We start from the raw sequence: 63,759 nt of genomic DNA, 5'->3' as shown, positions 1-63,759 counted from the left end.
GCATGTTGAAGCAAGTAAGGGCTACTCATAAAATTCAATAATGTGCTGCTGATATTTTGATAGACATTAGTTTTTAAAAGTTCATGGATAGTTCAAATAAAATTGTGTGTTGCTTTTGACTAGGTCATAAAATGACCAAAGCCAAGAAGTTTCTTCTAAGAGCTGTGTCAAGGCTCAAAGCTGTGTGCCATGCTAAGTTTTTTTCTCTGCACATGAGCCAGACCACTTGAGGTGACAAAAGCAAGTGGGTAGGTGACAGGGCTGGGGAGGGAAGCAGTGATGCTCAGCTCCTGCCAGGAAACATGCTGTCCAAGCTTTCCTCTTTTTCCACACATATGGGTGACAGCCAGCAGAAGGGCTGCATCTCCATCCCCAGCATCGCTGCCTCCCTGCTGCTTCCTGGCCCCACATGCTGTGTGTCACGGCTGCACTGTAACTCACAGACCAGGCTGCCACACTGCCTGGTGCTGGGAAAGAGCAGAAACACAAAGTTGTTAGAAAATCAAGTGCCATGGACCCAGCTACATGAATCAAAACATAAAATTCCACAGGTCTTGATCCTAGGCTCTGTTCCTCAATGCAAGCAAGATAGACTGTTTTATTATTTAGATTCAAAATCAAACATTTAATAGACTGAGGTTAAATTTTGGGTTGGGAGCATGGGAGATTACTGCTTGGATTTGAATTAAGGTTCTGGAAAACACTCAGATTTACTCAAATCAGCACCAAAACACATTGCTGCAGACAACACTCAATTAAAGGGTGTGGGAGAATCAACACTTTCCCATTCAACAGGATCTCTCAAACTGGGACCCTTTACTCACACTGAAGATGCAGGTGGCACTTGGGAGGGCACAGTCACAATAACTAATGGAAACAGAAGATTCATACTCTGACCCACACTCTTATGTGCTTATTTGAGGAAGAGATTAATTTAGGCCTTTAGCTCTGCAGTTTTTCTAGCCCTGGGATAAAACCAGAAAGGTCATCCACAAAATGGCTTTGCTAAATTCAGATTAATGGCTCAAGGCAGTTCATAAACTAGATAGACTCACAGTAGATGCATTTGAAAGGTGTCAGTGGAACACTGAAAAACTGCTTTCATAAAAACATAGAATTAATTCCTAGACTGACAGGGAAATAATCAATTTTTAACCAGAATTCTACTTTCAATGTTCCTTTTCATATCACACCATTTCAAAACAAAAATTAAAAACTGGAAGAAGTCAGTTAACACCATATATATTTTTTTATATAACACAATAGAATTTTTAAATTACTGTACTGAACTAGGTGCATGTGGAAATATAAAAATAAAAATATGGTTTTTCTCAGAAAACAACACAGGAAATTAATAATGTAAAGTTTTATCATCCTTCCTGATCATAGAAGAAGCAGATGTCCCAATGAACCCTTTTGGTAACTTTTTAACGTGGGGACCATTTTTAACAACTAAGATGCAAAAGCAGGGTCCAGCTGTTTGATTTCTCCCACATATTTCTCCCTGCTTTGCTGTTACTGCTCTTGCCTCACTCTCTAGGTCATAAATTGGAGTTGTTTTTAGCCTAGAGCTCATCAGTGCTCTAAGTTTTCTTGACATAGGGTTCCAAGGGATGGTTTTCCCATATCCTTCACAGCCCTCTCTTATTGGTGTGGCACTATGGCTTGAAAACAATAAAATAAAAAATTGTCAGAGGAGAAATATTGTTGTATTTCAACAGGATCTACAAATTGAGTCACCACTAGGATTTAGCTGTCAAAAAATGGTTGCAGAACCAAAAAGAAGAGCTCTGACCCTAAAGCTGTGGTGATAGGACTGTATGATTGCACGCACTTCAGGGCACACTGCCAGGCTGCTTGCTCAGAAGCACTGAAACTCCAGCCTCTGATAACATGCTAGTGCCCTTACAAACGGTCCATTGTACTTTCTGCTGTTTACAAACAGCACATGCAACCAGCCAGGTTTCAGCCTGTGTGCAGAAACAGACTAGCAAACAATATCTCTGACCGTGCTTCAGTACTTGAGGAAGAAGTTGAAAAAGAATTAGCAGTTCCATTAATGATAATGCAGTTTGGTTACCTGCAATCAAATAAACAAAAATAAATAAATAAACCACAAAACAAAACCAGACACAGTTCAGACTGTGATTTCTTCTTCATTTTCCAGACAGAATATTCTGCACTTGAGTGGTGATTGCAAGTCTACTCTCACAGCCTGCATGCATGACAAAGGGAACGTCAGTCCTGGAAAAGCACGTTTGTCTGGGGTTTGTCCCCTCTGCCACATGCAGGCAGCTCAGCTCATCTGCAGCGGTGGACAGGCTCCAGCTGAGCTCAGCAGTGCTACACCTGGCACAAGGATGTGGAACACCTCCCCTAGAAAGCACCGAGGTGTGAGGAATTGCTGCATTCCTTCCTCACCACAATTTCCTTCCACATTTGTTTTTTTTTTAGGTGCCAAAGGTGTGAACGCTAACCAGCAATTTCAGCTGAATGTTTTTGTAACTTTCCTTCACGACAAGTTCATTCAGAGATGAGTGTCACTGCTGTCAGTGCACTTCCAAGGCGTCGTTGTCTTCTCTAGGCTCAGTCCTAATGCCTGTGTAGACTGCAAGTCGTACCAAGGGTATTTTGAGTCACTGTTTGTTTTACCAGCTATCAAAACCTTTTAAGCAGCAAGATGGGTTAAAAAAATAATGTAACGAGCCATTAGCAAGTCTTTTCCTCTCCCCCACCCCTAATCTGCAGAATAGAGACCACTGAACCACGCTGCAAATTAACTGCAATGAAAAAGGAGGGGAAGGGGGAGAGAGAGAAGCAAAACATTAAAAAATCCACTCCGAGCTTAAGAAAGGTCATTTCTCAAAAGACTATTGACATAGGTGAGGAAAGAAAACACATCAATGTTTTTAGGGGGTTAAATAAATATTTTCTAGATGAATATTAGGTGTCCATTTATATCTCTGTGTAGCACCATAGTACCTATCCTTTAGTTATCCTGTTACCAAAATGAGGTGGGGGGAGAGAGAGAGAAAGAGACTTTTCTTTTAATTCGCCTTGTACTCTGATGGTTGAGGCTAAGAAAAAAAAGAAGGAAAAAAAAATAAATAAAACCACCAAAAAACTTTTCTGGCTCTTTTGAATGAATGGTCAAAGGTACCTCCGCGGCTCCCTCACAGGGTGAACTAATGTGTGACAAGTGTAGCTAATCTGATAAGGCGGCCGCATGTGCGCTAATGTGCTAATATGGGGGATTCAGAGCAGCCAGCGCCGGGAAAAACCTCCTCTTCCTCAATGGGCCCTGGCCTGCAATAGCCCCGCAATAGCCCCGCAATAGCCCTGGCAACATATGCGCATTTTAACAGCGCACAGGGACACAATGCGGGCCCTTTGTTGTGCGGCACGGAGGCGCGGTTCCCAGGGTGGGAATTTCTGCCTCACAGGCGACATTCTTCCCAACGGGATGCAGGGGCTGGTGGCCCGGGACGGCCCGGAGCAGGGCTGGGAGGAAAGGTGGCCAGAGTGGGTGTGAAAGCAAAGCCATCCGCTTATTCTGCGTGTTTCCATCGTGCGTCTGGGTAGGGAGAGGAGGAGGCAGAGAAAGGTGGGAAGGAGGCAGGAATTGGTTTGAACATGTTGGATCAGGTCCCTAGCTGGGGTAAAATCAGCTCTTAGATTATGGTGCTTTGTCTAAAAGAGAGGTTAACACTAGTTTTCTAATGTTGTGATACACTCTATTTTATAGATTTCCTCTAGAGGGGAATTCTTACATTTTCCACTGGAAAGACGAAATGACACTTTCTTGTCCCCTTGATTGTTTTACTGCATCCCCAGGAAAATCTGTGTGACAGAGGATTAGCAATTTACTTTTAGTCTAGAGTGCAACAGGGAAGAGGACTTCATGGACACTGACACCTCAAGAGACAGACTGTCAAAAACAGCAGCGCTGGTCATGGTTGTGGTTGTGGTGCCTCTCTGGACAAAGAGATAAGTGCTCTACAGCTTGCTCTGCACCCTGGTCAGTTCCTTTGTTTTCAGGTATCCCTAATGCAAAATGGATACAAGAGTGTGAATCAACTGCTAAAAAAATCTACTCACCTAAGAGGGAAAGATTGCTAACAACATCTTGTGAGTGGGGAAGAGACCAGGGCTTACCAGCCCCACCTGTGACTGTGCATTTGTCTGCTCTCTGCTATGGTTGGTGTCAAAACAGCACAGTTACCATGAGCTTGACAAAAGCACCTGGACAATGAAAAAGCACAAACTGAAATACAGAAAATTCCTTTTAAACTAATGAGCAGCATTTATTTTTTTTACCATGAAGGTAACCAGGGTGACTGGAGCAGGTTGAAGAGCCTTCCCTATTTGGAGACAAACCTAAGTGGACAGTGTCTTGGTCAAGTTGCTTTAGTTGATCCTGCCTAAGCCAGGTTGGATGAGGTGATCTGCAGAGAACTCTTCCAACTTCTGCTATTCTGTCATTTCAAGAGCTCAGCCTATTCCCCATCCATAAGTCCCTTAAAGAGCTGGTTTTTTGACTGACTACACAATGACAAAGGCAAAACACCACCAATGTTAGCTCCTTTTATCTCAAGCAATATACCTGCCTTATCACAATATAAAAAGTAAAACTCTAGGGACACCTCAGCTGCAAATACGTCCTCATATAGAAAAGTGCTCATCCAAAGCAACTAAGATTCAGAGAAGTTTGGTCCAAGACATGGAACCGATTTGGTTGAGTATTCCCGTAAGAGCACAACTCTGGTTTTAAAGTTTTAAAGTCTTCCTTAGCATTCTTCCTTTTAAATCATATTCCCACATCAGCTACAGACAGATTGCAGAACTGGAAAAAGTGAGATTCATCAAATACTGAGTAGTGTGTTTGGGATACATGTAAAACAATATTATCCTAGCTACTCGACTTGTATGATTGTTCTCAGCTCTCTGAAAGCATTAGTGAGCAAGAATAACTATGGCAGTTTCTAAATATGTAAATGGACAAATCTTATTTATTCCTTTGCACTTTGTTGAATTCAGTGATACTATTTTATGTCTGAGTTTTGAATGCATAACAATTGACCCCTACTGAACAGTGACGACATTTCCTCTCAGAGGAAGTCCTGAGGGAAGGAAGGTCCTGCATAAACAAACTTCCACTCAGTACAATAGAGCAGCCCACGAATGTGACCATTTTTTCAGGGCATGGGTGAGGCTGACACTCTCTTCCTGCTCATGTAGTCCAGACCTTATCACAGTCCTGTTTCCCTGTAATTTAAATGCTTGCATACTTCTACTTCATTTGTATTTTTTTTCCCCACACAGTGCAGATGTATCCCATTTTCCTGTTGCTGTGGAACACAGCCACAATTTCCAACCATGTTACATAAATGACCATCTGTGGCAAAAAAAAAAATGCTGATGCACAAGATTGCAGTGTGAGAATTTTAGCTAGCTAGCAAAATTTAGGCTATTAATACTTCTGACACTTCCTGACAATAAAGGCAAAATGCACTGTTCCCTCTGTTTTAGCATGCTGCTGTTGTATGACAGACAGCCACGGTCGCTGTTGGGAAGAATCTCCAGGGAAAAGTTAAATAAAACCTAGTTAAATAAAGCCTATGCCTAGCCTTCCTTAAGCTTTTCAGCATACTAAAGGCAGACTAAACTAATCAAAAGTTACTATACTGATAAAAAGAGTGGTATCTAATTACGTGTAACTAAAGAAGAATACCAAGATTTCATTAGCATGTTTTTGGCTCTTTGCATTTGCTGGTTCCCAGAATCAGCAGTGCTGGAACTACTGAAATCCATGGCACAGATCTCTGCACCAAGCACAGCAGTTGTAATAGTAGATGGTGGCAGTAGTAAATTGCCAGTGCTCGTGTGGATAGACATAAGAGGAAATAAAGATCCTCAGTGACTTTCACAGACACATGGTGAAGTTCCAAGTGCTAGAGGGACTCAAGGCTGGTGTTTTTGTGATCAAGACTGACACTTGGTGCCTCATCCTCTTCAAAACACTGCTGTAGCAATCCTTCCTTCTCTCTGCCTCTGACTCCTCATCCTGTGGTCACTTGTCTCTCACAGTGAGTCTCTCCTCTAAAGTGTCACTCTGCCCAGATAGCCCCAGATATCTGCTGGCTCCATATCAGATTTCACTTTCCCTTATCTTCCTGGTTTCTGTACATTCTGCTAGTTTGATTTAAAGTTCCCTTCAATCCACTTTTCTATTTTGAAACCTAAAAGCCACAGTGACCCAAGTTAAACCTTTCCAGGATAATTGATTAGGAGTGAAACAGCGCAGGTTTTCTCAGGGTTTTGTCTATCCTTAGCAAACACTGCACCATTTTGTTTGAAATTGTGGCAAAAATGAAAGGGCTGGCACATATACCAAAAGTCTGTGAAACCTGTGCACCAGAATCAGATGTGCTTGGGTAACCTTAATGACTTGTTCTGATAGGCACACACAGTAACATACACACCCAGTCTCCTGATAGTCATGCCTGAAGTACCCGCACAAAATCAGCCAGTTCATGCACCAACAAGCCAACGTGTGTACAAAACAGAACTCTGGCTGCTGCATGTTTCTGCATGCTCTCAGGTGCTGGCTTTCTCCAATGTGCACTTTGCACATACACTTATTTTTCTGCTCTTACAAAACACCTTGAAAATATCTGTGCTCACTCACATGTAACTCCTGAGTCCTTTTAGCTGCAGCCCTTGAGAGCCCATCAAATAGTTTTCAACCCTCTGTCAGAAAATTTTTCTACTGTTACTTTCTATCATTGATTTCTATGAGCTGCAGAATGGAATTTTGTTCATTCATAAATAGCAGCAATAGGCAGACATCCATTAATAATAGATTAATAATAATAACAAACAGTACACAGAGCAGAGCAAATCTAGCAATCTTGGGAAAATGAATAAAAACAATGAGGTTTTCTTTACCAGTAAAATTCAATTTTTGTTTCATTTCAATTTTTTCCTTTTCTCATATATTTTTCCTGTATTCAGAAAACCTTTGTTTTGTCATCCAAAGAAATGAATGTGAATGAAAAGCACATACCTCACATAAAAAATATGATCACACACCAGAGACAACAGTATGAGCTTCTCAAAATTTTAGGCACATCTCCTCTTTGCAAATTAGGCCAGATTTCCTTTGAATTTTAGAGAAGTAGTTACACAAGTTTCTCCAATTTTCTCAGTAGCCACTGTAAACTGCTTGCCATAACCTCAAGAGATTCTGAGAAATCAAAGCACCTACAAAACCACTGCTTTGGTATTATTTTGAGTAAAATCAAACATTCTCAGTACGCAGGTCTGGAAAAACAATGAATGTAAATGTCACGTTCAGCCACTCACTTTGAGTTCATGCATGTTTTTCTGAGAAAGGACTGTACATGGTACATAATCTTTAGCTCCTTCAGAATTTTAATCTGCCATGAAGCATATGGTAAAAAGGTAAGTGTTCTTTAGAATCATTAACTTGCCTAAAGCAATGTGGATGTTCTTTATTTCTTTCTTGAAAGACAAAGAGCATCTGAAAGTAGTTAACAGCCCAAACCCTGTAGTTTGCTGAGGCAGCAAGAAATGAACCTGGAAATGTCCCTGCAGGGCTGAGCTTTATGTTAATTAGCCAATTCCCAGGGCAGTGCTTGTATCGACAAGAGTATGTTATTGTTCTGTTTCCTCAGTACCGAAAGTGTAAGAGGACAACATATAAATACATTTATTTATCATCACCAGAAGCATCTGGGGGATTATGTTAAAGCAAAGCTACAGTATGTGGAAAAACTGCAGAAACCCCAGTTCTGCTCTCACTGTAGTAAGAGAACAAAATTGTCCTTTTCATGCAATGCTGCTCATTGCAAAAGAGATTCCTTTCAGAATAGCAAAAGTTTTAGGTCAAACTTTTAACTTTTAAAAAGCCTATTCAGTGGCATTCATGAAGAGTGGGGACTTTAAAAATACTGGATTCACTCTACTCCTGGCACTGACAAAATCCACCAGAAAGCAGTCCAGAAGGAAAGCAGTTGAGGGTTTATTCTCTTCTAAGGGAGCTGTGGAGCAGCTCAACCTGGAGGACAGGGCACTGCTGCTCACCTCCTGTCCCAGCCATGATGGTCTGCTGCCCAGCAGGGTCCAACCAAGATCTGGAAAAGCAGATGCCTCGTGTGGCACCTCCCCTTTGTGCTCCCTCATCCTGGATTAGTGTGTCCAGCTCCTGGAAACACAGCCGTGGTGTGGGATTTTAGACACAGGGCAGAGGACCTGCAGAAGCCAGCACAAACTATATAATTCTGCCCATTGCAGTATTGTTTAGCTCTGCCCATTGCCATTTGCTGCTGGGATCAACTCACATGCTGAACAAGGGTAGGGGAAATTGAGAGGGGAAATGAGAAACTGCAATAGAGCTCCAGAGTAAACCCAAATGGAAACAGAGACTTCATTGAAAAAAAAGTGATTTTTGGATGACAGACACCTCCCTTCTGCTAAACTCTCCAGCTCTGAGAATGAATGGCATTAGAATGATCTGGACTCACATAACCAGCCCTCCTCTTTGTACTTAAGTCCAGTTGCCAACATCAGTGCTACCTCTTGGGAAGAGCCTTAGTTCCACAGCAGTCACCCAAAAAGTGTATGGTCACTAACTGGGAGAGACTGGATAACACAAGCCAAAACTGGGCCAAAAAAATGCAAAGGAGGAAGCAGATTGTTTAACAGTGCTCAAAACAGCCAGTTTGCCATGACAAACAGAAACTTTGGAGCAGCATAACAAGATATTTTTGAGTCCATTTCATATACTATGTCCAGAGACTGTTCTAGAGAAAGCCTAATTCAAAGCACATCAAAATTGTTTGCAGTTTTCCCTGAGGTTTTAATGGGCTTTGCAACCTAGTCTTCCACATTTGATAATAATCAGCATTTCTCCTAGAACATACCAGAAATCTAAATAAAAAAATGTTCTCATAATTTTGAAATCCTCATCTGGATCTGTTTCTGATTTAAAAAAAAATTAAATTCATTTTTATTTTGCTCCAATGAGTACATACATCTCTGGTTATAATAACAGAAAGCTGAAAAAGATTTTTGAGGTGATATTTCCACTGATGAGTTCCAAATTTTTTGTAGGGGGTATCATGAAAGTATGGAGCATGAGAGCTTTTTAAACTAAAATGACAGTTAATCTAGTTTGAATGTTAATTGTGCTAACTGATTTCTTTACAGTCTAAGTCTTTCTAATATATGTTCTTTCAGCTTGTGTACAATATTTTAAAATTTGTTACAAGTTACACAGCACAAACCCCAGCTGTGTAGCCAAACTTGTTAGTCTTTTTTTTTTCATATGCTAAACAATGAAAAGCCCCTTCCCATAGAACTGTGATGTGCAATATTTCTGTAATCTTAATATAATTTAATTTCAACCACAGACTTTGTGTGTCCTCGTGCTTTTCTGGGATAAAATTTTCAGAGGAAAAAAAAATCCCTAAAAAAGTAATTAATCATCTGGTTCTGGTTACACAAATGGCCCAACTCTGTGACCTTCAAACCTTCCTCCCCCTCAAAGAAAGCAATAAGAATGTAAAGCAGAGAGACAGATTTTTAGAGGTATTGAGGCTCTGGCTCCTGCTGACTTAAAACATTCTGGACACAGCACAGAGTATGTGCTATGCCATGCAGCAGTGGGATCTCAGTCTCCTCATGCACTTTGATTTCCTCTTATTGAGGGATGCAAGTCCTTCATCATTTTACTTTTGCATTCTTCAATTGTAATCCAAGCAAACTTTCAAGTATGGTTTGAAAGTTTGCGATTATCAGACTAAAGTTTGCAAATCAGTGTTCACTAAGGACTCCTTGAGAGTTACAAAACCTGACTCCAGTAGCAACACACTGCATTGTGCTTCATACACAACTGAGTTTCCTCCTTGTGAAAGGCTTGTGGTCGGTCCTGTGTGTACAACCTTCACCTGCCACACAAATTCTCAAGTCCATAGGATGGAGATCCTTGGTGCACTGCTGATTTTCCATTATGTGACCCACAGCAGAGCACCACAAGATGACTTTGTTCTCTGGGGAGGAGTGGAGGACAAGTCATGGGAGGGATTTACTCACCAGTAATGGCAATGATTCTACCAGGCCCAGCTTGGTCCCAGCCAGGTGAAGCTTCCAGCACAGCTCCACAGGGAGGATTTGGACATTGCTAAGGCAGCCCACAGCCATCACCAACCACAGCCTGGGCATGGGAGCCAAATTTCAGTGATGCTGAGCCAAAGCCAAACTTCTTGCTTCTCAAGAGTGGCAGTAAGAAAACGTGTGTCCTTCCACCCACAACAAATGCTGCTCACATCCAAACACCAAACATTTTGCATAAGAAGAGAGATTTTCAAGAAATCCTGTTCCCAGGACACTTTGTTTCCAGACAGCCCTACTACAACTGCTGAAGGAGATGTGGGATTCAGTTCAATATGTTCTCCAGGAACTCCAGAATTTTGTAACTTTGTGGCACTTCACAGGGTTATAATTATTCCTGTTGAAATTAGGCACCAAAATATTGTGAAATAAATTGAATTGTTGTGCCTGTTTGCATTTTAAGGGAATGAAATACTTTAAGAACCTGGTTTCTATAAATTCCAATCAAAATTAAGGCCTCACAGCCAATGAACATTTCCTGACTGAAGAAGTTTTAAAAGATTAAAAATTTCTACACTATAAGAACCAATCTAAGTCTTTTAGAGTAGTTAAACAAGCCTCAAATAAATCTTCTGGTTACCATTTCTTCAACAGAGAATTGAAATATAGGCAGTATAAGTTACTCAATCATCACATGGGAATTGACTGACAGGAGCAACAGTCAAACTTTGATCTTCTGCATCTCAAATTAGACCCACAGCTACAAGACCATGTTTCAAACTACAACCAAGGGCTACAAACAAATTGATCTCTCAAAGTAGATCTATATATCCTCTCTATAACCATTCAGTCTGCAGCAATAGATTTAAAAAATTATTAATGGTTATGCTATAAAGCAGTTCCCTTAAATCCCATCATCAGTAACTCCATACAGTTCTCACTTGTACTTGGACCTGAACCAAGGGGATTCATTGCATGAGAGACACAGGATGCATGAAAGCAGAATGAGACCAATAGCTTTATAATTGCACATCATAACACATTCCTTTTTATTCCTTTCCTTTTTTTTTTTTTTTTTTTTTTTGCTTTTTTTTCCCCCTCATATATTCCCTGAGTGAACTCATGCAGAGCTAAATTACCCCTTTGGGAAAGTACATATGTTAAAAAAAAAAAAAAATCTTCTCTCCAGATGTCAAATCATTTCCAGTCAATCTGTAGACTCCTCTTTGGCATTTCTAGGCCTGTGCTTTCTCAGAAGTTCTAACATGCTTGAGTGTTGGTGACTGCCTTATTGTTTATGTGATTAGTCACTCTTGGACTATTTTAAGGAGGTGATGTATATTTTTTATAAATTTTAGATAAACTTCATTTGTATTCTGATGATTGATGCTGAACAGTTATCTGCTTAATTGCATTTTCCAGTATATATTTTACAGAATTTGAAAAGGATTCAGAATGGACAAAAGCTTTTCATTTTTTTTCTTGCTAGTCTGCTTTTTTTTTTTTTTTTTTTTTTTTTTGAGGAGGGGAGCTGTTGCAATAAAGCTAACAAAACTCTAGCTGAACTACAGCTTTATAATAAAGCTTGTGACAAGTTCTGGGATCTAAGCCAAAAATCAAACCAAATGTACAGTTTATGAGGGTGAAAGGTTTTACTGGCCAGTCTGGTTCTCTTCCAGAATGCCTTCATTTTGCATGTAAACGTTAATAGAAACAAACAGTGGTAGCACCATTAACTTCTATTTTTGCATCACCACCTCCATGTCATGCAATAAGCCAAAGAAAGAAACTGCAACTAGGAAATCAGGGCATGGGGAAGAAAAAAAATCAGGCAAAAAAAAAAAAAAAAAGAATGAAACAAAACTCCATTAGATCCCTCTCTTTGAATTCCATCTGGCCCAATGAGACTTCCTCAAAATTATTGGCAAAATGTGTTATTATTTTGGGAGGAGAAGCAGAAGGTAAAGGAAGGAAAGGGGAGGGCTCAGGCTAACTCAAAAAGATCTATAATTACAAAAAGCTGTGCTTTTGTTTCTTCCAAGCTTGCTTTTCTTTCTCCCCCAACACTAAGCCAGCATAGTGGGAAGCACATTGATTCATTTGTACATACCTGAGCGTCATTTTGTGACGAGCCCCAGTTTCCCCTCCATGGCTCTGTTTAAGACAAAACCCTTTCAGCAGTCCGTGGGAGTGGAGCCTAAATAAGCCACAACACGAAGCAGGAGACTCCCAGGGCCCCTGCTCACTGTGATATTATGCACACAGCATGTCCATGACAAAGGACTGTGCTTCCCACATCCTTTGTTTCAGCTCCTATCCATTTGTTTGTTTCCTTCTCTGATTGCATCTTGTCATAAGCCCAAGACTGATAGCTCATTAAGGCAGTGGCTTTCCATTTACTTCTTGTTTATAGTACACTTCTGCCAAAAGTCCATCCTTGTGTCAAGGTTATATATCAGTGCCTTAACACGATATATTTTTAATTTTTAATTTCAGAGCTTTTCTAAGTAATTGTAAATAATTGTGTGATTTCCAGCAATTAGATTTTCTTATGTTTAAAAAGCTTGCATTCCCACTGACCCACTGACTTTCCTGTGGGCAAAACTAGTGCTGAGACTGCAACACCTCTCACTCTTTGGGTCATACCAATGCTACTTCTGCTCTGCAGTCATCTTCCCCAAGGAGACAACATGGAGAACTGTGTATTCTTTTGAAGAGCCACTAAAACTCTTATAAGCACTAAAAACAATCACATTATCAAGATAGGGCGTTTCCATTTGTCCATGTACGGTAAGCATAGAGTGTAGGAACTCTCAAATTAGCATTTGCATTGTTGTTTTTTTTTAATGAAATAATTAATTGCTTCAGATCATCTATCTGGAGTCCTTCATCTGCAGAAAACTGAGTGTAGAGATATAAAAGATGTCAGCTCTTGTCAGATCCTGACCTCTTAACTCTGGGGACTACCATAATGCAGTATTCATATCTGTTCAGTGACACACAGTAAATACAATGATAACCTTAGTTCAGAGGAGAGTTGTGCTGCTTCATCCTTGCTCTAACTGCTTTTATTTCTCCCTCTCTGGGTTAAGTTAACAGCACATCTTAGGATATCTTTTCCTGGAAACTGAGTGGAATCTGACAAAATTGTGCTTTCATCAAACTTCCAAAATACATTGTGTGACAGGAATCAACTTTAAACCATAACAAAATGTCATCTTCTTTATTGACATGTCCTTGTCTTGCCTTCCTTAGTATCACTATTAAGTACTAAGTACCTTAGTATTAATACTTAATTACCTTAGTAACTATTAAGTACGTGGCACTTTTTGTGCAGAATGTCATCTTAGAACTTTATAAAATCATTCAGCAGCCTGTTAGAGAAGCTGTAAAAATACTGGTGGTGTGTTCTTGTTGAAGGCACTTCCCAACACGTCTCCAGGCACAGACGTGCACCAGGGCAGGACAGCACTCTCCAACCCGCCCTGCCCCCTGCTCTGAGCCCTTGTGAAGTTTCACAACACACTCAGGATGTCTCAGGGTTGACTCACATCATGTCCTCACAGCAATGAGGATGTGCAGCTCCCAACAACTTCTCCTTGGAGGCTTCAGTAGACTTAGCCTACTCTGAAAATGTGTGGTATCCCTTTCAGATGAGTTTGTGCCCTGAGTTTTGGGAAACTTCAACCTATAGGAAAGGCCTTTGTCTCTTCTATGTAGGGACTTATGGAACTTAGCTAGGAACTTTTTTAATGTGTAGTTACAACATGTATGAGAGAGAGAGAGCAAGCAAGGGCAAATAGGAACAATAGAACCTTTTAAACTCACTGTTGCATGCAACATTTATTTTTGCTGTTCTTTTCAGAAGTTTTCCTCTAAAGAGAAGTTTATATAAAATATAACACCATGCCTGGTTTTACTGAATATAATAAATTCAGGTTTGATTCATGCAAGTGGCAAAATCCATATAAAGGATTAAATTAAAGGAAGTGAGTTTAAATTAATGACCTATATATGATACAGACTTACTCAGGATCACTCTTCATACAGCTAACAGACATACTATGTTACAAGGATTAACTTCATTTTCACAATGTCCTCTGCTGCAATTATGACATTAAAAGCTGCTGGGAACCAGCAGCAGGCATACCTTCAGTGCCAGTCTCATTTGGCACTCCACTAGAGTGGATTAACTGAATAATAGTAAATGACCAAAGGCAGAATGAAAGCAACATGTGGGAAATAAAAACAAAAAGAAAATAAAGTACTGTGGAAGGCCCAGCAGAAGCAGAAATTAATTTGATAATTAACACTCAGATTGCACAGCAGCAACCTGGAAAGGAATGCTGTAGTGAAATCTTAGAGGCCAATACAAAAGTGAGCAAGAGAAACTGTATGCATTGCTGCAAAAATTGTTTCTCAATAAATGTAATTTAACACTGTCATAGATGTACAAGTACAACTAAATTGTCATGTCGACCTCCAGTTAAACAGCAGCAAGACCAAGGGAGTTCAAGTTTATGATGCTTTGTTTTGGGTTTGGTTTTTCCCCCCTTTGTTTAGTCATTGTTTGAAATTGGCCAAGAAGTTGAAATAATTTCAAAACTGAAGAGGGTAAGTGGTAAATCCAGCTCCATGTCTGCTTTCACAAAGCCATTTACATTCAGCTCACACTGAAGGTTAACTGCACTGACCATAGAGGATCAGACCCAAAACCTATGGTTTAGAACCAGATTTCTGTGGGCTACCAACACCAGCAAACTCAGGGCAGTTTAAGAGTTCAAGAGTAGGCACAAGGGTGGCTAACTCCCTCCCCTCCTGGCTCAGCACTGATCTCAGCACTATTGCTCAGATCTTGAAATCAATGCTGCTGCAGTGAGTATTGCTACTGGAGATAGATCAGCTGACAGCAAGTGGACATGCTTGATGCGATGGGACTTTTGAATGACAGTGCAGACTCCCTCCTTAAAAAAACAGGAGTGGTTCTAACCCCAAATCTGACTTCTTGATCTAGACAGTTATAATTGGGTATATGTTTGTTACTGATTTAAAAACAGCTATTTGGACTTGCAGTGCTCCAAAGGTGTTGCATGTTCCTTGCAGTCCTGAGGAGTCATTTATCCCTCTCCTTATATTATCTTGGGAGTTAAAGAATATTGCATTGCCTTTCTATGCAGTAAATTCAGCTTAAACAGAATGATTTACTTCTAACTCCCCTGTCTTTGGAGGTCAGAAATATCTTTTAGAACTCTAAATCTATGCCAATAGCTGCCATACAAAAGACAAGTGGGAACAGATCACTGCACTGCAGCTTTGGAGAGAAACCCCTGCCTTTGCAGGGATGCTCAGCAAAGACAGAAGTTTTCAGAAACAGCTCTCTCTTTTGCATATTTTCTGATTGGCCTGTGGTACCCAAGAGTCTCTTGCTGAGGAAGGTGACTCACTACTAAATAGTCCTCACAAGTACTTTATTTTAGTGTGTAAATATGACCCTATGAGCAAAGTGTTTAAATTCCTTAAAGGATATGGACCCTACAGCTCTTGTCTGGCTGCTCAAAAGGAATCTAATTTGCTTTAAATTAAAAAATTCTGTGTCTCTACTAGCTCTCCTGAGACCTGCCTTTAGCTACTAAACTAGACTTTCTGTATAGACCTAGTTATATATATCTATTCCTTGCTCATGAGGCATAAAAACCATGTCTCTTTTTCTTTTTTTTTTTTTTTTTTTTAAAAGGAAGTTCACTTTCAATGTTACATTGATGAGAGGATACTACTGGAACATTTTTTTTTTCCCCTTATTAGACAACAATCCAGGCTCCATTCTTAAAGGGATAGAGAATCCATGGCTCTATTTGAATACAGTGAGAGTGATAGCAAAACAATGAGTGTTCTTTTAACTCTGTAAGACCTACAGAAAAAAAAAACCTGAAATATGAGGAACTTGACAAGGTGTCAAAATACTAATGTCCTGTTTATTCAGTTTCTTCCTGCTACCTTTTCATCTTGGACAGCACAACCCTTCCAGCCTACACTGGAATGCTGTACCCACAGTGTTGAATTCCTAAAGGTTTTGCTGATTCTCTATTCTGATTGCCTCAGGAGTGTCTGATGCCAACAGGCCCCCAAGGGAGAAATAAAAGTTGTTGAACAGCAAGGCATCCCACAATCTTGTCTCATCAAGGAACTTGAGCAGATATTAAAAGCAACTGATACCAGAACCCATTTTTTGTGTGTTAAGAAGAGGGTAAAGGTAAACCAGAAAGGTTGAAAAGGGAGATAGAAATTAATAAGGAAATATAAGTTCAACTTGCCAATATTCAGCCCAAAGTATTCAGCTCAAAGTTTTCTTTCCATGTTTTGTTTAAAACAAACCCTAAGAGATAAATATATGGGGTGGGAGAGTGGAAATCCTGTGTATCAGCATTCATCTGTCTTTTTTCCACCTCCAGAAGACACTCTTCATCTCCCCAAACATCAGTCCACTGGTTATTTCAGTTCTGCAGATATTCTGCTGATAGCTATAATGTAGATTCCCATGCCAGATACTCCAGTTAATTATCTCGTGGGCTGCTAGTGTCAGACTTGTTTAGTGCAGGAAAAACAGCTGACAACAAATCATCACTGTGTGAGATCTTGATTATTGTTTGGATGCAAACAGAAACATGCTGGCATAGCCTTACAAGTGTTTTCAATCACAGAAGGATGTTATACTGCTAACACAGTAAGGCTGGCCTTTCTTACCAGAAAGGAGTGGGATCATTGGAGGCCCCTGGTCTAGCACACCTACTTGCTGTTTACTCAAACTTAATTTAGGTAATCCTGTCTTCTCCTGAGTGGATCCTCACAGGATCATGGAATATCCTGAGCTGGAAGGGACCCAGAAGGGTCATTGCAGTCCAGCTCTCAGCCCTGCACAGGACAGCCCCAAGAATCACACCATGTTACATACAGGCATTTCATTGCCTAGGGAGGTTAACTCAGACTGAATGCAATGCTCCTGCCTCCTTTATGTGTGACTCTCCAAATTATCACTTCTTTCCATGCTGCTTAGTTTCTTTCATAAGTGACACTATTCTTTTGAAGAAAATTTACTTTACTCCCTGTAATTATCCTTGCTTTAAATCTCCCCTCTCTAGCACAATATCACCATGAGGCACAACACAGATGAGATGCTCAAAGTCTGTAAAACACAGGATTGGAAAGACAGTACAATGCAAGAGCTTTCTGCAATACATCTCCGCAATCTTTCCAACTTTGGGGTTAATTTTGGAAAGGCACAGTGGTTTTAGATAATATCAAGATATTTAGATTCAGTGGTGTTAAGATCAAGGAGATATGCAAAAAGGTGCAGTTTTGCTTTTGCACTTTGATCTGGACATTCCTGCAGTTGTTTGCTGTATCACTCAAAGCTTGTGATTCTCAGATTCCAGACAGCAACCTGCCTAAGTTCTAGTTAGAAAATGAAAGGGACAACTATCACCTGAAATGTTGGGTAAATTATCTTTTCAGCTTCATCAAGATATCCTCTTGAAAATACTTTCATCTTTTTTCACCTAATATCACTACATTACTTTTGTAATAGTTTCATGAGTGAGTGTGTAAGAGCTGTTATCCAACTACTAATAAAGTATCCTAGCACTGAGAATCTCACTGACTGCAATAAAATTGTGTGGAAAACATGCTTCTCTGACATAAACTTCCCAACAGCATTTTGCAACTTCCATGGTCTAATCAGGAGAACAAAGGAAGGTCATAAGTCTGAACCAAGAATCAGAATCTGACTGAGCCAGGATGTAAGAAAGCTGCAACTTAAATCTCCAAGGATACTTCAGTGACCTGTACTGACCTTTGGAAAAGTTGCTTCTGAATCATCACACCTCAGTAGGCTGATAGCTGGAGAATCATGGTATAGATAAAGGAGGTTCTGTGCTTTGCAAACTTGCACAAGCAGCAGCAGGCAACTCTGGCCATGTAATTTGCCTCTTTATGTGTAATTAGTACAATATGTAATTTGGAATTCTTGGAGTTAATTATGCAATGTTTGTACCTGAATTTATTCTAGCAATTTCTGCACTGTGTTGTATGTCTTGAATCCATAAACAGAAAGGTTTTGCTGATAAAGCATGTCTAGGAGTATGGAAACAGACTGAAAAGGAGACAGGGAATTCTGCATATATTTTAGGGGAAGCAGCTAATGGCAGATTTTGAGACATGGAAATGCAGTGCAAAATGAAATGCCACTATCAACCTGTTCTTATTACATTCAAAGTATTCTTAATACATTCAGTAGAAAAGCTATAGCAGAAGAGCAATGAACATGATAAAAATTTTACCTGGGACTCGTTTGAAAAGATCCTCATACTGACTGACTCAAAACTTTCTCTGTTAATTTTTAAGCCTCCTACATAACTCAAAATACAAGCCCAAATTTAATGTCTTCATCTCAAGGGAAATAAGGATGCTCACTGAAAAGATTAATTATGTACTTTCAACACTATATTCCTCCTAAAACATAACCTTTTCAGCTCAGGATTGGTGTGTCTGGATTGCTAAACAATACCATGGGGTAAACCCATTTCTTTAAATCACATATGGGGAAAGTAAAGAGCTAGGGAATTCAGAGGGGTTGGAATTATTCATTGCAAAAGTTGACTCTATCAGTTTCATCAGATTACAAGGGTGTAGCCAAAGAGATGTGACCAGGTAGTTGGACAGGGGAAAAGGAGATTTTTTTATTATTTTTTTTTTTAAATACCAGCTTGTCAAATGGACTTTCTGGACTGATTTTCCACCACGCAACATGACTGATCCAGCTCATCACTGGGAACACTCAAAAGCATCTGAGAAGGATGGTTACAGAAAAGTTTCTAAAACAAATGTTACAAAAATGGTCCAGGAAAGAGTGACAAAAAAATAGCCAGGTATTCTAAGCCTCAAAAGGGATCCTGACTAGCCAGGACAGTTGCAGGTGCTACACTGATGGTGTTAAATCTAGTGGTAGAAAATCTTTAGAAAGTATTTGCTCAGGACAGTACAAAACCAAGACAGCTAAAAAAGCATCACATATCAGGTGCTCAGAGCAAAAGATGAAGATGGGGACCAGTGCCAGCTACTGTTTAGAGAATATAAAGCAGAGTAAATCACCTTGAAAATACCTATGAGACTACAAAAATTTGATAAAGTCAAAGTTTTAAAATGGAAATAAATGTAACAGTACAGAACATAACCTATTTCTAATAGTTGTTTTCAAAAATGCAAAAACTCCTACCCAGAAATGGGAACAAAATATAGTTCAACACTTGAACACCTAAAAATTAAAAACACCTTTTAAAATGCCAGGTCTGCTGCTTTAGGACAACCCCTTATAGGAAGGACACCCTTTGTGTTTTTATAACATTAATGTTTCTTTCAAATAACTCGTTTGCAGCCTAGCCTGCATCTTTAGAAATAAACAGGGCAGGTATATGCTCTTTAAGCTCAGGCCACAAAAAAGGCAATCCATTTTGATCATTTGGAGCTGTGATGCCTCAGACTGTGTAGAAGACCAGAGTTTACTTTGGAGAACTCTGTTTCACTTCACCCTCACAGAGTTTTCAGAGGAATGCTAAACAGGAAATTTATGGATGAGGTTACCCAGTAAAGTAATGGAGAGCTGTAACTCTGTTTGAACTTTATTGCTGAGGATAAGATAACCATGTTCAGTCTGGATCTAAATTAATAGCAACCTTTAATTTAAGCACAGGGATCAAGAGTGAGCTAATGACACTTTGGGTCCCCTTGCACAGAAAACTGTTTGAGACTTAGCTGCAGAGCTGTTAATTATGGATCCCACTCAAAACTGTGGCTTTCCACTGCTGAAACACAGAGACATACAGTCTGCTCTGAAGGGAGATTTTGGAAATAAGTGATAACCCGTGACATTTCTGAGGAAAGGTTTATACTGTGAGAAAGAAACCTTTTAGGCCAAGTGGTGTAGTCAAAAGAAAACCTGCAGGCCCACAGATGTGTTTTTAATGTGTGGCAGAGATTTGTAGCTTTTTCTCACCTATATGAAAAAACCTCTTACTTCCTATACTAATGGCAACGGATGCATCTTAGTCCAGAGAGAATTGTCAAATGCTTTAGATACTGAACTTGAATCCCTCTGTGACAAGTGGGCAGTGTGTGTGTATTTTTCTGCACATTACAGAACTGGAGACCTGAGCAGTCAGCAAGTTAAACATTATCTTTTGTTCTGATAAACATCAGAACTTTATATGAATTGTTACCATAGCTGCTTCCCCAAGCTGGGCATTTCCTCCTCACCACAGAAGATAACAAGTCAGGTAGATAATCACATAGCATATTGAGTGAATCATGCACATGAGCAGAAGGGTTTGAAATAAAATGCTGGTATAATACAGCTGTAATTAGGGATAACCTCCCACTCACCTCATGAAACTGTCTCTTCTCCCTGTGATTGCTGACAGAGGCTTTCCAAATGCATGTTGGGGGAAGGGGAATACACAGCGTAACAGAGTGCTAAAAGCAGAATTCCTGTAACTCAGGATGGTGTTAAACAAGACCTCTGACTAAATAGCTGAGTGGGCAACCATCACACCTTTCATTCTGAAACAACCTCCCTCCTCAGGTTTCTTTCCCTTTACAGTCTAAGTTGCAATGGCCATGACTGGAAATGAGCGACTGCAGCTGAACTAAGTTGCAATGATTCAAAGACCTTTTGGAAAGGATTTTCTGAAAGACACTGTTAGTCTGCATAAGCAAAAATCAGGAATCAAATCTGCAAGCTTTACCCAAATCAAACATTCAGCAGCCTTTAACAGTACTCATGATAACTATTTTCCTTCCCATCAAAATGCTCTTAGGACAGCAGAGAGGGAGGTATGGGGGGAACAAAACCCACTGATTTTCTGTGACCTTTTTTTTTGTAAAGCTTTAACTGTTGCTGCGCCTGGCCTGTTTTTATGACTGGTGTCTGCTAATGTTCACAGGGTTGAGTTTTACTGGCAAACATGCTAGCAGGAAGCAGAACACGGGGGAGAGTGGCAGATGTGGCTTTCCAGAACCAAAGGTTTCATTTGCATCCTCTGGCCTGCGTGCCAGAGCAGCATGTGAGCACACAGAGGTGGAGAGCAGACAGCACAGCCCATATTTCCAGGGCTTGGAAGCTGCTCAGTGTATCAGTATAAAATATCCCCCTTCCAAATAAATTTTCTTGAAAAGATCCTGAACCTAAGCAAAATGTATCACCATAATAATTCACTGTGTCATTATTCACTCAGCTCAACATCTATGGGTGTGCTCCCACCAACATTTTGAAAGACAGCTCCAAAAAATGGATTCATGAAACAGTTTTAAATTCAGAAACAAGTGTGGCTTTAAAAACTGCTTTCTAGCCTTACTCTGAAACAGACTAGCATAAAATACCCCTATCCTACCAACTGAAGAGTTTTTTGACACTAGATTTGACAGACTTTAAAAAATCAGCCTCACTGTTGGCTACTGCCCAAGGCAGCAGCAGGACTCTGCAACCAGTACAGTTCCTCTCTAGATCAAAATTTCAGCTTCATGTGTGCACGTGTAGTGGATCTCTTTACTATGAAGGTCTTGCTGGTTGCAGTCCAGAAAAGATACAGTTACAGATCCCTGACAGTAAAATTATGGTTTCCAAGGAGTTCCACAGAATCATAGCATAAGCTGAGTTGAAAGGGGCCCTCTAAGCTCACAGAGTTTGAATTATGGCTGTGCACTGCACCATGCCCAAGAGTCACATCATGTGCATTGTCCAAACCCTTGAGCTCTGCCAGGCTTGGTGCTGTGACCACTTCCCTGGGGAGCTGTTCCAGTGCCCAAACTCCCTCTGGGTGAAGAACCTTTTCCTGATATCCAATCTAAACCTCCCCTGACACAACTTCAGGCTACTCCCTCAGGTCCTGTCACTGTCTGTACCAACTGTTACTCCCTCCTAGCTATTTACTGAGAGGGAGCAAGAGCTGCACATGAGATCAACAAGGATCAAAAGAGGCTCTTTGCCTTTCTCAGGGTTGTAGTTTATTGCATGGTGGTCTCAGGGAACAAAGAGGGCTAGGGTCTCAGACAACGGTCCTTTGCTAGGGAAAGGGTCAGGGGAGGGCAATTGGCTTTCTGCCAATAGGATAGGGACATGAGGTTAGGGGAACAGGGGAGACAAGGGGGGAAAGAGGCCCCCATGGCTTTCTGCCAATGGGATAGGGACCTGGGAAGAGTTAAGGAATTCCTTATACCTCTGGTATTGGGTTACAACATCTCCCCGTTTTTTTGTTTTTAAGTGGGGGAAAGATATTAGATTTATTTTGATTCAAATTATGATTTTGCCCACCATTGGTAATTGGTGGGGGAATTAGATTATTTTATGTTTTTCATTTCTATGTGATTGACTACAGAGGTAGAAGGAATGATACCATTAATGGCCTTGAAAATTAAATGTTGTAGGATCCCGAACTCCATTATTACAGGGAAAAGCATAACAAAGAATAACAGAATTGTTTTAACTATAGAAGTCCACCACCCTGAGAACCCCCAGCCTCTGAACAGTTCATTGAACCAATCTTCTGATTCTTGCTTCACTTGTCCGATTGGGTTGTTCATATTTCGAAGGGCAGCGTGGACATTGGGAGCTTTTGAGGTCAAATTCATACAGCAGAGTCCTTCAAATTCCTGGCATTCATGTCCATGCAATAGCAGAAGAAAATCTATAGCAGCACGATGTTGGAGTGTGGCCTGCCTGGTAATTTCCTCATCCTCTAGGAGGGAGCTGATGGCAGTTGAGGTTTAGTTTGCCTGTTTAACAACCCAACACTCCAGGTGACCTAATTCACCTAGAGCTTTAGCTGCTGCAACCCACGGAAGAAAAACAGACACAGCTATTCTTTTTGATTTGGAAAATTTCTGCATTACAAGTTGGGTCCACATTGTCAAAGCTTCTCTTTTGTATTTTGTCAGCTGATTTGTTTTTGTGAGTCCAATCACTAATTAAAGTTTCTTTGGGTGCTAACAAGGACAACCGCCCTATGGTACATGGCCCTCCTAGAAGCTGAGAAGGAATCCCTGCCCATGCCCGATCCCCACAAATTAAAAACAATCCCTTAGGGAGACTTTTGGGATTTGAATAAGCTGTGTCATTGGCTGAAGTCTGGTTTAGAATATTACACCAATGTCTGCCCATGAATTCCCTACGGAATTGTCGTATGAGATGGAACCCGTTAGTGTCAGTAGGTTTTGGGACAATACTAAAATGAATACAACGTGGTGCTGGGTAGGAACCCAACAGCTCTAATTCTTGGGGCTCCTGGGCTGCTTTGGGCAAATTTGGCAGCAGCTCCTTTAAGGGATGTCTTCTGATCTCTGCTGGCTGCCTAGGTGAAATGGTGAATGACTCAGGCGCTTCATTGGGCATTTGTATGTCAAAAGCTGCCTGAATATTCTCCAACCTTTAATGGGACTCCTACCAGGCAGGTGGACATAGGACCTTTTGCTGTCGCAGTGGACAGACATATGTTTTCGTGTTGGAGCGTTTGTGCCAGGGTCACCCAGACGTTTTGATGTGGCTGAGGGACGATCCACGCCGCTGCCAAACTGTTCAGTGTTAACAAGAAGACAACTTGGAAGAGATTCATCACAGGGTTGAGTGGACGACAGGTTTTCTCTAAAAGGAAAAACAAGCATTTTAAAACATGTTATGAGTCTCTGTCTGCCAGAATGTAGTCCTTTCTCAAGATTTTTTCTCTTCCTTCCGGCAGCGTCTTCTTTTCAAAGCAATGGTTACTTGCTTCTCATCTCCTTCTGCTGGAGCTGGATTCTTTGGAACAAACGGTTTGACCCACTTTTGGGGAATCCACCAAGGGCCTGAGGGAGTGGATATGCACGCACAACCTCTTCCCCAGGTTACCAGCTCATAGGGACCTTTGGTTTCCCACGTTTCTGGGTCCCTAATCAAAACTGGTGGATGCTGAGACAACTTGAACTGTTTACTGCTGTTAAAGTGACGTACCACAGGAGGACTCATATTTTCAAATGAGCAATTCAATAAATTGATAGTGAACAGGGCTTTGCAGAGCTTTTGCTGTGGAGACATCCACACAGTTGAACTGCTCTGTCTAGCTAGAACCTGTTTGAGCGTCTGGTGGGCACGCTCAATCACAGCTTGGCCTGTGGGGGAGTAGGGGATGCCAGTTTTATGTTCCACTCGCCACTGCTGGACAAATTCCAGGAACTCCTTGGATGAGTACGCTGGGCCATTATTGGTCTTAATTTCCCTAGGTGTTCCCAACACTGAAAAGGCTTGCACTAGGTGTTGTTTGGCATGCACAGCCCTTTCTCCTGCATGGGCGGATGCATAAACTGCACCTGAATATGTGTCTATACTCACATGAACATATTGGAGGCGTCCAAAGCTAGGAATGTGTGTGATGTCTGTCTGCCACACTTCACAGCTGCCAAGGCCTCGGGGGTTAACCCCTACACCCAGTGATGGCATGGCCTGGAGCTGGCAGCTGGGACAGGTGGCCACGATGGCTCGAGCCTGACTCCGTGTTAGCTGGAACTGAGGGACCAGACCTGGAGCATTCTGGTGGTATTGCTGGTGGCTCAGCTTTGCCTGTTGGAAAATGTCAGGTAGGCGTGCTTTCTCAGCTGGGGCTACAAGAGAGTCTGCCTTATGATTCCCTTCTGCAATCTTGCCTGGCAAATCGGTGTGTGACCTCACATGCATCACATAGAAGGGATGCTCTCTATGTGAAACCAAATAGATTAGCTTTGAGAGCAGTCTAAAGAGATGCTCATTATCGATGTCTTTGAGCACTGCCTGCTCCACTCTGGACACTACCCAGCAACATAAACTGAGTCTGTTACCAAGTTAAATGGCTCTGAGAACTTCTCAAAGGCTCTCACAACCGCAGCCAGCTCGGCTGTTTGGGGCAAGCCCTCCACAAACTCAGCATCAGCTTCCCAATGCTGTCTGTGGGTTTCTCCAAGTCATCACCGACTTATGAGAGACCCCTGACGCATCTGTGATCACCCCCGCCTCCGCCCTTCCCTCTGGGGTCCCCGCCTCCCACAAGGGACATTATCTGTCCTGATGGACCTCGGCTTCTCGTGTGATTTGTGAAAGTGTTTATCTTCCCAGCCGGCTCCCTCCAGCGCTGAGAGTGGAGTTATCGGCCGTATCCCTCCCTGCTGGGGAGCTGTGTAAAACAGCCACCAAGAGTGGGGGGTAGTTGATCAAACCAACGAGTGTAATAAATCCCTAAAAATGGGATTCTAGCTACCTGTGGGCTCGTAATTGAAAGCCCCACTTTGGGCGCCAACTGTACCAACTGTTACTCCCTCCTAGCTATTTACTAAGAGGGAGCTAGAGCTGCACATGAGATCAACAAGGATCAAAAGAGGCTCTTTGCCTTTCTCAGGGTTGTAGTTTATTGCATGGTGGTCTCAAGGAACAAAGAGGGCTAGGGTCTCAGACAACAGTCCTTTGCTAGGGAAAGGGTCGGGGAGGGCAATTGGCTTTCTGCCAATAGGATAGGGACATGAGGTTAAGGGAACAGGGAAGACAAGAGAGGAAAAAGGCCCCTATGACTTTCTGCCAATGGGATAGGGACCTGGGAAGAGTTAAGGAATTCCTTATACCTCTGGTATTGGGTTACAACAACTGTCACCACAGAGCAGAGATCAGTGCCTGCCCCTTCTCTTCCCTACATGAGGAAGGTGTAATGCAGTGAGGTGTCCCCTCATTCTCCTCCTCTCCCAGCTGAATAGACTTTGGGTACTGAAAATATGTCATCAGACCAGGCAGTTTATGATTTGTCATTCTTCGCAGCATGCATGTTGCCTCTGGGCTGAATTGAAAGAGCCAAAAGCAAAGCCCAGTAAGACAACAACGTCTCAAGGCTAGAAACAGTAGGAAAAAAGCTCCACCTGAAAGGATTCCTTCTCAATTTTCAAAGTAAAAGAACATGCCCATAAACTTGCCAAACCAAAAGCAGGCCATACATTTCTTTTTATAAATACCTTTATCACCACTCTGGTAGATCTTGTTGACCTGGGTCAAATACTTAGAGACAAAATCCAGATGGCAGATGGTTTACAACAATTCACATTGAATCAGAGGAAGTCTGATACATCATTAAAAATCCCAAAGCCAGCATTTATCTCCAAGGCACGACATAGATAGTCCCCACAACCTACAAAAAGAGCATGTTCTCTCTCCTCCTTCCTTCTAACTTATTTGATTCCCAAGCAGCTCACTGGATAGCATATAACAGATAGTACAAAAAGGGCATTTATTATGAAAACATTTGATGAGAGGAAATAAGATGATATCTCTATGCAACTTAAGGATGTTAGACATATAGTATTACAAGCAAGAAGTGTTGATGGCAGGCAGAACTCTACACATCCTTCTCAAGAATATTAAAATCCAGCTTCTTCCCTGATAGCCATCAATGATCAAAAGGCATAAACAATCAGGCTTTCTATGCTAATGATTGCACTGAAATGCTTTAAGTAGTTTAACCAATTAGAAGGAGCACCAGCCATTAAAAGGATTCTTAATGATGGATTAATTATGCAGAATCCTTTAAAAGAGCTATGTAGGTTTTTTTTATCTCATGTGTCCCTCATTTTTTCTTGATTTTGGCTGGTTTCCATTTTTTAAAATAATTTTTAACAACTCCAAAACCTTCACAAACTCTTAGAAAGTATGAAGCTACCAGCCTCCTTCCTTTATTTTCATCAGCTTAATTTGTGAATCATTGTAAGTTAATATATTGTGGCTCACACATGGAAAAGACTTGAAAATTTTAGTAATCTGAGTCTCCTACGTGGGCACTAAAGAAAAGCATTTCTAATTGCTATGAACCAGCTAGGGCAGAGAAAAACCTCCTAAACTGAAATCACATTTCTTTAATTAGATTTCATGTAGAAGGAATATCAGAGTTAAAGTCTGTTTGAAGTAACACAAAAATCTTTCAATAAAAAGTTACTGTGTGTTATTCAGATGGGAGTGGAGAAACAGAAGTAGTTTATTGCTCAGGAACACATTGCCTGTAATATATTTCATAGAAAAAGTATTCTTAGCCAGACATGTCCTCCAGTACTGATTAGATTAATAGCTGGCAAAATTTGGCCATTATAGATTACATTAACAGAAAGTCATACTGCTGTTAACCCTGTTTAGGCCATACCTTGAGCCATCACTGCTACAGTACAGGACAACACATTGAATAACACCAGGGTCAAGTCAGAAATAGCAGGAGCATCACATATGTTATTGTTACAGAAGCAATGCAGACTGTTTAGAGGGTGTGCAATTCCTCTGCCAGCTTGTTTAGCTCTACAGTGAAGCAAAACCACTATAACTTCATCCTTGTTTCTCATTTATATGGTGTGATTTTCTTGTTTATGAAAAAAAATAACCCAAAACCAAAAAAACCCCAACAACAACCAAGAAAACAAAAAAAACCAATGTAGGAACACAGAACATATTTCACAGCTTTCTGCTGTGTCCAAACTCACATTGCCATCATGGACTGGCCTCATCTGTGGCTCTACATGTATTTCTGCCTCACAGCTGCACCTGCAGCCGAGTGCCTGAGCTCACCTCCTCTGCTAAGCCCAGCTTAAGCACCTCACACACAGCTCCTCTGGGGCAGGTCTAGCTTGTAGAACTCCCAGTGAAGTCCTGCATGACAGATACAGAGCAGGTGACTGTGAATCCCAAGTCTTCCAAAGCAACTTTGCTTGCCAAGGGGAATTCATTCCTCACTCAGCCAGGCTGCAGGGTGTGTTTTGAAGGCAGGCTGGGTAAATACATGTGGGGCCATGCTGTGTTGATTCCTACCAACTTCAGACTTCTCATGGCCTTCACATTAACTTGCAGAGCACTCAGATGAAGGACAGTGTCCTGCTAGTATGCCTGTTCAAGCTCTGGAAAGAGAATGAAATCATGGAACTTTTTATTAGCAATCTTTTCTTTGACTGGGAAGTAAATGTATTTTGAAGCTGAAATTCTGGGGGGTTACATACCACTCTCATAGTGCTAACACCCATGTAGCAACACAAGCATGAGCACTCCTGTCTTTAAAGGGACTTGGTTTTGCCTCAGAGCAGACCAGAAGTATTCAGGAAAACACAAAAGTTGTGCAGGTTAGAAAAGTATTTCTCACACAACTCTAGTTATGGGAGGCCTCTAATGGCATTTAATATTTCAAACCATTTTGGTTTCAATTAAAATAATAGATGGGAAAATGAAAAAGAAAGGGATGGAAGGCGGGTAATTTTTTCCTATCCTGCAGGAAAATTCCAATTACTTAAATTATTCTTTTGCAGAGAAATGAAACAATTGCTGCAAAGGGGAACATGAAAATGTCATCCAAACTGCTGCTGAAATGCAGTTTATGCAATGAAGCAACATTTATGTTGATTCCACTAATCCACTCCATTTTAGAATGTCAGCCAGACAGCAGTTTCAGTGTCACATGGAAACTATTATGATTGCTGACAGTCAGGGTCCACCTCCATCCCCTTTCCCAGAAGCACCTCGAGGTTTTAGGGACACAAACCAGTGGAGTTTTAGGAATGGCTTCACGAGGCAACATAAGCATTTCAGTCCATTACTGAGAAGTGCTTTAGGCACACAGGGTTCCCTTGATGCCCCAAGAGAATGTAGGAGCTGCTCTGGAAGTCCAAGCCCCAGTGTTGAAGACTTACAGCTGTAAAACACAAGATTATCAGGAGTACTTACTGCTAAAGATACAAGGCAGCTTTTTAAAGATGGGCATTAATCCATGAAATCATATGATCACAGTGTGGGTTGGAAGGGACTGTAAAGACCATCCAGATCCAATCCCCCTGCTGTGGGCAGGGACACCTTCCTCTAGACCAGTTTTCTCAAAACCCCATCCAGCCTGGCCTTGAACACTTGCAGGGATGAAGCACCCACAGCTTCTCTGGGCAGCTTGTGCCAGTGCCTCACCACCCCCACAAAAAAGAACTTTTTCCAGCTATTTAAGCAGCTATTGGCTATCACAGTACAGCAGGGTTTAACACCAAAGCACTGAATTACTGTTGTCCAAAGTTCTTAGGTCCTCCCAAACCATACAGTCAATTGGGGGCATTAGTTAGATCTGAAAAACATGGTCTAAATATAATTTCTGACTTCCTACAGGCTCTGACAGGTATTACTTTGGGATTCTTTGGATGGTTTTGCAAATGTTACTCAAGATCTAGTCCATTGTCTTCTGTAAAAGCACACAATAAAAGTATTTTCAGAGAGATGATTCACTTTCCCCTTGCTTTTAGCAACAATTCTGCTTGTAGCTGATAGGGAAAGCGCTAGGAACTCTTATGTAGCAGTCAGGATTTTTTATTCCACAATATATGAGTACTGTTTCAAAAAGACAGCAAATGAAACCAAAGGCAATAAAATAAGTACTGCAGTCAACACCTTACAAAATATTGCCACCTTCATCTCACTATTGGATACTTGTTCTATCATAGATACTGCTTTCTGAAAACTATAACTAACAAGAAAAACTCCAAGGAGAAAAAGCTTGAAATGGCCTCAAAGAGCTGTGGAAAGCACTGCAAACACTCATGTTTCAGAAAAACAATCCAGTTTTCACTAAACCACTAAACTATGTAAGCAAATATGTCTCCCAGACTCCAAGCACAGGCATTAATTTTGTTAGTGTCACTAGGTTTTGTCCTCTCTTCATCTGAAGCAGCACCTCTGCAGTGACAATCCTGTGCTTCTAAGTGAATCTCACATTTACACTGGGAGTGCCCAAATGCTTTATCTGCTTCTGTCATAAGTCTGCCTGGAAAAAAAAAAAAAAAAAAAAAAAAAAAAAAGAAACACATTCTGCTGAGACAGGGGCACGTTCACTTTCAGAAGTCAGTGAAAGAAAGGGGGTGTGGAAGAGAAACTCTTTAACATTGCTCAAGAAAATAGTTTTCAGTCAGACTCCAGGGCTGCCTAATTCCTGTCTGCATCAGCCCAGTTGAAGCTGCCTGTGCTTAGGGGCGATTGGCAGCCTGCTCTGGGCTCCTTCACTGCACTGCTAATCTCCACTAATACTCTCCCATGCTTCATTTAATTTCACTCTCAGGGCTCTTTTTCAAATTCTTCCTCAAATCTTAAACCAATGCCCTCATTGTTTAGGATTCCTTTACCCTGACAAGTCTGACCTCAGATATCCTTTCCTCTTTCCTGCTCTGTAACTCAGGCAGTCCACTTACTCATTCATATGGTAACCTCACATAATGGTCTCCACATTAATTAAGTAATTTTGGTTCTTTAAGGTACTACAGAGGGGTTTTCAGTGCCTTTCAGGCCAATTGAACTATTTTTTTTGTTGAACAGACTGGAGAGTACATGGAAGAAGAGCCAAGGAGAACATGCTCGCTCTCCCTCTGGGCCATTCCTTTCATGCAGCTTCAGGGTTAGGCCAAAACAACATCAGCAAGTCTAATTTGCCCCAGCAGCGGATGGGAAATGACTGAAAACCCTGCAGATTAATTTGTATCAGATGTATGCTTTAAAGCAAGTGAGAGCAAGAGAGAATGTGAGAGCATTTACAGAAAAACATGCCCTTTCTCTGGGATTTAGAAGGGCCCTCTTTCAGATCTCTTGGAAGCTGGGTGGCCCCAAGCAAATGAAAAGTCCTACCTTTGCTTTGTGTTCTCCTTTTATACTTGATGCTTTTCAGTAATCAGAAATTCAGAAAAAAATGAGAGGGATAAAAAGATGCAAAATTTTACAATGCATGATTGGTTTTGCAGTATCTGCAGATTCTTTTAGCAAAGACAGTTTTGCACCATACAGGTGAGACGGTCAGAAGAAAAAAAAAGAGGCCTGAGGATTTTTTTTGAGGGGTGAGGGTTATGTCCCACACCACTCCAGAAAAGCAAAACGTGGTGGAAACCTCATGTCACTCTGGAAAATAGTAATGATTTGTGTTACATGATCAATAACCTAATAGGACTGAAACTGCAGATCAATACATGATCCTGACTAGGAAGCACAGGTCCAAACCAGTTTTTCTATTGAAACAGTAGACCTCAAGTTGCACTCTGATGGCCAGATGTGATTACCCAGCTGTGATACTCTAACAGGACAAGTCCTGGAGCAGCCATGGAAAACCAGAATTGTAATAATTTGGTGCTACTCAGTTAACTCGGTGACTTAGTTGGGAGTAAATTTTTTGTATATGACTAACACATGAGCTGAAAACCAGCATGACTGGCAGTGGTTAGGCTCCTTACTGGTATTCCCAGCAAGGCCAAGAACAGTCATCTCTGTGTCCAATCTCTCTGGTTAATGGTGTTGCGACACTGGAGATGAGTCACCTGTGTGCTCTCGCTGGGCAGTAACTTTTCTGTTGCTAAATTAAACAGATTTAATTTTGTACATTCTTGGAACTCATATCCAATCTGATCCGCTCACCACATCTAAAAGGATTTGTTTACTTTTTAGGCAGCCTTGCTGTTTAGATCTCAGATGACTGCCTCCAAAATTCTAGGGAAGCTCAAAATAAGTCTCATAAAGAAGTGCAACCTTAGCATGGACTTGTTCCTGGTGAGAGACAGTTCTACTTCAAAAACTTCAAGCCTTATTCTTCATTCACACTGTTCCTAGTCCTTGTCTTATCATTACTATGAGACAAAAATAATAACACCCAAAGTCCTACTCGAAGTCTGAATCCCAATCTGATTTGGCAGCATAAATATAACCACAGAAAAATCTTCCAAGAGAGCCAAAGAGACAAAATGGCCCAATCTAAAAAGAAAGCAAAGTTTTTTGAAATTAGACCTTAAATCTCAGTTTCAGAACAGACTAGCACTTAGGAGCCTGTCACAACTTTCAACAAGATGTCAGATATAGTTAATACAACATTTAATATTAGTGCAGTTATACTGGTACTCTTAGCACTATCACCTATTTCAATCTAGAAAGGAAATAGCAGTACAGGGAAGAAATAACATGGGATGCCTTCATATCTATAAATGCTGTTGTACTGGGATGTTTTTCAATAAAAACACATACCAGTAACCTAAATGGTAGTACTAGTGCCAGATCTTCTATATGAGACCAAGAGTCTCAGAAGATTTAGATGTCTGTATCACACCAGTTTCACTAGTGTTTTGGCAGGTAATAGCATTTCCAGGCCCACATATAAGCACCAGATCACATCTGAAAGAAAGAGAGAGAGAAAGTCTTTAGTTACTAGACAATTTTGAAAATATTCTTTTTAGGGTTGCTGAAATGTATAAGAATTGACAAGTTAAAAAAATAAAGCAATCCTCTTCAAAGGAACCAAATAGAACACAGTCATTCAGAAGAAACAGTAATGAAAGGAAAGAGAAATCTCTATTAGTGATGATTATTTTGGCAAGTCTTCTCTGTCCATAACACATACTTGGAAAATGGTAACTACAGCTATAGCAATTCAAGTAATGCTGTCTGAATATTTTTGTCTGAGACAAAACTACAGTTATCTTCATGCATACAGGAAAAAACCAAGTTCTGGAGCAGATTACGTTGATGATATCTAGAGTTCTAATTCCCTGATTTAGGTCCCAGGAGAAGCCTAGAAACTTTCACTGGAAGGAGAATGAGGAATTTCCTTATTTTATCTGATCCATAGGAAAACCTCAAGTTTATTGAGGTAGTCTATCAGTTTCAGGGTGCTTAATGCTGGAAGAAAAAAAAGGCAGCCCAAGCCTGCAGATAACCTGTTTGACTGACCTCACTCTGCAGCTCTAAGTTTATTCAGCACACATTCACATCAGTGCAAGTTCCAGCTCAGGAGAGCAGCCCAGGCACTTAGCCAGGGGTTTGCAGGGCAAGCCTGCTCAGCCTTTGCTTGGAGCAGCTTTAGGAGCCAGGAACCACACCGTTGCTTCCTGTCAGAGCAGAACAAGCCTAGAAGTCACAAAACCTATCTCCTGGTTACACTGCCAGAAATGCGCCTGTGTGCACCCAGTCCAGCACTAATTAGCCTTTCTGGCACCAAAGCCTCAATCATCTATCCCAGGCCAAACTGAACTATGGGACTGACAGTCCTCCTGAGATACACACAAGGTCTGAGGAAACACCATCAGCCTTTCCCTCATCTCACCCAAGATGCTGCCCTGTTCAGATAAGGACTGTGACTATTGCTCATCTCGGGCTGGGGGTGCAGCCTCAGTGAGGACTTTGGAATATTTGATCCTCCAGGAGTAGCAGGAGGATCATGAGATCTGAACAGCATGCAGATAAAAGCTCAGTGAGTCTTTCCTAATCTATGCCCAATATAAACCTCAACTTGCAATTCCTGGACAGTACCAAACATACAATTGCGACTCTTCTGAGAGCAGAGCTCATAGTGAAGAGCCATGAAGACTGCAGGGTCTTTGTGGATGGTAAGAAAATTGTACATGGGGAAGGCAATCTGAAGAACAGTTGCAGCTCTCTCAGCCTACCTCCTGCCAGGAAGCACTTCAGCCCTACCAAAATTCCATATCTGTTGCCAAAGATTAACCATCATTGACAGAAAGACTTCCAGTATTTTCCTGACTTAAATATCTGAAAGGTAGCAGAATCTCAGCTAATTACTCATCATTACTATCACTATGATATCTGCATTATATTTTTAATAGCACAAGAGCATTGTAATAATTATGAAGGCTACAGATAACTTGAAATCTGATATCCCTGAACAGCTGCTTGTAAATATTTCCTCATATCATTCCACATTTATTTATCCTTTGAGATAATTAAGCACTTAAACACTATTGTTTGCTTACATACCAATGCACGTTTCTGACATGAATAAATACAAAGTGAAAAGTAACAAATTGCTTATCAGGAAGGTACATTTGTTCTGCATTTTGAAGAACATCTGTAGAAGTCTGAAGGGCAGAAATCAGATCCCTGAAAGACAGTTTACCATAGCTAATTCTTAGAAAAAAACCCAAGCACTCATATGTATTAAAGAGGGTTAGGAGACTTAATCTTTGAGGCTTACAGCAAAAAATTTCATTTTCAGAGAACTCAGCTAAGGATACTGCATTCTTAACAATTCTGAATAATCAGGTCCAATTGTCTCAAATCAACTACTATGAAAAAAAAAGACCCTAAATTTTAGCCAAGTGCTTTACACGAGTGCCTGATATTTCTCCCTCCTTGCTTTTAATTGTAGATGCAGTCCATTGTTCACATTTCTAGGCATTAGCAGACATTTGATTGTTATTTTTCCCTCATGTTCAAACTTTTAGGTCCTAGGCCAAGCTGTGGCATTAGCTGTGCAAATGTAAACCAAGCAATTCTGTTCACTTGAGTGAGTTTCCATTAGCAAAGGGACAAGCAAGACTTGGCTCTCACACCTGATGTGCCTTACCACTCTATCTCATGTTGGGGTCTCAGAAACAGAAATACCCAAGGGTTCACAACACTGTGCTACATATGTGTCTATTCCAGCTCAGGCTTTTACTGAAGCACCATTTAAGAATTGTTTGGCCAAAAAAAGGGCTAGATGCTGTGGTTCTAAATTTACCATTTGACTATATACTTTCCTTTCAATACCCTGTACTCAGGCACACATTCATGGCGATTTGTGTACACAGGTTTCATGTGCTCAGCCCTGCTTGCTTTCTGTGTGAAACAGAAGAGGTCACTGTATCTGAAACAAACCTGAACTTACAGCTAGACTAATAAGTAACCTGAATGCAAACAAATCAAGCAATCTTGCCCTAAAGTCAGCATGAAGCAGTGGATTTTCCTCACCAAACCCCTGCAAATGAGCTAAGTGGAAGAAGGAAAGCATCTACTTTGGGGAAGACAAAGAGGAGCTTTTAGTCTGATAAATTCAATCTCACACAAGAGCCACTCAGCCTGGCCAGGTGACCCCACTTCTCCCTCCCCAAGGTCTGCACGCTCCAGCAGACTCTGAGTCCATTCTCCCAGCTCTTGGAAGGAGGGGAGAAGTTTGCTATAGGGAGAAAGACTTTATAGCTCACCAGCTGTGTGAACAAACTCAGACATATTTGGCTTCTGTGAACTTGGCTAAATCAATGAAACATCAGAGCTCAAACTTGATGCTTTATTTCCTTTAGTCTGAGGTTCTGCTCGCTATAAACGTGATCTGGAACAGCACGTGTGAGACTGTAAAGCAAAAAAGAAATGAAAACAAAATGTGATTGTACATGAGATCAATTCCATGCTGACGTGATAATACGTTCAAAATTCTCATTTCTGTAGAAAGCTGACCACAGGCACTTCATCAATCAGTATTTCGATTTGTAATGTGTTCCGTATGGCTCTCTGTCATTACTTAATGGGGAACATCCCCTCTGAAAACATCTGACTCTGAGCTCTGCATCGAGAGAGCTGCTCGTGTTTCAACCACGTTTCCCAGAAACTGAACACTCAGCAACATATTCATTTTAGTGACAGCCACCACTAATGAGAAACAGCCATGGGTTCCTTGAATCTTTTACAAGCCAAAGAAATTTATATTAGCAACAACAAAAAAAATTCTCAGATTCATTTACAGGACAACTAAATCACTAGAATCTCTACAATCTCAATTTTAACACCCTAAAGCTCATATTGGGTTGGTGCTTATACATCTCTATTTTTTATTTTAGAATTTCTCTCTCTAGTTTTTGTTTTTTTTTTCCTGTAGGTTTTTGTTTTTGTTGTTGTTTTTGTTTTCTTTAATTTCCAGATAGGCCAGGTGTTCTGACATGTTCTGTATATCAGGAACAGGAAGCTTGGGCATGAATTGGAGGGTTTATCACAAGCTGAGAGGTGGTGGAAAAAAAGTAAGTCCATCAGAAGTAAAAAGCTCATACAACACTCAATGATGGCATTAGATTAGAAAGACCTAAAGAAAGCAATTAGAAAATCTCTGACATTTTGTTGGAGAGCTATATTATTTTCCTGCATCAGTTTTCTTTGCCCAGAACACCAGGGAATTACGAATCTCAAAACTTCTTGGGTTTCATTGTTTTGGTTTAGGTTTGGGATATTTTTGGGAGTTGACTTTTTAGGGGTGGGGAGGCATTTGTTTGATTTTTTTAGTAAAGAGGAACAGCTGTGCAAAATCTTGACTTGCCAGTATATGAAACTTTTAAAAAATTACTGGACCAATAAGCCATGCAAGTTGTGAGGAAACTAAAATTTCAGACTACATGAAAACAACAACTGTTTCAGAAGACTGGAGGGAACAAGTGTTGTACCTTTATTTAGAAGAGTCTCTACTGGTTGTTCAAGGCATTACTTTGAAATAGTCATTAAAAGCAAAATTAAAATCAAACTAATAAAATGGCTGGAGGTTCAGGATTCCACAGAGTCAAATCAGCAGAGTTTCTATAGAGATAACTGTCTTACTAATCTTCTAAGACTAATTTAAATCTACCATCAAGACACTGACAAAGGATAATTTATTTTCATAGTGAGCCTGACAGACACAAAGGAGGATACCAGGCAAGACACAGCTATGGTAAGAATAAGATTAGCAGCTCTCCCAGATCATGGGCCAGATTGTCCCTGACTCCCAGGGACTTCAGCAGGATTTGTTCCAAGAGTAAATGCTTAGAAATGGAAGGAAGGGTTTTACAACTGCTTGGATTTATGTTATGATCTTCTTTAAGGAAGCGTACAAATAATTTCTAAAAAAAAAAATTAAATAGTATTATAATTAATAGCATTTTGACAGCCAATCAAATCAGAGATGAAAAGTCAAATCATATACTAAGTTAAAACTTCTCATTTTGTGAAACATACTTCAAAACAACACATGATGTTTCATCACACTAAGAAAGTTTACATTTGCCTCCTAAATTCACTGCTTTTAAAACAATGGTCCCTCCTGAACCTCAGTTTAGCTCCAATGGCAATATTTCCATCTTCATTATAGAAACCAATAATGTTCTTGATTGTTCATAAATAAAGAAAGAAATGGAATCCCAACCTCACAAGTGACACCAAGACCACCTAACTTTTTTTAGATTACTTATCAGATTCAAATGGAAAAGTCAAGAATTCCATCTGTCAGGGTAGTAACCACTAAAATAAAAAAACTCTTAGAAATGGCATGGTGTGAGCAGCTGAGTCTCTGAAAAAGCACACCTAAGCAAGGACTTTTATAAAGGATCATAATGTTTCGAGCAATTTGAAATATAAGAGAGAAAAAAGTTAGAAAGTAGAAGTTAAAAATCTTGCTAGCATTTGTGACAAAAAATGAGGAAAATAGTAAACCTAGAAATTAAAAGGAAATTCAGAGAAAGACATTAAGCAGAGATCAAAGCATCTTGATGAACATTTTCAGGTTTACTGACCTTCAAGACATGAACGGCATAGTTTTACAGAAGAAAAAATGGTAGACAATGAAAAACAAACAAAAAAAAAATTACAGGTTTGTCAATAGATTTTTGGAAGCAAAGCCATGGTAAAGGGAATACAATGTCGTAATGTCTAAGCAAAGCATACACTACACATACAGGACCCTAAGCCTGAGCACCCAGACCAGGCATCAACACAACCTCAGAAAAAAGAGAGCAAACTCTCAGGGCACATCTTAATTATCAGGCTAATCCAGATAACCAGCTTGCAGGTGCAAAAAATAAAATTGAAACTATGTTTTCTCTATGTTTTTTCAAAAAAAGCAGCTGATTGGAAGCAACACCTGAAGTTGACTTTTGGTGTGTGCTTCACTACCTTGCTGATCACTCAGATTATTCTCTTGATTCTCTTGACCTTTCAATTGCCTTCATTCAGAAAGTCCATGTGTGTTGAACTCGATCTCTTTTGTTCATTTCATCTCTTGGCTGTCACAGAATGACTTTTCCATGTAAATTACTTTTCCTGGTAAAGAGCTTGCAGGTCTTGTGCATCCCTTGCTTCTGTGGGGTGTTTCAGTGTGTTTCCCAAAGATGTCATCAGAGGTGAACTTAAACAACTGCATGTGCTCAGGAGTATTTTCTTCTAAGCACTCAGGAGTTTGCCTCTGAAAACAGATTATGCCAGATTTGATGCTGGCTAAATTTTGAACTGAAACTTCCAGAGGTGTTCCATTTTTTTTTCCATAGGTTAAAGTTGTCAGCTGCTGGGAACCCAGAAACTGCAGCAGTGGCAGTAAAAGGTCTGCAGCTACCAATGTCCTGCTTGATCTGGTGCAAACAGAAGAATTATTCCAATCCTCCTGCCATGATAGGGAGTAAGGTGGAAGTGCTGGGCCATGCACATGCGTAGCACTTGTCTGTCAAAGAGAAATTATTCAATGTTTAGTATACAAAAAGGTAAAAGTGAGATGAACCACAAATTATTTTAGTCGCAATAGAAAATGTTCCCATTTCTTTTGAGAAAATTAGAAAGGCTATATATATTTTTGTAAGTATGTCTAAATAACTGCAGCAGTAAACATAATCCCTTGGTACCAGAAAACATGCTAAACATGTTATTTTGTTTTTCTTTGGATTATTGCCTTCATATTAAATGTCAAAATACTGCCATCCTCATAGGAAGTGAACAAATTGAGAGAGCCAAACTCTGGATAGTTGCTTGTGGGCACAATCTCAGAAATCCGAACTTTAGATACTTTACCTACCCAAAACTCTCTTCCTGATTTTAGGTAAAAGGTACACTTCAGGATTTTATTTCCTGCAGGCAAAGGTGAAACCCTAATGCTGGAGTAGGTAGGCACACTGATCCAACCAATATGAATGGGAACAACATCCGACTTGGACTTGGAAAAACAGATTTCAGTTGTTTTTTCTTTGAAGGAGTTCAGAGCTTCTTACCACAGGTAGAGAAAAAAAGCTTGCAAGGACCCATTTTCAATTTAATGCTGAAGTGAATGGAAACTCACCTTGCTCCTTCTGGACAAAATCAAGTCCCAGAAAAACACCTGGGACCTTACTGACAAACAAGGGATAAATGAGAAGAAAGAAGTCTTTACAATGCCTCAGGAGGTAGCTCCCCTTTCTGTTTCAGTAGTTACACCTCTCACTCAAGCCTGAGGAGGGGAGGAGACATGGTGTGTCACATTTCATTCACCAGGTACCTGCAGGGCACCAGCCTTGGGCTCCTTCTGCCACCAAAGGCTTCCCATTGCTGATAATTAATTATTTATAACTAATGAGTGCTGTCCCTATGTTCCCATTACTTATTAGGATTATTGTTGAGACTATGCTGTTGTCACAACAGGCCAAATCCCAGCTCCCAAGTTGGTTTTTATTCCCACAGAATTATTCTTAATAGGTAAAACCTGACTTTGGCATGATTGTTTGGTCAGCATTACTGTTCCATTTCCAGAGCTATGTAGCTACATCATTCCATCCACCATCAGTAATAAACTTACCTGGTTACTTAAGCAAGGACAGACGGGTTTCCTTCAATCTGAGGGTAGAGAAAGTAATTTCTAATCATATTATTGTTATGGTTTGGGTTTTCTCATTCAAGAGTGAGGGAGGGGTGACACATTGTGTTTGCAGTTCAGCAGCTGCCTCCTACTGCCCCTGAATCATCGAGTTGGCTGCAGCATTTCTGCCTTGGTCTTTATCATCTGATTAACCAGCTCTTGGTTTTATAGCCTTATAAAAAATTCTTGCACAATTGGGCCAGCCAGCTTTTGTTAAGAAGGGATGCAGTGAAATCTGAGAATTGGATTGCGAGGGGAATTTCTAGTGTCAAAAGGAATTTAATCACAATTATTCTTTTCACTCCTTTTGGTGCTGATTTAAGTACTTACTTTGATATGAGTAGTAGTTCCTTAGTATAGGAAAGAAGAATGGTAATTTTTAAAGGGATGTTCCTGCAGCCATAGCTGAATATTTTAGATAACTGCCATTGATGACATGTCAGCCTCTTTGGTATTCTGCACTTTCACTTAGTGTAGAATGTCCTCTTAGTTCTTAAAGATCAGTATATGTCTGTTCTGCTTAAGATTAATAAAAAGGTGGCATAAAAAGTAGATGTATAAACAATGAAAATTTGAAAACTTTGGAATAAATTTTTGAATTGGGAATTGAAAACTTTCAAAAAATTGATAGAAAATTTTGGGTATGGCCTCCTGTGACAGTCTTATTTTCCATGGTATCTCCAACAAGGAATCCCTGATGACACAGATGAATCAGAACATCAGAAGTGCAGGTTCAGGTCCCACATGTGAGATTACAGAATGTCATTTTGATCCTCTTTTCATTAAGTGTATTGACAACTACCTCCCAAACACTTCTGGATCCTATCACAAGCTAAACTTTGTGAATGTGGCTTTGAGTGCATAAAGTGATTTAGGGTCTTAGTAAAGACATCCTGATTCTCAATACATGAGATGTTCACTGTCAGGATCTGAGACTTATGCCCCATTATTAAGCCTGACCTTTAGCATGCCCTGATGTTCAGCATCCTCAAGTAACTTTGAGAGGGAATTTATGCCATGCTGCTTGCCATGTGTGACTAACATAGCAATGGGTTGATTTTCAGTTCTTCTTATGTGCCCTCTCCTTAAAAAGTGCTCTACAACAACAGCTATTAGTGACAAAAATAATAATCACCACCCAAATTTATGTTATTAGTTACAAGGAATTACAGGACATAATTTAACATTGGCTCTGCCCATAAAAATTGCAATTGCCACCCAAAATGCAAATAAATTTTATGTCTAAGGAAGACTGCTAAATAACAATAAAAATGTCATATTTATTAGGATTAGCCCACTTAAAGGGAATACTGAAGCTTTGTAAGTCTTATATTGCTTATGCAATATGCAAACACTAATTTTATATCAAATATGTGACTTGACATTAACAACCTTTTCAGTGTGTCAAAGCAGGTGTCACTATTAAAGAGCAATTATTGAATATATTCCTCAAAAATGAGGAATATGAGAAACAGAAAACCTTAACTTGGTAAAATACAGATAAATGTCTTCTTGGCTACCACTGTTTTACCAATTTGACACTAATTCCAAAATACACAAAGACTTATGCCATGGTATATAAATATAATCAATCAGAATTATACAGGTATAGTAATAGCTATTTCTTATTTACTATTGTCTTTCCATAGGCAGTAAAAGCAGAAAAGTGTACAGATCTCTATTCCTGCTTATAGAGTTCAGCATAAGACAACCAAATTGTGATGAAAAGCACTCTCATGCTTGATCAACATGGCATATTTCAATATATAGGCAGCATGGTACTTCTGACATCTTTTAATCATACTGTTCTCTGTTTTCAAAATATTTAGATATTTTTAAAATGTGGTGTCAGGTACTTTAGTTGGACTGATGTCACCTAATAAGCTTTATTGGAATCCAAAATATCACTTTATCTTTGATCATTCCCTGAGTACAACACACTTATGAATCTTTTGTTACAATATATAAGGGAAATAATTCCCCAACATGGCACATATTTATTCAGGACTCACAATCCCTTCCATTAATAACTGTGAGTATATTTCTCTGAATTTGTGTTGGGGAAGCTAAAGCCCCCAAATCAGCATTTTGCACAGCAGCCCCGTGGATGGTGCTGAGCCAAAGGCACAGCTGTTTGAGCAGCTCTTTGTGTGGGTTACCAGGGAATGACCACAGAAAGCCTGTTTGTGTGCTTCTCTGGGGGAAGGGCTCCTGCACATGCACTGAAATGCATTTTCTACTCGTGTTCTACAGCCTCCTTCCAAGTTTTGAATCTCCTGGCACATTTTTTATACTTCCTGATGACCTCATCATCATCATATAAAACATGACTTGAAGAAAGAGAAAACAGGTGGGGGCTCAATTTTAGTGCTTCCCATTCTGCCCTCACTGCTCCTTCCCACCAGGCTGCCTTCCTTTTCCTCCTCCCTCCCCACTCCAGTTACCCAACAAAAACCAACAAGTGAAAAACTAACCAAGGAAATGTTTCATAAGAAAAAATTCCATGGCACCCTCTCCCTGACACATACACACACACAAAAGGCAGCTTTAGTAATAACCACAACCATCCAGTAAATCCAAAAAAGCCAACATAATGAACATACAAAAGTGTGAACTGCTAAACTGTGATATTCAGTTAGTTCTTGGCAGAACTGTTTTAAAATAAGTAGGGTTGACATTTGATTAGAAATAGACACTTTTTCTTTCTTTTTCTTTCTCTTTTTTCTTTCCCTTTATCTTTTTCCCCCTTTCCCTCCACTCTTTCATTCTTTTTTTTTTTTTTTTTTTTTTTACTGGAAATGAATTATATTTGAAACTCACTGGAGCATAGATAAATGCAAGCTAACATAATTTTAACTTGATTACATTCTGCAGTGATATATAGAGGCACATAGCTCCAGTAAGTGATTCCATGGAGAGAGAGGGGGAGGGAGAGAGGGAGGGAGGGGAAAGCCCTCTGCGAATATGATAAGGAAAGCTGGGATGAATTGTGGTCTCTGTTCTCTGTTATCCAAGGGTGGCTAGCTGCTGCTGCACTAAAGGCCTTTATTCCCTGCCTGTGGGAAAGTGGTGGGCGAAGGCTGCATTCTCAGTTACACTGCACATGCAGATTTTAATTAGCTGGATTAAAAACAAGACCGTATCATGTCCTTTAGCAGTATTCTATCTAGAAACAAAAGATTTTCTTTCCTGGCTTCTGCAAGCAGCACAGTACAGCATTAATAAAAAAAAAGGTCATGGCAGTTCAAGATGAAAGGTCACACATGATAGAAACTCTATGTGAGGGGGACATCATGTTTATCTCTGTGATAAAGGAGCTCTGTCCAGGCAGGTCAGCATGCCATACCTCAGCAATAGGAAAATATAAACATATGGAGTGGATAGATGGTGGAATGGGGGATTTGGAAAAGTGAATTCAGTTGTGGAAGTAGAGAAGGGGAGGGGGGGAGGAGAGTGAATTGTTTGAGAGAGAATATAATCTGAAAGGACCCAGCTTTAAAGCAGCTAAAGAGGGTCAAAAAGAGGCTGAGATGAAGCCAGGGGTGATGGCAGCAGAGCACAGCTCAGAGCCAGTGCAGGGTGAATGAGCACTGAGCCAGCAGGCAGGGACTACCAGCCCAGGCCACTGGGCTATGTCCTTGCACACCAGGGCCCACTCATGCATGGCCAGAGCCTGCACCTTTCTTCCACAAAGAGACCATGGACTCATCCCAGAGTCAAGCTTCAAAGCCTCCCCAGGCTGGGTGCTTGGGCTGAGACTGGGGTTTTTGTGTTTTATTTGGACCACCACAACTATTGTGTTGGGGGTTTGTATCTCAGGTTTTTGTTGTTTGGTTTTTTCTTTAGTGGAGAGCCAGGTTTTCACCCAGTGAAGGCCAAAGGAATCTGCATGTACTTCCAAAGGAGAGTCAGCAGCTCTCTAACCCACAGCCTCCAAGGCTTTGCCCTGGAATGCACTGAGCTCTTTCAACACCACCGTTATCAGTAGGGGGGACATGCAAGACCTCTTCAGTTTCTCACAAGATCAGACTGCAAAAATAAACACATTATGGCCTTACAAACCTTAACTGATGCACTGGTCTCTGTAGGTCTGAGTAGAGCCACTGCCATATGCAAGCAACCATGGGAGAGTGCTTGGAGATTGAGGGGCAAGACAGAAAAGGGAAGGAAAAGGGAGGCAAAATTAGATAAGGTTAAATGTTCCTCCTCTGCTTTACCAAATTTCCTGCTTTTCAAAATCCAGCTCAGAGGAAAAATACCAATTTCTGAATATACCATTCTGGGCAACAACTCGATTCTTTGCTTCAGAACATTTTCATTAAATAAGATTTGCACAGCCTGGGCCAGGTATGACTATGTATGTGCAGGGCTCTATAACCTCCTTTATGAGACTGATCCATGAGCAGATCAATTATGAAACAGACTTTGTACCCAAAAAGGAGCACTGGGTAAAAGCACACAATCAAGTTCTGATAGTTCAGCACGGTGCTGTACACCAGATGACCATGTCAATTAACACTATTAATTAACATTATTAACACTCATCCTGTAACAAACCTGAGGCAAAATATGCATTGCTTTAAATGTTGTTGAAATAGAATCTGTCAGCTTCAGAAATTCAAACATACACCTGAGGTCTATGAAAAGTAAGGGCTGGTGCTGGAAGTTAAATAAGGGCTAGTTTCTGGATAAAACAATACAATTTTTTCATTCTGAGCAGCAATTCAGGATAGTAGTTACCTACCAAACTGATAAAGCAATGATTAAATTGTCCCAGTTCTGCTGCTGCTGCTGAGATCATTGGAAAATCATGGTGTAATTCAATACACGTAGATAATTTTCTGTAATCTCACTAATACAGCATGGCCTAATATAATAATTTTGTATGATGAGCTTTTTAAAACTACTCGGCCTTCACTGCCATTTATCTTCAGAACAGAGAAAAAGATTCAGGCATTAATTGCCTGATTCTGATTTATATTGCTGCAGGCAGAAGTATCTCACAGTAGTGTGAAGTTCAGTGTTCCATGGGATAATTGGGGTGCCATGCACAGAGTTAGCTCTAGAAACACAGAGCACGAGCTCTCCAAGCTACCTCACACTGTATGAAGGATGTATCAGGCTTATCCAAAGCCTGACTTTGAAAAGATCCTGATATAACAACATACTCATATCCTTTTTGCAGAGTTTAAAATAAATTGCCTTCCCAGACATGTGAAATAAGTTGCCACAGAAATCAAGGGGAGTTTTATGTTCACACCAGTTTAGCATGCTTATGTGACCTCAAGCACCTGGTGTGCTTGTATCTCTACACCTCATTGCTTTTTAACCCTATATCCAAACAGGGTGCTTGCCACACAGGCTCTTAGCAACTTGCTCAAAGCCATAGGAGATCCTTCATCAGGGAGGAGAGCTGAAGCTGGCTTCAGAAGCTCAGCTTGTGTGAAAAATCTCTTGGTAATTCAAAACTAACAAGTTTTGTGCAGGCAACAACCCAACTTTATTACTTCAAAAATTTTCAGTGCCCATTTAGTAAACAATAAAATGAAAAAAAGAATCCAAATGTGAAGGAGGTGAACAACCCAATGATTATACTTCTCAGCAGATTCTGGCCACTGAGGCCAGAAGGGGTTTCCTGTTGACTCCTGGCAGAATTACTGAGGTTTGCCTCTGACACTAAATAAACTACACAAGACCAGCAAGGCATGGACCTGAAACCATCCATACTACTAAACTGGTCCCTGGCATGCTTTTGGTGCAAGCCTGCTAATGCTCTTCCAGACAATGCCAAAGCACAGCTTGGGTATTGCCCAGGTCAGGCACCACCTCCAATAGATATTTTGGATGTGGCCACCATGATTTGAAGGGCAAGAGAATTTAGCTGCATGGATTCAAACTCTTTAATGCCAGCTGGCCTCCAGGAAAATTCTCTGACTAATTTTGTTTAATAGTTTAGATGTAGTCAATGTGTCCAGGTCTTCCTTTCCTTCCAGTCCTGCAGAAGCCAGCAGTCAGTGCTTCCAAGCATTGGCAGTGAGACATGGCATTCTGCAGGGTGGCAGAAGTGACATGAGTTGTCCATGCAGCTCTCTGAAATGCAACAGCGTTCATTATATTTTAAAGGAAAGCACTGTAACTGAGGGAGAGGATCGAAACCAATCCACTAGAAGTGAAAAAGAAACCAAAGCAGAAAATGACATAAACAATTGAAAAATGAATAGGCCAATTCGTTTCAATTAATTCAGGGCTAGGTCTCCACAACTGTAAAGCTGTCTGCACAATAAATAAATAGACAGTAATTTTTTATAAACTCAAACTGTGAGATTATGTAAATTCCAGGTACTCCGTAACACCAATAAAAATAGAAAGCATTACTTTAAATATAAAACAACCTGGTAGATTCTAGATGGAAGAAACATTTTTAAACAAAGACCTTCTAGTTTAAAGCAATAATCATCAACATGAGGCTTATATATAGTATGTGGCAGCTGTAACAACATTCATATCTCAGTGTGCCTGGTCTTAGGCAGAGCAAGGGAAGTGCTGAAAACAGTAGCATTCCTCATGGATCTGCTCCAGATCCCACAGAAGTCGGAGAGAATCTACACTCCATGCTTGCTTTCACACTTGGGCAGCACAGCTAATGTTGAGCAAACAGACCACAGCTATGTGGCTTTCCCAGCAAGCCAGGCACATAAGAAAAAATATCTGCTCCCTCCCTAAAGTCAGGATTTTGGAGAGAGGGAGGAAAAGAAACAAGTGGGGTACAGGTACCTGGTTCTTCCAGCAGAGTCTGACTTGCACTGACCCTCACAACTCTAAAAGCTTAGAAGCCTCCCAAGACCCACTGGGTGAATAACCATGGTGGAGATTGTTTTGGGGGGAGAGAATGGAGTATGGCTTTATTTATAATTATCATTAACATGATGTTACAAAACATTGTTCCTGCTAGAAATGATCATAACAAAATATCAAATCATCCAAACGAACATGGGTCTTGGGCTCAGCTGGCTTACATATTCTGGAAAGGTCATTAGTTTAAAGTTTCTGCTGCTGGGAACTGAGAAACAATGCCATCTCTCAGGAAACAAATCCTTCTTTTCAATGCTGCCCTGCCCTCCTGATGCTCCTACCACACTTCAGATTGTCTTAAGGGGGAAGAGAAGAGAGCTGATCTCTTCTCCAAAGAACATGGCCAATGCACTGGGAAGAAGACAAGGGTTGGCTCACAAGGAAGATCATTCTGCAGCTTCCCAGTGACAGACTAAGGGCTGTGAAAAGTGAACTCTGGCAATTTAAGCAGTACACCAGAGAGACATCAAAAGCACATGTGCTCCCCCATATCCTCAGCCTACATAAGCTAAAGATCCTAAAGGAGAACTCCAGCAGGAAATGTTGTATCTACCTAGCAGAGAAGCAGACTGAAAGTTTATTGTTTTCAGCTTGCTCAGCTTTCCCACAGTATTTTGTGTCAACATGAGTCAAGCTAAGAGCACAGATTCTCACTGCTTGATCAGATGTATGTACTCAGATGTTTTTTCCTGCCTACTCCACACTAGGAAGCCAATATGAGGCAAGAAGCAGTACAGGAGACCTCCTATGGTGATGCACATTAAATTGAAGAAATGGCAGTCCACTACAGTTACACTTAGGAAAGGTGACAGCAGGTAAACTAATTTCCAAGTCATGTCTAAAAGTACTAATTGTATCTTTTTAGTTGCTTCTGTTTTTAAATTTAACAGCATTTTTTAGATTTAATTTCAGTTTGATGTTATCTATTCCAACCAAAACTACCTAAAATATGGACTTTGTAAACCTCTGACCTGTATTTCTGATTTGAAAACCCAGGATTACCTCAGTAAGTGAAAAATCACTGGAGAAAAAAATAAGAAAACAACAAACCTCACAACCAATATTAAATGATAAAATAATGGCACAAACGAGAAACCATAATAACTTTTGCAAAATGTGTTCTTTATGGATCCATATTTAATAAAGATTTTCCTTAGGGCCACGGAACTGACACTACAGTGGCGAGCACAATGCCAAGACACTGTTTCAGGGCAGGTTGAAAGCTGTGCTACACAATAGCAGTGCTGGTGTCAGTCTTTGGGAGCAGTGCTGTAAATCAGGACTCACTCCACCAAAGTCAATGGAGCTAAATGACCGTAAAACTGGTGAGAGAGAGAAATCAGGTTGTTACCCTCCAAGGAGAGCTTGCACTTGTCTCACAACCTGTGTTTGGCCAGGCTGTGTTTTATTCATCCAGAGCGTAAAATGAGAGCCCCAAACCAGGAAATAAATATTTGATTGTAGCTGAGCTATGCTTGATATAATTTCATGATACTAACCTCCTAGCATTGACTTCTCAGCCCATATCCAATAATACTGCCTGAATTTGAATGGAGGTGTCTGAGTCTAACCTCAATCAGCAACTTGCACCATCTTCTGACCACAGTCTAATGATATGAAAACCCAAAAGCAACTACAAGCTTCCTTTTTGACCTGGAAGAGAAACCTGACAAGGTTTCTCCAGAAACAAGAGAAATTACTTACCTCTCAAATCCTGATAGTAGGTTCTTTTTCTTGGAAAAACACTTTGTATTTTATGTTACACTACTATAGAAAACAAGAAACTGAGGCCAGGAGCCAGAACCTCAGAATATCTACCATTCCCTCTACCTTTTGAATAGGGGCTTTACTTTCTATTGTATTACTCAGAAGATAATTTTTGCCTGAATTTTCAATAGTTTGAGGTGCATAATATTGACTGTTGGCTGCTGGAAGGGATTTCTCCTTTAGGATCACTGAGGCACCTTCATTGCACTGTAAATTCAAAACGCGGGTATGAAATTTAGGTTGTCCAAACTGCCCTGCAGAGGGCATAAAATCCTCTGGATTCAGGTTATGTGGCCCTATGAATCTGTGGGCCACAAGCATAATTCCTCCTTAAAATGGACCTTTAAACTCCATGAGAATGTTATTCCAATGCTAGCAGTCAGACAGCACACAGCATCTCAAGAGTCCTTTTGAGGGGAGGAATAACAATGCTGAGGATGTTCAGAGTGAATACTGAGCTCACCTCTGACCTCTCACCTCCAAAAAGGCACAGCAGAAGGAGGAGAGCTAAAGCAGGGTGCAACAAGGATTATCTGACATGCTTCTCTGCATGGAGAGTTTAGGTGGCAGAGAATTCCTTGGCTTGGAAAAGAAGATGACTGATGAGTAGTTGACATTATTAAAAATCAAGAAACTATACAGGAAAAATATATTCAGAATTTCTTACAGCATAAAAGTTAGGAACACTTACTAGGAGGACTAGGACTTGCTAGACTAGGAAAGTTAAGAGTCACACTGTTTTGTTTTATACAGACACCCAGTGTTGTAAAGGCCAAAACTGCAAAAAAACCAACAAAAACAAAGTACAGTGAGATATACTCCAAAAACAAAGACCCATAAAGGGATACTGACCATGGAGTTACGGATTCCTTCACTCTTCCTTTCTTCACATGCATTTTGATGATGGGATCATCTCACTCTGCAGAGATTCCAAAGTTCATATAATCTGATTAATTTTTTTAAAATTACTTAGCATTCCCCACAGTCCAAGTTATATATTAAGACAGCAGTTGTACGTACATATTCAATGGGAAAATTATTAACTATGTATTAAGAAACTGGCACATCCAGATCTGGATTTCATGTTCTTAAATGTTCAGAGGTATCTGGACCATATTTAATGATTTGTGTTGTTAGCTATAGGCTGTGTAGCAATTTAATAGGTATCAGGAAGTACATGCAAAAATTGTTTAGCATGGAGCTCCTGATTTCTGATTTAAATTACTTAAAATTACTTTGTAATTTTAAGGCATTTATTCATGCACTTTGGTTTTGGCTCTTGTATGTGTAGTGGAAAATCATGATAAAAGAGCCATCAAAAATTTGAAGAAAAAATCAAGGAAAATAGGCTGGGGGGGGTGGGTAATAATGTTTTTTTTTTCTTCAATCAAAGATCCTAAAGAGCAAAGGTAAGCCCAGAGTTTTTGCAACTCCATCCCATAAGCCTTGATCACTGTACAGAGGGGAGGGAGAAAGATGTTGGAGAGGAAAGGGAATAAGCCCTGGCCTGGGTCAAGCAGGTGCATTTCAGGGGTTTCACTGAACTTGCACTGTGGCTGCCAGGCTACCCTTGCACCAAATGCCCTTTGCACTCTGTTTCAGTTTCTGTTTTATCCAGGTGTTAAGAAGCTTTCTGTTTTATCATAGGATAAATCTGGGTTTGGCAGATACAAAAAAAAAAAAAAAAAAAAAAAAAAAAAAAAAAGTTCATTTCATTTTCTCTGGGAAATGTAAGCAGCATCCACCCAGCCAGCACCTCCAGTGCAACAGCAGAGAAAGCTCTGGTTGAAATCTGGATTTTGCCTCCTGAGTGGCACATACAGATGAAAAATGCAAAATAATTACTTTGAAAAGGCTCATCCATTTATCTTGCTGGCACAAAGACCTCCTTTACTTTATGGGATCTTAAGCATCTCGATTCCCCTTTTTGATTATGTAAAAAAAAAAAAAAAAAAAAAATGCTGCTATGTAAAAAAAAAAAAGCAGCAAACTCTAAAAGCATTCAGAGAGGGAGCAGTAGCTTTAGCCTTCTGTTTGTGCAATTCCAATAGGTGTATTTAAATGTAAATGCTACCCTTTCACCCTTGAGCCACCTATTCTTGCAGCCAGCAGAAAGAGAGCATTCATGGTATAATGTCTTTATGAGGACAGATCTTATACTTAATTTCTCATGTGAATCCAACTCTTTTATAACACATTTTTGCGAGATTAAAAGAACAATATTAGTCTAGTGGCTCAGCAGCCAGATCACTGCTCTGTCACATGGGAGACATGGGTTCAAAGGGATGGCAGGCAACTGTGCTGGGAAGTGCTTGATGGAAACTGCAGCCACGGAAAGATTCAGTCCTCCACTCTCACAGAATTGTTTAACTCCACATTATCTCCTCCCTCGGGCCAGACAGAGCCTCTCTCCCTCCAGCTCCTTACTGGAAACCATCCAGCTGCTGCTCCCTTACACAGAGCTCTTGGAAGGGTTTGAGACCCCAGCTCTTTAAACCATTTTCATTAGCCTGCATTTGCACAGCAGGCAGGATTTTTGAGAAGGAGAAGAAGCTTTGTGAGGAGGCATTTCCAGGCTGAGTTCCCTTGCTGCCCAGTTTCCCTCAGTGCTCAGAGCTGTCACTCTGAGTGTCCGTGCCACCATGTGTGGATACAGAGACAGCACAGCTCCAGCCCTGGTATGTCAGGGAGCCCCCAGTGCTCTGTATTAGGAGATTTATTTTCGAGTGGGGAAAAGCCTCAGTCCATTTTGGCTAAGCAAGTTGAAAAATGAATTATTTAAGCGCAGGCCAAGAAAACCGTATCTTACTTTATCCCTACTGGGTCAAAATAAGGCATAATTTTTTTCCAAATAATCTTTTTGCCTCAGTCTGGAACATGGTTACATGTGACAGACATCAGACCTTGGCTTCATGACACTTCCATGCAAGAATAAATACATTTTGGAGCATGGCCCTAAGGCAGCTGCAAGACAGCTGTACTGTGCACCGGTGTATGTCCAGCCCTCCTGATTAGTAGAATTATTATTCTTTATGTGATGCTTCTCAGAGGACACAGTGATAAGGGGTCTTTGTGCAGAGTGACATTCAAATGCTTAACAATATGATATTTTTCTCCTTGGACCTTACAGCCCAAGCACAAGCCATGTTATTTTCTCCTTCTTTAGCAGCTCTGTGACGCAAGACAGAGAGGTCTGTGTATGCCACAAGCACCAGCACCAAAGTCAGGCACCCCACTCTCTGCCCTCACTTCCCCTTCCCTTGATACAGAGCATATGTTTCATTGTGGCACCAAGCACAGGAAAACTGAGGGGAAATAGCCTATTATTTTAGGAGGTGCAGGACCAAGCACCTGGAACAGTGAAATACTTGGAAAGCACTTCTGTAAATGTTTTAGGCTGTAATATATTAAACAATTAAGAGGTGTTGGTATTTCTCTGCTCAAGGGCATTTAGACAGGGAAGTTCTCTTTAAAGGCACCAGAGCAGAATGTGTATGGTCATGCTCTTTAAAACAAAAACTACCTGTTCTTTTTCCCCCCTTTCAGCAAAATGTCCAAACTTCAGCTGACTTGCTCTTTCAGCAGAGGAAATTAAGCCAGATTATTTTATGCTGCTTTAGATTGTCAAATCCTCAAAAAAAAGCCAAAAGAAAGGGAGGGGGGAAGCAGGGGCAGAGGAAAAAAAGTCCAAAGAATAGAATTAGTTACCTTGAAAGCTCCATTCAGGTAATTTAGAAAATTGTTTTGCTAAGAACCTTAATGCACTGATTGTGTACCCAGGACTGTCAGCACTACAGGTTACCACAGGTTAGTCAGTAAATTGCTGATACCAGCTGCAACCAACCCTTAAGAAATCCTGTATCTCTTATGTGTTTGCTTCTGTTTTCCTGACAACAATACATGAGTCGCTATGCAACACCAAATTAGCATGAAAGAATAAGAACTTCATACTGATATTTCTCAGCCAAGAACACAGTCAAAATTAAGGGCAGTTAATGAATGCTTAGCTAATTCTTAGAAAGCTCTTCTTCATGCCCTTTATAGCACAGTGAAATGCAAGTTCTTTTAGACAGGTACAGAGAGAGACATGCTTACACACACAGACGTGCCCCATGCATGGGTAGCCTACATACACATTTACACATTTAGATAAATTCCAAATAGACAAGCTCTAGGAAGCTTCGTAAGAGAAACAAGAAAAAAAAATTACCTACTGGTCTCTATAACACCAACAAGTCTCTGGAAAAACTTCAGAATTGCCTGTTCAAATATTTTCTAAGATTATGTTAGCAATCATAGTCACCAAAAAATTTTTCTGACCAAAAAAAAAGATTACTTGATAGAACATAAAAATTGTTAACAGTGGAAAATGCCTGCTTCAAGTTTCTTGTAAGAAAACAAATACAGGAATTGGCAACTTCTGTGCAGTTTTAGCTCCGAAGAAATTGTATCAGGCGTTTGCTTTAATCACTTATCTCAGGGCAGCCCATCAGATTAACAAGAAGAAAAAAAAGAATATTAAAACTTAGTGAGTTACTGGAATCTTCTGGAACTGAAAGCTATACAGATGGTCTGCAACATATTTGTATATTTGCTCAATTGTTGATGGGTTCCCAACTATTATAGTGGCATGGTAAGGAGGCAGATACTGGGCAGTGAGCACTGAGCAACTGTTGTCACTGAGCCTTCCCCTCTTGGCTGCATCCCCACTTGCCCAACGAGCAGTTTTGGTCTCCCAGAGCAGAGACAAAGGTTGCTTTGGAGAAGCTGGGAAGCCTAAGAACACCATGTAGATTTAGGACTGGATAGGAGGCATTGTGCCGAGGCCATGCCCATTACTCATCCGCTGGCAACGGGCTCTCTTCCTTTTGTCTGGAAAGACGGTAAACTTTCAATGCCATCTGAAAACAGAAGGCCTTTCACAGAGTGCAAGAACTCTGCCATCTCAATCATGTGAAAATATTGTAAACACTTTCCCAGCCCCCATTCAGCTGTCCAAAAAGCAGAGTTAGAAAACACCAAACAAAACAGGAAGGAAAGAAAAGGGTGTGCATTGCGCATTTCGGTTTAATTTATATTTTTGACTCTGAATAGGAATTTTTCTTGGAATTTTCTTTTTTTTTTTTTTTTTTCCTTGATGCTAGTGAACAGGGTTAAGTAGCTATTATGGAGAAAGGGCAGTTAAAAGCCTATTCTATGTTTTACTTAGAGGAGAAAAAAAAGGGTCCAGTGCCTAGCAGTTTCTCTCCAGCAGAGCAGCTCTCATATTTCCTTACAGTCCCTGCAAGAATAGATTCCAAATGTGCTGGGGACTTGAATTTCTCTTTCAGTACTTAGGTTGACCCACCCCTGTGAACTTTTTCCGGGAGAGCTTTCTCCCCAAACATTTAAACATCACAAGTGTTGTATTACTGATATACCACAACACATACAAAGTGGGAAGAATATGCTCAGAAAAGAAGAATATGCTCAGAAAATACCTGCATGTATGTACATATATATGTTTGCATGTAAATCAAACATACAACATATGCAAAAGTATATTTGCCATTTACACAAAATTCTCAAGCTACTGGTTTGCCTGATGACACCTTTTATGTACCTTGTGCTCTTGCTCCCTTAACTCTGGACAGTTGTTTTCACAGATATTTTCAGCACATCACTTAGTTATATCAAAGTGATGTAGCTCCTTGCTCAGAAAATGTTGTGTTCATTCCTCTGAAGCCAAAGACTACTTGAAATTTTGCAGTAACTTTGAACCATGGTAACACATTAGCACCACAATTCTTCATTATTTGAAGTATGAGGCTTTCATTTAGATTGGTCAACTTAACACCAGAGAGGGGCAAAGAAAAACAGCTCTGCTGGTGGGAAATACACTTTGTTCCTTTTTGTTAAGTTTGGTCCTGAGTCAATTCTGAACAGAACACAAGTAGGTACGTCTGGATGCATTCCTGCTCCCTCAAAGGCAAACACCCTGCACCTCACCTAGGGAAGGGTCAGCTGTCATCCATGACTTCCAGAGGGATATGTCACTCCTACCTTATTTCTTGTGAGTATTCAACAAATAGTGCACACTGATGGAAGTGAGTCCCCAGCAGGACAGTGAGAAATGACAGCTGTAGGAGCACATCATGCACAGGGGAGGCTCTTTTACCTGATTTCCCTTCACTCTCTGCAAATGCAGACAGTTTGCATAGGTAAGAAAGAAGACTTTCTTACTTAAATAGACTGATATGACATGTCTTCCAAACACACCATGAGAACATAGGCTTGTAGGTTAGAGAGTTAGGAAAAGGAGTTGCCAATAACTGAGGTAGGGGTTGATAAACTGCCCAACATTATAAATTCTCAAATGCATTCCTTGGGACTGCCTTGCACATGCTATCTCAATACTCCCCTCCTCTCCTCTGTATTTTATAAAAAGAAGCTGCAATAAATTAGAATTTTATGAGACTCCAAATAAAAACCTTCACTAAAATTGAAAACAAGACATGGATGTAGAAGCATATGGAAGGTTTATGAGAGCAGAAGAAAAAAAAATTATCCCAAGGCAATAAAAAACCTGTCTGACTCTTTCTTGGTCTTCACAAACCCAAGAATTACTAGAGACAGATGAAGAAATTTTGAACAATACAGTACTGGTATATCTTCCAGCAAAGAGATATTCTAGTTTTTATTTATTCTTCTGATGCAAGGCAGCCTGGTAAAAACTACTCTCAGGCACATTTTCTGAATTTCTTTATAAAATACTTCAAAGTTATACATGGAAATGAGATACCTTCCTGCTTTGATCCTTGGTATAAGGCTAACCAAGCAGAAGTGGCTTCCTGGCCTTTCATACAGTTTTCTTGGGAACTAAACACTGCACCCTCTGAATTCTTGCACTAGCATTTTAAGTATTTTATGGAATAAAGACAGTTTTGTTTAATTTATGTTTTCATCTTTGTTCCAAACCTCAGAGTGATTAATTCTGGCCACTGTATATACAGTTTTACTCTTAATTCTTTTTTTTTTCTCCCATCCTCACTAGCCCTGCTTCCAGAATGATGTGGTATGGGATTTTGTTTAGTTAAATGATAGAGTGGCTATTAAGAATTGTTTTGCTTTATTTTTAAATACAATACTCCACATTCCAGACATTTCTGCCCAACACAGAGGTTTGAAAATGAAGAATTGTCCAAGGAATGAAATTCGAGTCTGGTTCTAAATTGACAAACACTCTAAGAATTTTTAGATTTTTCCTCTCCAAAATGACTGAAACCTGGGGGCTAAGTTATAGGGGTATGGTTTAATATCTTATGTTAGAAGTGAAAAACCTGCAGCACATTTTGTTCTTTGAAAATAAATGTAGGTTGTACTCAGTGCCGAAATAAAGCTCCTAAACTTTATATTTTCATGTATACAGGATACAAGTAATACTGGCCCATAACAAACAATATTATATTGGCTTAGAAGTATACTAATTTTACACTCCTGCTAAACTGATCAGTTGTGAAATGGTTAAAAGTTGCAGCCATTAAATTATCCTTGTTTCTGATATCCAGTTGAAAATTAATTCAAAGTGTGTTCAAGTGTGTGCAATGGATGGGAAGGATTGCTCATCATGCCACATCCATCAGCTGCCAAAGACAAATAAATTCTGGAAAGAAGGTGAGGAGAAGTTGAGGCCATCCCATATCAGAGTGGGAGAAGTTTTTAAAGAACAGACAAGCTCATTGTCTGGGCAGGTGGTGTTTGTACACAGAAACTGTAGAAGCTGCCCAGGGCTCTGTGCTCATAAGATTCACTCTGTCTTGGAAACAAGAATATAGCTAAATATCATAGAAAAAAATATCTGAGGGTACCCATGATTTTGCATCTTCCTTTGGATACAATCTTACTGTAACTCAGGAATCCTCTCCTCAGTGCTGTGACCTAAGCAAACACCAATGAAATACCATTCTCTCAACAGAAAACAAAAATATTGTGACACATAATTCATTAAGAGCCCTTGTTTGCATGTTTCCTTACAGAAGTTGAGAAGAATTGTGGTTCTTGGGTCTTCTGCATTAGAGAGGTAATGAGAGAGGGAAGAGAGTCAGAGTTTGAATAGGACTGTGATGAATTCTATTTTATTAGTTTTGAATGTCCTTTTTTTTTCAATTTCAGCCCAATTCCTGGTTTCCTGAGTGCAGTCCCACTAGCTTATTGAAGACATTATCCTCTGGTATCTGCAGAAATGGCAGAATACCACAATTTTCAGATATTGAACAAGATATCCATAATTATTCAAAGATGAGCCTATAAACTCAGCTACTGAATAAAAACAAACTATAGACTTTTCTTTATGCCATAGAGGATGAACTTACACAATTCTACAAGAATTGATGTTAGGGATTAGAGAGTAATGACAAAAAGTTTGTTTTCTCTTCGTTTCTTACAGTAGCTGTAACAAAATTTTACCTTTTTTATTTTTCTTTTCAGGAAACCACTCCTAATGATTATTCTTTCATTCTAGTTATCCAGCCACATAAAATACTCACACCTAAACATTGCAAAAATTAAGGGCGCTACAGGGAAAATCAAGCAGTCCTGGGGGTCTACTAAGATCTTGTGGATGCCAATGCCAAGCACAGGCAGGATGAAGGATGGTGCCTGGCTGGAGCTCACACCTTCCAGCAGTGGTGCTAGGTGGCCATGAGTCCTTCCCTGAGGCACACAGGAGTCTCCCAAAAGCAGGGTGCTCAAGTTCATCACTGTGCACCAATTCCACATTTCCCAAGGCAGATCTTGCCTCTGTTCCCTCCACACAGCTCATGTGTCCTGCTGCCCCAAACATCTCTATTTCCTCCCCTCTGCACAAGAGCTGTAAGACAAGTCTAAACACAGCTGTCAGGTTCTAAAATCAGCATCAAAGCTCAGTAAAAGCAAGAGGGAAAAACAATATGCTTTGTTAAACACTAGTGCCTCAGATCTCAAAGGGTTATCCACTGAAAGTAATACCCCCTTTGAGTTGTGTATGTGGCAAGCATTACCTAACATCCTCAGTCAGAACCCCACTGTTTATGAGGTGATGAGAAAAGAATACAGCTCCCTCTTGTCAGTAGGACATCTCCACTGCCCTGCAGGAAATTTTCTTGCTGTATTTCAGATGTATTGAGTCTTCTAGACATAAGGAAAGCAAAACATGCACTGTGCACTCTGGAGCCATCACCTCTCTTGGTCAGTTCATAGGTTTGTCAAGGTCACAGCAAACACTCTTTTAGTCATCATAAGTCTCACCTTTAGGCTCCTGTTTTACCAGTTTCATTCCTCCCCAGGAACTCAAAAGGATTAAAACAGGTTTAACAAACCAGAAATAGAAATATTTATGTTTGGAAACATTGGTATTTCTAAACATTTCTCATTTCTTCCCTTTCCCACTGATACCGATTCCCAGTCTTTGAGCCATGTGAAGTGGCTTAAAAGTTACTTCTCAGAGGAAAAAAAAAAGTTTGTCTGCTAAATCACCCCACACACATAATTAAGGCTTTCTGTTGCACTACAGGTATTACAACTACCACTGTGTATGCCTGTATATAAGATATATGTCTGTATTTGTGTGTTACATATTCATTTTGTCCTATAAAAGCCAGCTTTCTTTTTTTTGCTGTTTTATAGACATCCATTTTTATGCTTAGCATGAATCCTCATGATGGTCTAATCATCTGTTTAATGTAAGCTACTGAATTCTCCAGTTTGTTGATCTCAGTATATTCCTTTAAACTCCAGTAAAGATGCAGTAAGTCAGCTTTTATTGTCAAAATCCATTTCTGCTCTCAGCTGAGCTTAGGGCTGACATCAGAGACACTCAGTGCCTGCCTGTCAGGAATTTGAGGTGAGCATGGTCCTGTCCACAGGCTCCCCAAAGCTTTTCTGGGAAGGACCCTGAGCCACTGTTGGCCCAGAGGTAATAAGTTCAGGAAAAAAAAATAAGTATATTGAATGGCACACAAGTTTTTTAAACGCCCAAATGAACAGGTGAGTTTCACAACTTTTGGCCCTAAAGGGTTTCTAATAGGCAAATCGACCTCAACATTTGCCTGTGCAGCAGGATGGATGCAGCCATGGGAAAAGTGAGACATTTTAGAGTCCAGGCAGAAAGAATGTTAGGATTTTAGCTGGTCTTCAGTAAAACAAAAGTGGAGGAATGAGGGGAAAGGGATCACTTTTCTCTTGGTACAAAATAGCTACTGTATGGTGTCACATTTCAAAGCCTACCCCAAATGAGCAGCCCAGGCCATCAGCCAAATAAATATGTGACTTGTGCACTACAGAAATACATACACTTTCACCAAAATTATTCCTTCCATTCATTCCATTTCCAGTTTCTTCACCAGAGAGGGATTGTGAAACTATGAGCTCCCTGGGGCTATTTCCCCATCTGTGACATCATAGCACAAAGCACCTTATCTCTGCAAAATGCCTGGAGGTCTGCAGGGGGAAAAGGAAAACACACCCACAGCCCTTGCCTCCTCCTCCCAGTGCTTGGGCAGGCTTCTAGCTCTCAGCCTGGCTTTTGCTGTTATGCCCAGTTTGAGCCCAAGGAAATTCCAATGCACTCCTCTTCCTGAGGCTCCCATTTATTTGAACAGGTGGGGACCAGGACCTCTGTGGTTCCCAAAGTGCTGCTGCAGCTGAACCAGCAGCTACAGGTACCAATTAAGAATGTGCAATGGGACATAAGAAACACAGCAGCCCTTTCTAGAGATTAAGTGCTGGCAAAGTCAAAAACATTGCTCAGATACTCTATAAAACCATTAGCTGGCATTGTTGCACAAACTCAACAACAATCTTTTCTTTAAGGAGTCCCACCATTCTATTATCTGTCATTAATTTTCCATATGTTCCCCTCAGCCCTGCTCTTAGGCTGGGCTCAGTTTACAGGGCTGGATCAGATTTCTTTACAAGCCAGGACATTTGCTGGCTTGCTTACTAGCTTGAGGCCAGTTATGTTTGAGTGAGGCCCAAGCAAAACAAGTGAGATTTGGTGACGTTCCAGTGAGTAGGCACCAAACCTACACGATCCAAGGTTGCTGTTTTTAAAAAGTTTTACATTTTTAAAGTAGAAGTTTTCCCATTATTTCAGAATTTTTTTTTAATTTTTGGTTTTTAGGGTTTTTTAACAGCTTCCAGTTGATACTTACTCAAATGTTGCAGCATCATTCTTCTTATAATAAAGCAGAACTTTATGTTCTGTTTTCTCTGCACTAACCATAAGGCAAAAGTTTCTCAGTCTATATACTGTTAATCACAGATGGGCAGAGGTGTCTGTACATTTGGAAAGGAGTAGCTGATGAGAAGATGAATAAACCATTTTGTATCTAGTCTTTCTACACAATAATGAAATCTAGTGTCTGCAACTCTTTCTTTCAGTCAGAAACTTTCAGAGTTCATGTGAAGCCCTCTAATTAAAATCTGAATTCTAGAAACATTCCTTATGATGTCACTAGGTAACTCGATAAAAAATAATTAAAAGTGAAGTGTCCTTCCATCCAAGCCCTAAAAATAAATTAAAGTGTACCCATATAATCACTGATATGCTAACTATATTCTGAATTATTTAATTCCTTTTTTCTCCCTTCTTCTAGATTTATTATTCTCAGCACATCTGAAATATATTTTAAATGCCTTGGGACAAGGACTATTGTAAACTGCCAAGAATACTTGGGGGCCCTATGGAAGTGCTGAAGTAGAATTCCATAAGTAATCTGACACTGAAAGACCTCCAGACCTCTGAAAATCCCCAGTTTTATATTCCCCACTGCATAGGCATAGAAACTTACAGTAGCAGAACCAGAGCACAGTCCAAATGTGAGACAAAATGAAAATGCCAGTATTATGTGCTGTGTTTCAGGTTGAGTCAAACACAGGTATCATGCAAGTAAGCAGCAGCTTGAAAGTACCCTGAATGCAAAGGGATTCTTTCAAAAGTACATGTTTTGTCTGTCCCTAGCTGGTACAAAACATTCCCCATGGTTTTGCTGCATAAATTCCAGCATGGTGTTATAGATGTTGTAACAGATGTTATATGAATGCAGAACATAAATGTCACAATGCCCATACTGTTATTTTTAGCAGCACTTATCAAGGTAAGCAAGCACAGACCCTGTAAAGCCAAGCATTTACATAAATACAGATAAATATTTTGTTTTGGACACAAGCAATGTTTAGGCCCTGCATCACTGGAAACCACAGCTCCTGAATTCCAGGAGTGGGCTTGTATGCTGGGATCCAGAGGTCTGGGAAGCAGAGAATAGAGACATCCCAAACAGAAGACTGAGCAGGAGCTGCTCAGTGAGCCATTAGGAAATGCAGAAGGTATTAGAATGAGTTTAAGCCCCTCTGGAATTTGGTCACCTATCTCAATGCAGGGATTACCATCCTCCTCCACCAAAACAGTGAAGTGGGTGCTGCTGCTGCCAGACTTGCTTTCAGCAATTGAGTTACAACCAGAGCACTCCCTCAGACTGCAGGAGAGCTGGGCTCACTTCCCTCTGGGCATCTGAACCTGTATTTTCCCCACCTGTGCTGAAAACTATCATAGGTTATCCTGCTCTAGAGAGTTCATCCTTTTCCTTCTCTTTTGGCATGCTTAGGAAATGAACCCAACCAAAACTGAACACCATATCAAACCTTTTTTGTTTTTCTCATTCACATTTAATATTCTTAGAGGGACACTTTTTTAGCTATCTGAGGTTATTTAGAATATAACAGCAAATACTTCTTTAAATACTAATGTCTTAGATTGCACGTGTTTCCCCACAAAGCAAATCAGGGCTTGATGAAGGAAAGGTCAAATAAATAATCCAACACAGAGATGAGAGAGTAACTACCACAGTCAGCCCTCTCAGGGACTGGAAGTGTTCTGCATAGCCCAGCAGCTTGTCCCATCACACCACCAAGATATCCCTTTTTCTTACATTTCCTTGATGACTTTTACATGTAAAAATGTATACACATGTACTACATGGGGAAGAAGGGAAGGAGACTGGAAGAAAAGAGCCTCAGTGACAAAATTAAACAGATCATGTAGGAAAAGGTAAGTTTGCAACTCATTGGCAAAAGTGCAGTTGTTTGGTTATTATGCCATGTAATAGGTTGGACAGAGAGAATAAAGGGGGGAGAGAAGAGTTCACATACTGGAAATCCCTGCAGATATCAGAACTACTGTGGAACCACCAAATCACACCATCAACCACTAAATGTGGAGCTGAATGAGAAAAGAGAAAATTAGAGGGGTTACCTGGGAAAGAACAGTCACAGAGGCCAAGAAAGGGCAAGAATTCAGGGAGCTGGTACAGTGAACAGAGAGAGCAAGTGATAGGTAAAGAAAGATGAGGTTGCAGAATAGACCCATGACTGGATCAGGAAAATCCCAGTGGAGGATTAACTACACACTAGGGGTTTCTGTGCTTAGGTACAAAAAGCTTTACAAGCCAGATTTTTGGCAGAACTTCATGAGTCCCACACTGGAATAATTAAAATAAAAGCTGTTCACTGAAGTTATTTTTGGTGGGCATGTTTGGATCAGAGAGTGGAGTTGTTGAGCACAGTATAATACATGCCAAAAGCCCTATTATGTGCCTGCCACTGAACCCTGCCATACTTGGAAATGTGTTCAAAACCTGTGGTAGAGAGTCCTTACTGGTTTCACACTTGAAGGACAAGCCAGTGCTGCACATTCACCCGGAGGTCGCAGCACGGGTCCCGGACATCTCTGCTGGAGGTGGGGGCCTCTCAGGGCTCGGTCTGAAGGGAGACATCAGCTCTGCAGCAGGCTTGGAGAGGCCAAGGGAGTAGTCTAAATGGGCTACTGCTACTCAAAATCCATATATATATAAATATATTCTCGAGTGACAGGGGCATAGAAGTCAAGGAAAGGTTACACATACCATGTGTTGTTATACCATGTGGTGACCCTCCTAGGTGATGAAATGGGGTGCTCATGCCAAACATCCCTTCACAGCTGAAACAGGCTGGCAAACCAGATGTGGTAAAGCATTAAGACTCATTAGAAAAATAGCACTCCATTCAGGTATAACACTTTTGGTTTTTTGCAGTGGAGTTCCTCAGAGGACCCTCCATAGAAGCTGGGCACTCTTCTGAGTTTTCCTTCTCCATAGGCTTTTTTCCTTGAAAAACCACATAGTACTAAAGTTCCTGTAACTGGAAACCAACAGGATACAAAACAACTCCTGAGAAAACAGCCATGAACCAGACATTTCAGAAGCATTCACAGAAGGACCCCTTGGATTAAGGACATACCTGACCCAGAACCTAACCATTGTTTGTATGGAAAAGTTATAGACTTTCAGGCAAATTCAAACTTCTGTAAACCCAAACACCAGGTATAGGCTTGAAGTGGTTAAAGCAACCTGAAACATTGCAACAAACTGCCACCATAAATCTAGCAGGGAGCACAGCCTCCTGAGACCACAAAATCAGGCCACATACCAAATTTCCTAGTGCAACCATACCCACAGTACAGTACTGCTTCTCCCCTGCAGTTGGTCCAAGCCAGCATCTTTTGCCTCAAAAATGTCTCCTTCCTTCAGCACCCAGCTCCTGATGACTCACAAGAGCAAACTTCCTTCCTTTTTGTGAAGGTTTCTTTTCCTCAACTCTGGACACTGGGCAATGCAGGCTGATGTTACTTTCTTTATGCAAATACGGCCTCCAGACAATAACTTTCCAAATCAGGCATTTATTGAAAGAGAAAAAAGAAATAATCTGAGAAGATTCTTTAAAAAGAAAGAGAAGAGTTACACATATTTATCTGTTCCGTAGGGGGTTGGGGTATGGTAGTGGCTGCAATTTACCAAATCCTTATTTAAGCAACTTAGAGTCTCCTAGCATTTAACTCAGCCATGAATGTGTTAACTAGTATGTGTGAGGCCTGAGTTCTTGTGAACTGTTGTATTTCTGTCATCTGAAAGCTAAACACTGCATTAAGTCCAAATGGTGGCTTCATCCTCAAAATGACAGCAGAAAGAAAAATATTTGCACTTTTCCCCCTCTAAGGAGAGGACTGGAAGGGAGCAGTTCTCTCAAGACACTCCTTTATTCTCTTAACAGCAAGATCTGTGCTGCTCAGACTGCCTCCAGTCACATGTTACTAATACACCAACTTCTCCTGTCTGGAGCCCACGCTGCAAATATTGTTTTTCCCAGAAATTGCAATGTTCACTGGCTTTATTTTGTGAACACCAGACTCCCTCTGCTCCATACCCCAGAAAAATCTCAGGTTACTGCTGTTCAAAGTTCAGAAGCTCAGAAGCTATACAGCAAAGTTGTCAAGGCTGGGATTTGTCTAGAGTTTGCAAACCAGAGCCAAAGTCTCCCTCCAGCTGCACCATATAGCTCTGATACACCCTCCGTTGTCATGGAGGTTATTTTGCAGATCAGGAAAAACAATCATCTCAATAACCTCCACTGATCTTTTTTTCTGTCCAACAACTGAATCTGAGACTTCTGGGGCCAATTACGTCTTCCTGAAAATGCAGACTGGATTCAGACAAACCGTTTTCTTTGACACCGTTTC

The 63,759-nt window shown here is 40.5% G+C and overlaps 2 long non-coding RNA genes across 2 annotated transcripts; both read right to left on the bottom strand.

Annotated features, from left to right (window-relative positions):
- Window positions 1-38,163: 38,163 nt before the first annotated feature.
- On the bottom strand, window positions 38,164-39,553 carry LOC130250533 (uncharacterized). Its single transcript, XR_008839998.1, has 2 exons — window positions 39,516-39,553; window positions 38,164-38,414 (listed from the first exon to the last, which is right to left on the bottom strand). It is a non-coding gene; the product is annotated as an uncharacterized LOC130250533 (long non-coding RNA).
- Window positions 39,554-43,310: 3,757 nt separating this feature from the next.
- On the bottom strand, window positions 43,311-52,661 carry LOC130250532 (uncharacterized). Its single transcript, XR_008839997.1, has 3 exons — window positions 52,409-52,661; window positions 49,047-49,113; window positions 43,311-45,665 (listed from the first exon to the last, which is right to left on the bottom strand). It is a non-coding gene; the product is annotated as an uncharacterized LOC130250532 (long non-coding RNA).
- Window positions 52,662-63,759: the final 11,098 nt, after the last annotated feature.

Source organism: Oenanthe melanoleuca, chromosome 3 (assembly GCF_029582105.1).
Source record: "Oenanthe melanoleuca isolate GR-GAL-2019-014 chromosome 3, OMel1.0, whole genome shotgun sequence".
NCBI classification, from domain to species: domain Eukaryota; kingdom Metazoa; phylum Chordata; class Aves; order Passeriformes; family Muscicapidae; genus Oenanthe; species Oenanthe melanoleuca.
The sequence above is the reverse complement of the archived record's forward strand: the minus strand, read 5'-3'. Positions and strand labels throughout refer to the sequence as shown.